The sequence below is a fragment of the Pseudophryne corroboree genome (assembly GCF_028390025.1).
Source record: "Pseudophryne corroboree isolate aPseCor3 chromosome 7 unlocalized genomic scaffold, aPseCor3.hap2 SUPER_7_unloc_3, whole genome shotgun sequence".
Classification (NCBI taxonomy): Eukaryota; Metazoa; Chordata; class Amphibia; order Anura; family Myobatrachidae; genus Pseudophryne; species Pseudophryne corroboree.
Window position 1 is genome coordinate 794,192 of NW_026967612.1, and position 72,089 is coordinate 866,280.

General features: G+C 39.9%; 4 non-coding genes across 4 annotated transcripts; all 4 read right to left on the bottom strand.

The window, feature by feature from the left end:
- Positions 1-27,072: 27,072 nt before the first annotated feature.
- On the bottom strand, positions 27,073-27,146 carry TRNAS-ACU (transfer RNA serine (anticodon ACU)). The gene has a single exon. It is a non-coding gene; the product is annotated as a tRNA-Ser (tRNA).
- A 17,452-nt stretch (positions 27,147-44,598) lies between these two features.
- On the bottom strand, positions 44,599-44,672 carry TRNAS-ACU (transfer RNA serine (anticodon ACU)). Its single transcript has one exon. It is a non-coding gene; the product is annotated as a tRNA-Ser (tRNA).
- A 1,603-nt stretch (positions 44,673-46,275) lies between these two features.
- On the bottom strand, positions 46,276-46,438 carry LOC134986439 (U1 spliceosomal RNA). The gene has a single exon (XR_010192319.1). It is a non-coding gene; the product is annotated as a U1 spliceosomal RNA (small nuclear RNA).
- Positions 46,439-46,590: 152 nt separating this feature from the next.
- Positions 46,591-46,754, bottom strand: LOC134986516 (U1 spliceosomal RNA). Its single transcript, XR_010192385.1, has one exon. It is a non-coding gene; the product is annotated as a U1 spliceosomal RNA (small nuclear RNA).
- Between the last annotated feature and the right edge of the window lie 25,335 nt (positions 46,755-72,089).

Sequence of the window (72,089 nt, forward strand, 5' to 3'; positions counted from 1 at the left end):
TTGTGGACACTTTTCAGAGAACAAATTTGTTAGCATAAAAATAAAGCCAGAAAATGAAGAGCTGTTTAATCACTCAATTGGATTTTTTTTGCCAGCATATTTCTTTTTCTCTGCAACCCACTGCTAAATTGTGCTTCCTAGCTGTTTTTATAAAATCAATGAATCAAATCTAACTCTGATTACATCAGAGAAGGCCAGGTACCCTACACCATAACAGGGGGTTTGAAATTTTGACTTGTCTACTTAAAGATCACCAAAATCTGAAAACAAGGTCAATTACGTCCCTGGGTGGGATTGAACCACCAACCTTTTGGTTAGTAGTCGGACACACTAACCGATTGCGCCACAGAGACACTTTGCAAAAAGTACATACTGACAAAGGCTAATAAGCATACATCTAGAACGTTTCCTAGAAAAACTTTAAAAAGTCAATAATCTGGAGAGTTTTTGTAAGATGTTTCTTCCATCAACCAATGAAGAAACACATTGGTACTTTCCCATGATGAGTGAGTGCTTCAGGATCTCTTGCACTTACATGTGCAGCAGAGTACTGCAATGGAAGCATGCTGGGCCCATTACCCAGAGGTAGGCAGATTGAAACTATCCTCTGCTATATGCATTTTTTTTGTTAATTAAAGTAATCAAAACTGGGATTGATATTTTTGCTCTTTTATTTTTACTTAAAGTACAATAACTTTTACCATTTTAATTTGTTTTAATAGTATATTGACAGTATAGTTTTCTTTAAAAAATCCACTTAATTTTCTTTACCCTATTATTAAAAGGGTAATTGACAAAAACAAACTACACTGTCACCAGAAGAGCAATACAAAATGTACAAGTGATATATTAAAATCATCTTTCCAGCTTGAATTTCAATGATGCATTGGGGCAACGATTTTGTGAGAAACATTTTCACCCTTAAATATAGATTTTCTTAATTCCTTACCTGTGTGCTAATTAGATATCACCTTGTTTTCACATTAAACAGACTTCCACATGAGAAAGCAGCAAGGATGCAGTGGCGTTAATGTTTCCTGGTGTCAACCTGTATTATTTCAGTAGACATTGAAATGAGGATGCATCTTGCTGCCTTTCCAATGAAGCAAGTTTAATTTAGTAATAGGTGAAAAACCATCCTTACAAAGTTGTTAATCAGAGACTTGGCTTTGTGGACACTTTTCAGAGAACAAATTTGTTAGCATAAATATAAAGCCAGAAAATGAAGAGCTGTTTAATCACTCAATTGGATTTTTTTGCCAGCATATTTCTTTTTCTCTGCAACCCACTGCTAAATTGTGCTTCCTAGCTGTTTTTATAAAATCACTGAATCAAATCTAACTCTGATTACATCAGAGAAGGCCAGGTACCCTACACCATAAGAGGGGATTTGAAATTTTGACTTGTCAACTTAAAGATCACCAAAATCTGATAACAAGTTCAATTACGTCCCTGGGTGGGATTGAACCACCAACCTTTTGGTTTATAGCCGTACACACTAACTGATTGCGCCACAGAGACACTTTGCAAAAGTACATACTGACAAAGGCTAATAAGCATTCATCTAAAACGTTTCCTAGAAAAACTTTAAAAAGTCAATAATCTGGAGAGTTTTTGTAAGATGTTTCTTCCATCAACCAATGAAGAAACACATTGGTACTTTCCCATGATGAGTGAGTGCTTCAGGATCTCTTGCACTTACATGTGCAGCAGAGTACTGCAATGGAAGCATGCTGGGCCCATTACCCAGAGGTAGGCAGATTGAAACTATCCTCTGCTATATGCATTTTTTTTGTTAATTAAAGTAATCAAAACTGGGATTGATATTTTTGCTCTTTTATTTTTACTTAAAGTACAATAACTTTTACCATTTTAATTTGTTTTAATAGTATATTGACAGTATAGTTTTCTTTAAAAAATCCACTTAATTTTCTTTACCCTATTATTAAAAGGGTAATTGACATTAACAAACTGCATTGTCACCAGAAGAGCAATACAAAATGTACAAGTGATATATTAAAATCATCTTTCCAGCTTGAATTTCAATGATGCATTGGGGCAACGATTTTGTGAGAAACATCTTCACCCTTAAATAAAGATTTTCTTAATTCCTTACCTGTGTGCTAATTAGATATCACCTTGTTTTCACATTAAACAGACTTCTACATGAGAAAGCAGCAAGGATGCAGTGGCGTTAATGTTTCCTGGTGTCAACCTGTATTATTTCAGTAGACATTGAAATGAGGATGCATCTTGCTGCCTTTCCAATGAAGCAAGTTTAATTTAGTAATAGGTGAAAAACCATCCCTACAAAGGTGTTAATCAGAGACTTGGCTTTGTGGACACTTTTCAGAGAACAAATTTGTTAGCATAAAAATAAAGCCAGAAAATGAAGAGCTGTTTAATCACTCAATTGGATTTTTTTTGCCAGCATATTTCTTTTTCTCTGCAACCCACTGCTAAATTGTGCTTCCTAGCTGTTTTTATAAAATCAATGAATCAAATCTAACTCTGATTACATCAGAGAAGGCCAGGTACCCTACACCATAACAGGGGGTTTGAAATTTTGACTTGTCTACTTAAAGATCACCAAAATCTGAAAACAAGGTCAATTACGTCCCTGGGTGGGATTGAACCACCAACCTTTTGGTTAGTAGTCGGACACACTAACCGATTGCGCCACAGAGACACTTTGCAAAAAGTACATACTGACAAAGGCTAATAAGCATACATCTAGAACGTTTCCTAGAAAAACTTTAAAAAGTCAATAATCTGGAGAGTTTTTGTAAGATGTTTCTTCCATCAACCAACGAAGAAACACATTGGTACTTTCCCATGATGAGTGAGTGCTTCAGGATCTCTTGCACTTACATGTGCAGCAGAGTACTGCAATGGAAGCATGCTGGGCCCATAACCCAGAGGTAGGCAGATTGAAACTATCCTTTGCTATATGCATTTTTTTTTTGTTAATTTAAGTAATCAAAACTGGGATTGATATTTTTGCTCTTTTATTTTTACTTAAAGTACAATAACTTTTACCATTTTAATTTGTTTTAATAGTATATTGACAGTATAGTTTTCTTTAAAAAATCCACTTAATTTTCTTTACCCTATTATTAAAAGGGTAATTGACAAAAACAAACTACATTGTCACCAGAAGAGCAATACAAAATGTACAAGTGATATATTAAAATCATCTTTCCAGCTTAAATTTCAATGATGCATTGGGGCAACGATTTTGTGAGAAACATCTTCACCCTTAAATAAAGATTTTCTTAATTCCTTACCTGTGTGCTAATTAGATGTCACCTTGTTTTCACATTAAACAGACTTCTACATGAGAAAGCAGCAAGGATGCAGTGGCGTTAATGTTTCCTGGTGTCAACCTGTATTATTTCAGTAGACATTGAAATGAGGATGCATCTTGCTGCCTTTCCAATGGAGCAAGTTTAATTTAGTTATAGGTGAAAAACCATCCCTACAAAGGTGTTAATCAGAGACTTGGCTTTGTGGACACTTTTTAGAGAACAAATTTGTTAGCATAAAAATAAAGGCAGAAAATGAAGAGCTGTTTAATCACTCAATTGGATTTTTCTACCAGCATATTTTTTTCTCTGCAACCCATTGCTAAATTGTGCTTCCTAGCTGTTTTTTATAAAATCACTGAATCAAATCTAACTCTGATTACATCAGAGAAGGCCAGGTACCCTACACCATAAGATGGGGTTTGAAATTTTGACTTGTCTACTTAAATATCACCAAAACCTGATCACAAGGTCAATTATGTCCCTGGGTGGGATTGAACCACAAACCTTTTGGTTAGTAGCCAGACACACTAACCGATTGAGCCACAGAGACACTTTGCAAAAAGTACATACTGACAAAGGCTAATAAGCATTCATCTAGAACGTTTCCTAGAAAAACTTTAAAAAGTCAATAATCTGGAGAGTTTTTGTAAGAATTTTCTTAAATCAACCAACGAAGAAACACATTGGTACTTTCCCATGATGAGTGAGTGCTTCAGGATCTCTTGCACTTACATGTGCAGCAGAGTACTGCAATGGAAGCATGCTGGGCCCATTACCCAGAGGTAGGCAGATTGAAACTATCCTCTGCTATATGCATTTTTTTTGTTAAAGTAATCCAAAACTGGGATTGATATGTTAGCTATTTTATGTTTACTTAAAGTACAATGACTTTTACCATTTTAATTTGTTTTAATAGTATATTGACAGTATTGTTTTCTTTCAAAAATCCACTTAATTTTCTTTACCCTATTATTAAAATGGTAATTGACAAAAACAAACTACATTGTCACCAGAAGAGCAATACAAAATGTACAAGTGATATATTAAAATCATCTTTCCAGCTTGAATTTCAATGATGCATTGGGGCAACGATTTTGTGAGAAACATCTTCACCCTTAAATAAAGATTTTCTTAATTCCTTACCTGTGTGCTAATTAGATATCACCTTGTTTTCACATTAAACAGACTTCCACATGAGAAAGCAGCAAGGATGCATTGGCGTTAATGTTTCCTGGTGTCAACCTGTATTATTTCAGTAGACATTGAAATGAGGATGCATCTTGCTGCCTTTCCAATGAAGCAAGTTTAATTTAGTAATAGGTGAAAAACCATCCTTACAAAGGTGTTCATCAGAGACTTGGCTTTGTGGACACTTTTCAGAGAACAAATTTGTTAGCATAAAAATAAAGCCAGAAAATGAAGAGCTGTTTAATCACTCAATTGGATTTTTTTGCCAGCATATTTCTTTTTCTCTGCAACCCACTGCTAAATTGTGCTTCCTAGCTGTTTTTATAAAATCACTGAATCAAATCTAATTACATCAGAGAAGGCCAGGTACCCTACACCATAAGAGGGGGTTTGAAATTTTGACTTGTCTTCTTAAAGATCACCAAAATCTGATAACAAGGTCAATTACGTCCCTGGGTGGGATTGAACCACCAACCTTTTGGTTAATAGCCATACACACTAACTGATTGCGCCACAGAGACACTTTGCAAAAGTACATACTGACAAAGGCTAATAAGCATTCATCTAAAACGTTTCCTAGAAAAACTTTAAAAAGTCAATAATCTGGAGAGTTTTTGTAAGATGTTTCTTCCATCAACCAACGAAGAAACACATTGGTACTTTCCCATGATGAGTGAGTGCTTCAGGATCTATTGCACTTACATGTGCAGCAGAGTACTGCAATGGAAGCATGCTGGGCCCATTACCCAGAGGTAGGCAGATTGAAACTATCCTCTGCTATATGCATTTTTTTTGTTAAAGTAATCAAAACTGGGATTGATATTTTTGCTCTTTTATTTTTACTTAAAGTACAATAACTTTTACCATTTTAATTTGTTTTAATAGTATATTGACAGTATAGTTTTCTTTAAAAAATCCACTTAATTTTCTTTACCCTATTATTAAAAGGGTAATTGACAAAAACAAACTGCATTGTCACCAGAAGAGCAATACAAAATGTACAAGTGATATATTAAAATCATCTTTCCAGCTTGAATTTCAATGATGCATTTGGGCAACGATTTTGTGAGAAACATCTTCACCCTTAAATATAGATTTTCTTAATTCCTTACCTGTGTGCTAATTAGATATCACCTTGTTTTCACATTAAACAGACTTCTACATGAGAAAGCAGCAAGGATGCAGTGGCGTTAATGTTTCCTGGTGTCAACCTGTATTATTTCAGTAGACATTGAAATGAGGATGCATCTTGCTGCCTTTCCAATGAAGCAAGTTTAATTTAGTAATAGGTGAAAAACCATCCCTACAAATGTGTTAATCAGAGACTTGGCTTTGTGGACACTTTTCAGAGAACAAATTTGTTAGCATAAAAATAAAGCCAGAAAATTAAGAGCTGTTGAATCACTCAATTAGATTTTTTTTGCCAGCATATTTCTTTTTCTCTGCAACCCACTGCTAAATTGTGCTTCCTAGCTGTTTATATAAAATCACTGAATCAAATCTAACTCTGATTACATCAGAGAAGGCCAGGTACCCTACACCAGAACAGGGGGTTTGAAATTTTGACTTGTCTACTTAAAGATCACCAAAATCTGATAACAAGGTCAATTACATCCCTGGTTGGGATTGAACCACCAACCTTTTGGTTAGTAGCCGGACACACTAACCGATTGCGCCACAGAAACACTTTGCAAAAAGTACATACTGACAAATGATAATAAGCATACATCTAGAACGTTTCCTTGAAAAACTTTAAAAAGTCAATAATCTGGAGAGTTTTTGTAAGATGTTTCTTCCATCAACCAATGAAGAAACACATTGGTACTTTCCCATGATGAGTGAGTGCTTCAGGATCTCTTGCACTTACATGTGCAGCAGAGTACTGCAATGGAAGCATGCTGGGCCCATTACCCAGAGGTAGGCAGATTGAAACTATCCTCTGCTATATGCATTTTTTTTGTTAATTTAAGTAATCAAAACTGGGATTGATATTTTTGCTCTTTTATTTTTACTTAAAGTACAATAACTTTTACCATTTTAATTTGTTTTAATAGTATATTGACAGTATAGTTTTCTTTAAAAAATCCACTTAATTTTCTTTACCCTATTATTAAAAGGGTAATTGACAAAAACAAACTGCATTGTCACCAGAAGAGCAATACAAAATGTACAAGTGATATATTAAAATCATCTTTCCAGCTTGAATTTCAATGATGCATTGGGGCAACGATTTTGTGAGAAACATCTTCACCCTTAAATAAAGATTTTCTTAATTCCTTACCTGTGTGCTAATTAGATATCACCTTGTTTTCACATTAAACAGACTTCTACATGAGAAAGCAGCAAGGATGCAGTGGCGTTAATGTTTCCTGGTGTCAACCTGTATTATTTCAGTAGACATTGAAATGAGGATGCATCTTGCTGCCTTTCCAATGGAGCAAGTTTAATTTAGTTATAGGTGAAAAAACCATCCCTACAAAGGTGTTAATCAGAGACTTGGCTTTGTGGACACTTTTTAGAGAACAAATTTGTTAGCATAAAAATAAAGGCAGAAAACGAAGAGCTGTTTAATCACTCAATTGGATTTTTCTACCAGCATATTTTTTTCTCTGCAACCCATTGCTAAATTGTGCTTCCTAGCTGTTTTTTATAAAATCACTGAATCAAATCTAACTCTGATTACATCAGAGAAGGCCAGGTACCCTACACCATAAGAGGGGGTTTGAAATTTTGACTTGTCTACTTAAATATCACCAAAACCTGATCACAAGGTCAATTATGTCCCTGGGTGGGATTGAACCACAAACCTTTTGGTTAGTAGCCAGACACACTAACCGATTGAGCCACAGAGACACTTTGCGAAAAGTACATACTGACAAAGGCTAATAAGCATTCATCTAGAACGTTTCCTAGAAAAACTTTAAAAAGTCAATAATCTGGAGAGTTTTTGTAAGAATTTTCTTAAATCAACCAACGAAGAAACACATTGGTACTTTCCCATGATGAGTGAGTGCTTCAGGATCTCTTGCACTTACATGTGCAGCAGAGTACTGCAATGGAAGCATGCTGGGCCCATTACCCAGAGGTAGGCCGATTGAAACTATCCTGTGCTATATGCATTTTTTTTGTTAAAGTAATCCAAAACTGGGATTGATATGTTAGCTATTTTATGTTTACTTAAAGTACAATGACTTTTACCATTTTAATTTGTTTTAATAGTATATTGACAGTATTTTTTTCTTTCAAAAATCCACTTAATTTTCTTTACCCTATTATTAAAATGGTAATTGACAAAAACAAACTACATTGTCACCAGAAGAGCAATACAAAATGTACAAGTGATATATTAAAATCATCTTTCCAGCTTGAATTTCAATGATGCATTGGGGCAACGATTTTGTGAGAAACATCTTCACCCTTAAATAAAGATTTTCTTAATTCCTTACCTGTGTGCTAATTAGATATCACCTTGTTTTCACATTAAACAGACTTCCACATGAGAAAGCAGCAAGGATGCATTGGCGTTAATGTTTCCTGGTGTCAACCTGTATTATTTCAGTAGACATTGAAATGAGGATGCATCTTGCTGCCTTTCCAATGAAGCAAGTTTAATTTAGTAATAGGTGAAAAACCATCCTTACAAAGGTGTTCATCAGAGACTTGGCTTTGTGGACACTTTTCAGAGAACAAATTTGTTAGCATAAAAATAAAGCCAGAAAATGAAGAGCTGTTTAATCACTCAATTGGATTTTTTTGCCAGCATATTTCTTTTTCTCTGCAACCCACTGCTAAATTGTGCTTCCTAGCTGTTTTTATAAAATCACTGAATCAAATCTAACTCTGATTACATCAGAGAAGGCCAGGTACCCTACACCATAAGAGGGGGTTTGAAATTTTGACTTGTCTACTTAAAGATCACCAAAATCTGATAACAAGGTCAATTACGTCCCTGGGTGGGATTGAACCACCAACCTTTTGGTTAATAGCCATACACACTAACTGATTGCGCCACAGAGACACTTTGCAAAAGTACATACTGACAAAGGCTAATAAGCATTCATCTAAAACGTTTCCTAGAAAAACTTTAAAAAGTCAATAATCTGGAGAGTTTTTGTAAGATGTTTCTTCCATCAACCAACGAAGAAACACATTGGTACTTTCCCATGATGAGTGAGTGCTTCAGGATCTATTGCACTTACATGTGCAGCAGAGTACTGCAATGGAAGCATGCTGGGCCCATTACCCAGAGGTAGGCAGATTGAAACTATCCTCTGCTATATGCATTTTTTTTGTTAAAGTAATCAAAACTGGGATTGATATTTTTGCTCTTTTATTTTTACTTAAAGTACAATAACTTTTACCATTTTAATTTGTTTTAATAGTATATTGACAGTATAGTTTTCTTTAAAAAATCCACTTAATTTTCTTTACCCTATTATTAAAAGGGTAATTGACAAAAACAAACTACATTGTCACCAGAAGAGCAATACAAAATGTACAAGTGATATATTAAAATCATCTTTCCAGCTTGAATTTCAATGATGCATTGGGGCAACGATTTTGTGAGAAACATCTTCACCCTTAAATATAGATTTTCTTAATTCCTTACCTGTGTGCTAATTAGATATCACCTTGTTTTCACATTAAACAGACTTCTACATGAGAAAGCAGCAAGGATGCAGTGGCGTTAATGTTTCCTGGTGTCAACCTGTATTATTTCAGTAGACATTGAAATGAGGATGCATCTTGCTGCCTTTCCAATGAAGCAAGTTTAATTTAGTAATAGGTGAAAAACCATCCTTACAAAGGTGTTCATCAGAGACTTGGCTTTGTGGACACTTTTCAGAGAACAAATTTGTTAGCATAAAAATAAAGCCAGAAAATGAAGAGCTGTTTAATCACTCAATTGGATTTTTTTGCCAGCATATTTCTTTTTCTCTGCAACCCACTGCTAAATTGTGCTTCCTAGCTGTTTTTATAAAATCACTGAATCAAATCTAACTCTGATTACATCAGAGAAGGCCAGGTACCCTACACCATAAGAGGGGGTTTGAAATTTTGACTTGTCTACTTAAAGATCACCAAAATCTGATAACAAGGTCAATTACGTCCCTGGGTGGGATTGAACCACCAACCTTTTGGTTAATAGCCATACACACTAACTGATTGCGCCACAGAGACACTTTGCAAAAGTACATACTGACAAAGGCTAATAAGCATTCATCTAAAACGTTTCCTAGAAAAACTTTAAAAAGTCAATAATCTGGAGAGTTTTTGTAAGATGTTTCTTCCATCAACCAACGAAGAAACACATTGGTACTTTCCCATGATGAGTGAGTGCTTCAGGATCTATTGCACTTACATGTGCAGCAGAGTACTGCAATGGAAGCATGCTGGGCCCATTACCCAGAGGTAGGCAGATTGAAACTATCCTCTGCTATATGCATTTTTTTTGTTAAAGTAATCAAAACTGGGATTGATATTTTTGCTCTTTTATTTTTACTTAAAGTACAATAACTTTTACCATTTTAATTTGTTTTAATAGTATATTGACAGTATAGTTTTCTTTAAAAAATCCACTTAATTTTCTTTACCCTATTATTAAAAGGGTAATTGACAAAAACAAACTACATTGTCACCAGAAGAGCAATACAAAATGTACAAGTGATATATTAAAATCATCTTTCCAGCTTGAATTTCAATGATGCATTGGGGCAACGATTTTGTGAGAAACATCTTCACCCTTAAATATAGATTTTCTTAATTCCTTACCTGTGTGCTAATTAGATATCACCTTGTTTTCACATTAAACAGACTTCTACATGAGAAAGCAGCAAGGATGCAGTGGCGTTAATGTTTCCTGGTGTCAACCTGTATTATTTCAGTAGACATTGAAATGAGGATGCATCTTGCTGCCTTTCCAATGAAGCAAGTTTAATTTAGTAATAGGTGAAAAACCATCCCTACAAATGTGTTAATCAGAGACTTGGCTTTGTGGACACTTTTCAGAGAACAAATTTGTTAGCATAAAAATAAAGGCAGAAAATGAAGAGCTGTTTAATCACTCAATTGGATTTTTCTACCAGCATATTTTTTTCTCTGCAACCCATTGCTAAATTGTGCTTCCTAGCTGTTTTTTATAAAATCACTGAATCAAATCTAACTCTGATTACATCAGAGAAGGCCAGGTACCCTACACCATAAGAGGGGGTTTGAAATTTTGACTTGTCTACTTAAATATCACCAAAACCTGATCACAAGGTCAATTATGTCCCTGGGTGGGATTGAACCACAAACCTTTTGGTTAGTAGCCAGACACACTAACCGATTGAGCCACAGAGACACTTTGCGAAAAGTACATACTGACAAAGGCTAATAAGCATTCATCTAGAACGTTTCCTAGAAAAACTTTAAAAAGTCAATAATCTGGAGAGTTTTTGTAAGAATTTTCTTAAATCAACCAACGAAGAAACACATTGGTACTTTCCCATGATGAGTGAGTGCTTCAGGATCTCTTGCACTTACATGTGCAGCAGAGTACTGCAATGGAAGCATGCTGGGCCCATTACCCAGAGGTAGGCCGATTGAAACTATCCTCTGCTATATGCATTTTTTTTGTTAAAGTAATCCAAAACTGGGATTGATATGTTAGCTATTTTATGTTTACTTAAAGTACAATGACTTTTACCATTTTAATTTGTTTTAATAGTATATTGACAGTATTTTTTTCTTTCAAAAATCCACTTAATTTTCTTTACCCTATTATTAAAATGGTAATTGACAAAAACAAACTACATTGTCACCAGAAGAGCAATACAAAATGTACAAGTGATATATTAAAATCATCTTTCCAGCTTGAATTTCAATGATGCATTGGGGCAACGATTTTGTGAGAAACATCTTCACCCTTAAATAAAGATTTTCTTAATTCCTTACCTGTGTGCTAATTAGATATCACCTTGTTTTCACATTAAACAGACTTCCACATGAGAAAGCAGCAAGGATGCATTGGCGTTAATGTTTCCTGGTGTCAACCTGTATTATTTCAGTAGACATTGAAATGAGGATGCATCTTGCTGCCTTTCCAATGAAGCAAGTTTAATTTAGTAATAGGTGAAAAACCATCCTTACAAAGGTGTTCATCAGAGACTTGGCTTTGTGGACACTTTTCAGAGAACAAATTTGTTAGCATAAAAATAAAGCCAGAAAATGAAGAGCTGTTTAATCACTCAATTGGATTTTTTTGCCAGCATATTTCTTTTTCTCTGCAACCCACTGCTAAATTGTGCTTCCTAGCTGTTTTTATAAAATCACTGAATCAAATCTAACTCTGATTACATCAGAGAAGGCCAGGTACCCTACACCATAAGAGGGGGTTTGAAATTTTGACTTGTCTACTTAAAGATCACCAAAATCTGATAACAAGGTCAATTACGTCCCTGGGTGGGATTGAACCACCAACCTTTTGGTTAATAGCCATACACACTAACTGATTGCGCCACAGAGACACTTTGCAAAAGTACATACTGACAAAGGCTAATAAGCATTCATCTAAAACGTTTCCTAGAAAAACTTTAAAAAGTCAATAATCTGGAGAGTTTTTGTAAGATGTTTCTTCCATCAACCAACGAAGAAACACATTGGTACTTTCCCATGATGAGTGAGTGCTTCAGGATCTATTGCACTTACATGTGCAGCAGAGTACTGCAATGGAAGCATGCTGGGCCCATTACCCAGAGGTAGGCAGATTGAAACTATCCTCTGCTATATGCATTTTTTTTGTTAAAGTAATCAAAACTGGGATTGATATTTTTGCTCTTTTATTTTTACTTAAAGTACAATAACTTTTACCATTTTAATTTGTTTTAATAGTATATTGACAGTATAGTTTTCTTTAAAAAATCCACTTAATTTTCTTTACCCTATTATTAAAAGGGTAATTGACAAAAACAAACTACATTGTCACCAGAAGAGCAATACAAAATGTACAAGTGATATATTAAAATCATCTTTCCAGCTTGAATTTCAATGATGCATTGGGGCAACGATTTTGTGAGAAACATCTTCACCCTTAAATATAGATTTTCTTAATTCCTTACCTGTGTGCTAATTAGATATCACCTTGTTTTCACATTAAACAGACTTCTACATGAGAAAGCAGCAAGGATGCAGTGGCGTTAATGTTTCCTGGTGTCAACCTGTATTATTTCAGTAGACATTGAAATGAGGATGCATCTTGCTGCCTTTCCAATGAAGCAAGTTTAATTTAGTAATAGGTGAAAAACCATCCCTACAAATGTGTTAATCAGAGACTTGGCTTTGTGGACACTTTTCAGAGAACAAATTTGTTAGCATAAAAATAAAGGCAGAAAATGAAGAGCTGTTTAATCACTCAATTGGATTTTTTTTGCCAGCATATTTCTTTTTCTCTGCAACCCACTGCTAAATTGTGCTTCCTAGCTGTTTTTATAAAATCAATTAATCAAATCTAACTCTGATTACATCAGAGAAGGCCAGGTACCCTACACCATAACAAGGGGTTTGAAATTTTGACTTGTCTACTTAAAGATCACCAAAATCTGATAACAAGGTCAATTACGTCCCTGGGTGGGATTGAACCACCAACCTTTTGGTTAGTAGTCGGACACACTAACCGATTGCGCCACAGAGACACTTTGCAAAAAGTTCATACTGACAAAGGCTAATAAGCATTCATCTAAAACGTTTCCTAGAAAAACTTTAAAAAGTTAATAATCTGGAGAGTTTTTGTAAGATGTTTCTTCCATCCACCAACGAAGAAACACATTGGTACTTTCCCATGATGAGTGAGTGCTTCAGGATCTCTTGCACTTACATGTGCAGCAGAGTACTGCAATGGAAGCATGCTGGGCCCATAACCCAGAGGTAGGCAGATTAAAACTATCCTCTGCTATATGCATTTTTTTTGTTAATTAAAGTAATCCAAAACTGGGATTGATATTTTTGCTCTTTTATTTTTCATTAAAGTACAATAACTTTTACCATTTTAATTTGTTTTAATAGCATATTGAAAGTATTGTTTTCTTTTAAAAATCCATTAATTTTCTTTACCCTATTATTAAAATGGTAATTGACAAAAACAAACTACATTGTCACCAGAAGAGCAATACAAAATGTACAAGTGATATATTAAAATCATCTTTCCAGCTTGAATTTCAATGATGCATTGGGGCAACGATTTTGTGAGAAACATTTTCACCCTTAAATAAAGATTTTCTTAATTCCTTACCTGTGTGCTAATTAGATATCACCTTGTTTTCACATTAAACAGACTTCTACATGAGAAAGCAGCAAGGATGCAGTGGCGTTAATGTTTCCTGGTGTCAACCTGTATTATTTCAGTAGACATTAAAATGAGGATGCATCTTGCTGCCTTTCCAATGAAGCAAGTTTAATTTAGTAATAGGTGAAAAACCGTCCTTACAAAGGTGTTAATCAGAGACTTGGCTTTGTGGACACTTTTCAGAGAACAAATTTGTTAGCATAAAAATAAAGCCAGAAAATGAAGAGCTGTTTAATCACTCAATTGGATTTTTTTGGCCAGCATATTTCTTTTTCTCTGCAACCCACTGCTAAATTGTGCTTCCTAGCTGTTTTTATAAAATCAATGAATCAAATCTAACTCTGATTACATCAGAGAAGGCCAGGTACCCTACACCATAACAGGGGGTTTGAAATTTTGACTTGTCTACTTAAAGATCACCAAAATCTGAAAACAAGGTCAATTACGTCCCTGGGTGGGATTGAACCACCAACCTTTTGGTTAGTAGTCGGACACACTAACCGATTGCGCCACAGAGACACTTTGCAAAAAGTACATACTGACAAAGGCTAATAAGCATACATCTAGAACGTTTCCTAGAAAAACTTTAAAAAGTCAATAATCTGGAGAGTTTTTGTAAGATGTTTCTTCCATCAACCAATGAAGAAACACATTGGTACTTTCCCATGATGAGTGAGTGCTTCAGGATCTCTTGCACTTACATGTGCAGCAGAGTACTGCAATGGAAGCATGCTGGGCCCATTACCCAGAGGTAGGCAGATTGAAACTATCCTCTGCTATATGCATTTTTTTTGTTAATTAAAGTAATCAAAACTGGGATTGATATTTTTGCTCTTTTATTTTTACTTAAAGTACAATAACTTTTACCATTTTAATTTGTTTTAATAGTATATTGACAGTATAGTTTTCTTTAAAAAATCCACTTAATTTTCTTTACCCTATTATTAAAAGGGTAATTGACAAAAACAAACTACATTGTCACCAGAAGAGCAATACAAAATGTACAAGTGATATATTAAAATCATCTTTCCAGCTTGAATTTCAATGATGCATTGGGGCAACGATTTTGTGAGAAACATCTTCACCCTTAAAGATTTTCTTAATTCCTTACCTGTGTGCTAATTAGATATCACCTTGTTTTCACATTAAACAGACTTCCACATGAGAAAGCAGCAAGGATGCAGTGGCGTTAATGTTTCCTGGTGTCAACCTGTATTATTTCAGTAGACATTGAAATGAGGATGCATCTTGCTGCCTTTCCAATGAAGCAAGTTTAATTTAGTAATAGGTGAAAAACCATCCCTACAAAGGTGTTAATCAGAGACTTGGCTTTGTGGACACTTTTCAGAGAACAAATTTGTTAGCATAAAAATAAAGCCAGAAAATGAAGAGCTGTTTAATCACTCAATTGGATTTTTTTTGCCAGCATATTTCTTTTTCTCTGCAACCCACTGCTAAATTGTGCTTCCTAGCTGTTTTTATAAAATCAATTAATCAAATCTAACTCTGATTACATCAGAGAAGGCCAGGTACCCTACACCATAACAGGGGGTTTGAAATTTTGACTTGTCTACTTAAAGATCACCAAAATCTGATAACAAGGTCAATTACATCCCTGGGTGGGATTGAACCACCAACCTTTTGGTAAGTAGTCGGACACACTAACCGATTGCGCCACAGAGACACTTTGCAAAAAGTACATACTGACAAAGGCTAATAAGCATACATCTAGAACGTTTCCTAGAAAAACTTTAAAAAGTCAATAATCTGGAGAGTTTTTGTAAGATGTTTCTTCCATCAACCAACGAAGAAACACATTGGTACTTTCCCATGATGAGTGAGTGCTTCAGGATCTCTTGCACTTACATGTGCAGCAGAGTACTGCAATGGAAGCATGCTGGGCCCATAACCCAGAGGTAGGCAGATTGAAACTATCCTTTGCTATATGCATTTTTTTTTGTTAATTTAAGTAATCAAAACTGGGATTGATATTTTTGCTCTTTTATTTTTCATTAAAGTACAATAACTTTTACCATTTTAATTTGTTTTAATAGTATATTGAAAGTATTGTTTTCTTTTAAAAATCCATTAATTTTCTTTACCCTATTATTAAAATGGTAATTGACAAAAACAAACTACATTGTCACCAGAAGAGCAATACAAAATGTACAAGTGATATATTAAAATCATCTTTCCAGCTTGAATTTCAATGATGCATTGGGGCAACGATTTTGTGAGAAACATTTTCACCCTTAAATAAAGATTTTCTTAATTCCTTACCTGTGTGCTAATTAGATATCACCTTGTTTTCACATTAAACAGACTTCCACATGAGAAAGCAGCAAGGATGCAGTGGCGTTAATGTTTCCTGGTGTCAACCTGTATTATTTCAGTAGACATTGAAATGAGGATGCATCTTGCTGCCTTTCCAATGAAGCAAGTTTAATTTAGTAATAGGTGAAAAACCATCCTTACAAAGGTGTTAATCAGAGACTTGGCTTTGTGGACACTTTTCAGAGAACAAATTTGTTAGCATAAAAATAAAGCCAGAAAATGAAGAGCTGTTTAATCACTCAATTGGATTTTTTTGCCAGCATATTTCTTTTTCTCTGCAACCCACTGCTAAATTGTGCTTCCTAGCTGTTTTTATAAAATCACTGAATCAAATCTAACTCTGATTACATCAGAGAAGGCCAGGTACCCTACACCATAAGAGGGGATTTGAAATTTTGACTTGTCAACTTAAAGATCACCAAAATCTGATAACAAGTTCAATTACGTCCCTGGGTGGGATTGAACCTCCAACCTTTTGGTTTATAGCCGTACACACTAACTGATTGCGCCACAGAGACACTTTGCAAAAGTACATACTGACAAAGGCTAATAAGCATTCATCTAAAACGTTTCCTAGAAAAACTTTAAAAAGTCAATAATCTGGAGAGTTTTTGTAAGATGTTTCTTCCATCCACCAACGAAGAAACACATTGGTACTTTCCCATGATGAGTGAGTGCTTCAGGATCTCTTGCACTTACATGTGCAGCAGAGTACTGCAATGGAAGCATGCTGGGCCCATAACCCAGAGGTAGGCAGATTAAAACTATCCTCTGCTATATGCATTTTTTTTGTTAAAGTATTCCAAAACTGGGATTGATATTTTTGCTCTTTTATTTTTCATTAAAGTACAATAACTTTTACCATTTTAATTTGTTTTAATAGTATATTGAGAGTATTGTTTTCTTTTAAAAATCCATTAATTTTCTTTACCCTATTATTAAAATGTAATTGACAAAAACAAACTACATTGTCACCAGAAGAGCAATACAAAATGTACAAGTGATATATTAAAATCATCTTTCCATCTTAAATTTTAATGATGCATTGGGGCAACGATTTTGTGAGAAACATTTTCACCCTTAAATAAAGATTTTCTTAATTCCTTACCTGTGTGCTAATTAGATATCACCTTGTTTTCACATTAAACAGACTTCCACATGAGAAAGCAGCAAGGATGCAGTGGCGTTAATGTTTCCTGGTGTCAACCTGTATTATTTCAGTAGACATTGAAATGAGGATGCATCTTGCTGCCTTTCCAATGAAGCAAGTTTAATTTAGTAATAGGTGAAAAACCATCCTTACAAAGGTGTTAATCAGAGACTTGGCTTTGTGGACACTTTTCAGAGAACAAATTTGTTAGCATAAAAATAAAGCCAGAAAATGAAGAGCTGTTCAATCACTCAATTGGATTTTTTTGCCAGCATATTTCTTTTTCTCTGCAACCCACTGCTAAATTGTGCTTCCTAGATGTTTTTATAAAATCACTGAATCAAATCTAACTCTGATTACATCAGAGAAGGCCAGGTACCCTACACCATAAGAGGGGGTTTGAAATTTTGACTTGTCTACTTAAAGATCACCAAAATCTGATAACAAGGTCAATTACGTCCCTCGGTGGGATTGAACCACCAACCTTTTGGTTAATAGCCATACACACTAACTGATTGCGCCACAGAGACACTTGTCAAAAGTACATACTGACAAAGGCTAATAAGCATTCATCTAAAACGTTTCCTAGAAAAACTTTAAAAAGTCAATAATCTGGAGAGTTTTTGTAAGATGTTTCTTCCATCAACCAACGAAGAAACACATTGGTACTTTCCCATGATGAGTGAGTGCTTCAGGATCTCTTGCACTTACATGTGCAGCAGAGTACTGCAATGGAAGCATGCTGGGCCCATAACCCAGAGGTAGGCAGATTGAAACTATCCTTTGCTATATGCATTTTTTTTTGTTAATTTAAGTAATCAAAACTGGGATTGATATTTTTGCTCTTTTATTTTTACTTAAAGTAAAATAACTTTTACCATTTTAATTTGTTTTAATAGTATATTGACAGTATAGTTTTATTTTAAAAAATCCACTTAATTTTCTTTACCCTATTATTAAAAGGGTAATTGACAAAAACAAACTACATTGTCACCAGAAGAGCAATACAAAATGTACAAGTGATATATTAAAATCATCTTTCCAGCTTGAATTTCAATGATGCATTGGGGCAACGATTTTGTGAGAAACATCTTCACCCTTAAATAAAGATTTTCTTAATTCCTTACCTGTGTGCTAATTAGATATCACCTTGTTTTCACATTAAACAGACTTCCACATGAGAAAGCAGCAAGGATGCATTGGCGTTAATGTTTCCTGGTGTCAACCTGTATTATTTCAGTAGACATTGAAATGAGGATGCATCTTGCTGCCTTTCCAATGAAGCAAGTTTAATTTAGTAATAGGTGAAAAACCATCCTTACAAAGGTGTTCATCAGAGACTTGGCTTTGTGGACACTTTTCAGAGAACAAATTTGTTAGCATAAAAATAAAGCCAGAAAATGAAGAGCTGTTTAATCACTCAATTGGATTTTTTTGCCAGCATATTTCTTTTTCTCTGCAACCCACTGCTAAATTGTGCTTCCTAGCTGTTTTTATAAAATCACTGAATCAAATCTAATTACATCAGAGAAGGCCAGGTACCCTACACCATAAGAGGGGGTTTGAAATTTTGACTTGTCTTCTTAAAGATCACCAAAATCTGATAACAAGGTCAATTACGTCCCCGGGTGGGATTGAGCCACCAACCTTTTGGTTAATAGCCATACACACTAACTGATTGCGCCACAGAGACACTTTGCAAAAGTACATACTGACAAAGGCTAATAAGCATTCATCTAAAACGTTTCCTAGAAAAACTTTAAAAAGTCAATAATCTGGAGAGTTTTTGTAAGATGTTTCTTCCATCAACCAACGAAGAAACACATTGGTACTTTCCCATGATGAGTGAGTGCTTCAGGATCTCTTGCACTTACATGTGCAGCAGAGTACTGCAATGGAAGCATGCTGAGCCCATTACCCAGAGGTAGGCAGATTGAAACTATCCTCTGCTATATGCATTTTTTTTGTTAAAGTAATCAAAACTGGGATTGATATTTTTGCTCTTTTATTTTTACTTAAAGTACAATAACTTTTACCATTTTAATTTGTTTTAATAGTATATTGACAGTATAGTTTTCTTTAAAAAATCCACTTAATTTTCTTTACCCTATTATTAAAAGGGTAATTGACAAAAACAAACTGCATTGTCACCAGAAGAGCAATACAAAATGTACAAGTGATATATTAAAATCATCTTTCCAGCTTGAATTTCAATGATGCATTGGGGCAACGATTTTGTGAGAAACATCTTCACCCTTAAATATAGATTTTCTTAATTCCTTACCTGTGTGCTAATTAGATATCACCTTGTTTTCACATTAAACAGACTTCCACATGAGAAAGCAGCAAGGATGCAGTGGCGTTAATGTTTCCTGGTGTCAACCTGTATTATTTCAGTAGACATTGAAATGAGGATGCATCTTGCTGCCTTTCCAATGAAGCAAGTTTAATTTAGTAATAGGTGAAAAACCATCCTTACAAAGGTGTTAATCAGAGACTTGGCTTTGTGGACACTTTTCAGAGAACAAATTTGTTAGCATAAAAATAAAGCCAGAAAATGAAGAGCTGTTCAATCACTCAATTGGATTTTTTTGCCAGCATATTTCTTTTTCTCTGCAACCCACTGCTAAATTGTGCTTCCTAGCTGTTTTTATAAAATCACTGAATCAAATCTAACTCTGATTACATCAGAGAAGGCCAGGTACCCTACACCATAAGAGGGGATTTGAAATTTTGACTTGTCAACTTAAAGATCACCAAAATCTGATAATAAGTTCAATTACGTCCCTGGGTGGGATTGAACCTCCAACCTTTTGGTTTATAGCCGTACACACTAACTGATTGCGCCACAGAGACACTTTGCAAAAGTACATACTGACAAAGGCTAATAAGCATTCATCTAAAACGTTTCCTAGAAAAACTTTAAAAAGTCAATAATCTGGAGAGTTTTTGTAAGATGTTTCTTCCATCCACCAACGAAGAAACACATTGGTACTTTCCCATGATGAGTGAGTGCTTCAGGATCTCTTGCACTTACATGTGCAGCAGAGTACTGCAATGGAAGCATGCTGGGCCCATAACCCAGAGGTAGGCAGATTAAAACTATTCTCTGCTATATGCATTTTTTTTGTTAATTAAAGTATTCCAAAACTGGGATTGATATTTTTGCTCTTTTATTTTTCATTAAAGTACAATAACTTTTACCATTTTAATTTGTTTTAATAGTATATTGAGAGTATTGTTTTCTTTTAAAAATCCATTAATTTTCTTTACCCTATTATTAAAATGTAATTGACAAAAACAAACTACATTGTCACCAGAAGAGCAATACAAAATGTACAAGTGATATATTAAAATCATCTTTCCATCTTAAATTTTAATGATGCATTGGGGCAACGATTTTGTGAGAAACATTTTCACCCTTAAATAAAGATTTTCTTAATTCCTTACCTGTGTGCTAATTAGATATCACCTTGTTTTCACATTAAACAGACTTCCACATGAGAAAGCAGCAAGGATGCAGTGGCGTTAATGTTTCCTGGTGTCAACCTGTATTATTTCAGTAGACATTGAAATGAGGATGCATCTTGCTGCCTTTCCAATGAAGCAAGTTTAATTTAGTAATAGGTGAAAAACCATCCTTACAAAGGTGTTAATCAGAGACTTGGCTTTGTGGACACTTTTCAGAGAACAAATTTGTTAGCATAAAAATAAAGCCAGAAAATGAAGAGCTGTTCAATCACTCAATTGGATTTTTTTGCCAGCATATTTCTTTTTCTCTGCAACCCACTGCTAAATTGTGCTTCCTAGATGTTTTTATAAAATCACTGAATCAAATCTAACTCTGATTACATCAGAGAAGGCCAGGTACCCTACACCATAAGAGGGGGTTTGAAATTTTGACTTGTCTACTTAAAGATCACCAAAATCTGATAACAAGGTCAATTACGTCCCTCGGTGGGATTGAACCACCAACCTTTTGGTTAATAGCCATACACACTAACTGATTGCGCCACAGAGACACTTTTCAAAAGTACATACTGACAAAGGCTAATAAGCATTCATCTAAAACGTTTCCTAGAAAAACTTTAAAAAGTCAATAATCTGGAGAGTTTTTGTAAGATGTTTCTTCCATCAACCAACGAAGAAACACATTGGTACTTTCCCATGATGAGTGAGTGCTTCAGGATCTCTTGCACTTACATGTGCAGCAGAGTACTGCAATGGAAGCATGCTGGGCCCATAACCCAGAGGTAGGCAGATTGAAACTATCCTTTGCTATATGCATTTTTTTTTGTTAATTTAAGTAATCAAAACTGGGATTGATATTTTTGCTCTTTTATTTTTACTTAAAGTAAAATAACTTTTACCATTTTAATTTGTTTTAATAGTATATTGACAGTATAGTTTTATTTTAAAAAATCCACTTAATTTTCTTTACCCTATTATTAAAAGGGTAATTGACAAAAACAAACTACATTGTCACCAGAAGAGCAATACAAAATGTACAAGTGATATATTAAAATCATCTTTCCAGCTTGAATTTCAATGATGCATTGGGGCAACGATTTTGTGAGAAACATCTTCACCCTTAAATAAAGATTTTCTTAATTCCTTACCTGTGTGCTAATTAGATATCACCTTGTTTTCACATTAAACAGACTTCCACATGAGAAAGCAGCAAGGATGCATTGGCGTTAATGTTTCCTGGTGTCAACCTGTATTATTTCAGTAGACATTGAAATGAGGATGCATCTTGCTGCCTTTCCAATGAAGCAAGTTTAATTTAGTAATAGGTGAAAAACCATCCTTACAAAGGTGTTCATCAGAGACTTGGCTTTGTGGACACTTTTCAGAGAACAAATTTGTTAGCATAAAAATAAAGCCAGAAAATGAAGAGCTGTTTAATCACTCAATTGGATTTTTTTGCCAGCATATTTCTTTTTCTCTGCAACCCACTGCTAAATTGTGCTTCCTAGCTGTTTTTATAAAATCACTGAATCAAATCTAATTACATCAGAGAAGGCCAGGTACCCTACACCATAAGAGGGGGTTTGAAATTTTGACTTGTCTTCTTAAAGATCACCAAAATCTGATAACAAGGTCAATTACGTCCCCGGGTGGGATTGAGCCACCAACCTTTTGGTTAATAGCCATACACACTAACTGATTGCGCCACAGAGACACTTTGCAAAAGTACATACTGACAAAGGCTAATAAGCATTCATCTAAAACGTTTCCTAGAAAAACTTTAAAAAGTCAATAATCTGGAGAGTTTTTGTAAGATGTTTCTTCCATCAACCAACGAAGAAACACATTGGTACTTTCCCATGATGAGTGAGTGCTTCAGGATCTCTTGCACTTACATGTGCAGCAGAGTACTGCAATGGAAGCATGCTGAGCCCATTACCCAGAGGTAGGCAGATTGAAACTATCCTCTGCTATATGCATTTTTTTTGTTAAAGTAATCAAAACTGGGATTGATATTTTTGCTCTTTTATTTTTACTTAAAGTACAATAACTTTTACCATTTTAATTTGTTTTAATAGTATATTGACAGTATAGTTTTCTTTAAAAAATCCACTTAATTTTCTTTACCCTATTATTAAAAGGGTAATTGACAAAAACAAACTGCATTGTCACCAGAAGAGCAATACAAAATGTACAAGTGATATATTAAAATCATCTTTCCAGCTTGAATTTCAATGATGCATTGGGGCAACGATTTTGTGAGAAACATCTTCACCCTTAAATATAGATTTTCTTAATTCCTTACCTGTGTGCTAATTAGATATCACCTTGTTTTCACATTAAACAGACTTCCACATGAGAAAGCAGCAAGGATGCAGTGGCGTTAATGTTTCCTGGTGTCAACCTGTATTATTTCAGTAGACATTGAAATGAGGATGCATCTTGCTGCCTTTCCAATGAAGCAAGTTTAATTTAGTAATAGGTGAAAAACCATCCTTACAAAGGTGTTAATCAGAGACTTGGCTTTGTGGACACTTTTCAGAGAACAAATTTGTTAGCATAAAAATAAAGCCAGAAAATGAAGAGCTGTTCAATCACTCAATTGGATTTTTTTGCCAGCATATTTCTTTTTCTCTGCAACCCACTGCTAAATTGTGCTTCCTAGATGTTTTTATAAAATCACTGAATCAAATCTAACTCTGATTACATCAGAGAAGGCCAGGTACCCTACACCATAAGAGGGGGTTTGAAATTTTGACTTGTCTACTTAAAGATCACCAAAATCTGATAACAAGCTCAATTACGTCCCTCGGTGGGATTGAACCACCAACCTTTTGGTTAATAGCCATACACACTAACTGATTGCGCCACAGAGACACTTTTCAAAAGTACATACTGACAAAGGCTAATAAGCATTCATCTAAAACGTTTCCTAGAAAAACTTTAAAAAGTCAATAATCTGGAGAGTTTTTGTAAGATGTTTCTTCCATCAACCAACGAAGAAACACATTGGTACTTTCCCATGATGAGTGAGTGCTTCAGGATCTCTTGCACTTACATGTGCAGCAGAGTACTGCAATGGAAGCATGCTGGGCCCATAACCCAGAGGTAGGCAGATTGAAACTATCCTTTGCTATATGCATTTTTTTTTGTTAATTTAAGTAATCAAAACTGGGATTGATATTTTTGCTCTTTTATTTTTACTTAAAGTAAAATAACTTTTACCATTTTAATTTGTTTTAATAGTATATTGACAGTATAGTTTTATTTTAAAAAATCCACTTAATTTTCTTTACCCTATTATTAAAAGGGTAATTGACAAAAACAAACTACATTGTCACCAGAAGAGCAATACAAAATGTACAAGTGATATATTAAAATCATCTTTCCAGCTTGAATTTCAATGATGCATTGGGGCAACGATTTTGTGAGAAACATCTTCACCCTTAAATAAAGATTTTCTTAATTCCTTACCTGTGTGCTAATTAGATATCACCTTGTTTTCACATTAAACAGACTTCCACATGAGAAAGCAGCAAGGATGCATTGGCGTTAATGTTTCCTGGTGTCAACCTGTATTATTTCAGTAGACATTGAAATGAGGATGCATCTTGCTGCCTTTCCAATGAAGCAAGTTTAATTTAGTAATAGGTGAAAAACCATCCTTACAAAGGTGTTCATCAGAGACTTGGCTTTGTGGACACTTTTCAGAGAACAAATTTGTTAGCATAAAAATAAAGCCAGAAAATGAAGAGCTGTTTAATCACTCAATTGGATTTTTTTGCCAGCATATTTCTTTTTCTCTGCAACCCACTGCTAAATTGTGCTTCCTAGCTGTTTTTATAAAATCACTGAATCAAATCTAATTACATCAGAGAAGGCCAGGTACCCTACACCATAAGAGGGGGTTTGAAATTTTGACTTGTCTTCTTAAAGATCACCAAAATCTGATAACAAGGTCAATTACGTCCCCGGGTGGGATTGAGCCACCAACCTTTTGGTTAATAGCCATACACACTAACTGATTGCGCCACAGAGACACTTTGCAAAAGTACATACTGACAAAGGCTAATAAGCATTCATCTAAAACGTTTCCTAGAAAAACTTTAAAAAGTCAATAATCTGGAGAGTTTTTGTAAGATGTTTCTTCCATCAACCAACGAAGAAACACATTGGTACTTTCCCATGATGAGTGAGTGCTTCAGGATCTATTGCACTTACATGTGCAGCAGAGTACTGCAATGGAAGCATGCTGAGCCCATTACCCAGAGGTAGGCAGATTGAAACTATCCTCTGCTATATGCATTTTTTTTGTTAAAGTAATCAAAACTAGGATTGATATTTTTGCTCTTTTATTTTTACTTAAAGTACAATAACTTTTACCATTTTAATTTGTTTTAATAGTATATTGACAGTATAGTTTTCTTTAAAAAATCCACTTAATTTTCTTTACCCTATTATTAAAAGGGTAATTGACAAAAACAAACTGCATTGTCACCAGAAGAGCAATACAAAATGTACAAGTGATATATTAAAATCATCTTTCCAGCTTGAATTTCAATGATGCATTGGGGCAACGATTTTGTGAGAAACATCTTCACCCTTAAATATAGATTTTCTTAATTCCTTACCTGTGTGCTAATTAGATATCACCTTGTTTTCACATTAAACAGACTTCTACATGAGAAAGCAGCAAGGATGCAGTGGCGTTAATGTTTCCTGGTGTCAACCTGTATTATTTCAGTAGACATTGAAATGAGGATGCATCTTGCTGCCTTTCCAATGAAGCAAGTTTAATTTAGTAATAGGTGAAAAACCATCCCTACAAATGTGTTAATCAGAGACTTGGCTTTGTGGACACTTTTCAGAGAACAAATTTGTTAGCATAAAAATAAAGGCAGAAAATGAAGAGCTGTTTAATCACTCAATTGGATTTTTTTTGCCAGCATATTTCTTTTTCTCTGCAACCCACTGCTAAATTGTGCTTCCTAGCTGTTTTTATAAAATCAATGAATCAAATCTAACTCTGATTACATCAGAGAAGGCCAGGTACCCTACACCATAACAAGGGGTTTGAAATTTTGACTTGTCTACTTAAAGATCACCAAAATCTGATAACAAGGTCAATTATGTCCCTGGGTGGGATTGAACCACCAACCTTTTGGTTAGTAGTCGGACACACTAACCGATTGCGCCACAGAGACACTTTGCAAAAAGTTCATACTGACAAAGGCTAATAAGCATACATCTAGAACGTTTCCTAGAAAAACTTTAAAAAGTCAATAATCTGGAGAGTTTTTGTAAGATGTTTCTTCCATCAACCAACGAAGAAACACATTGGTACTTTCCCATGATGAGTGAGTGCTTCAGGATCTCTTGCACTTACATGTGCAGCAGAGTACTGCAATGGAAGCATGCTGGGCCCATAACCCAGAGGTAGGCAGATTGAAACTATCCTTTGCTATATGCATTTTTTTTTTGTTAATTTAAGTAATCAAAACTGGGATTGGTATTTTTGCTCTTTTATTTTTACTTAAAGTACAATAACTTTTACCATTTTAATTTGTTTTAATAGTATATTGACAGTATAGTTTTCTTTAAAAAATCCACTTAATTTTCTTTACCCTATTATTAAAAGGGTAATTGACAAAAACAAACTACATTGTCACCAGAAGAGCAATACAAAATGTACAAGTGATATATTAAAATCATCTTTCCAGCTTGAATTTCAATGATGCATTGGGGCCAACGATTTTGTGAGAAACATCTTCACCCTTAAATAAAGATTTTCTTAATTCCTTACCTGTGTGCTAATTAGATGTCACCTTGTTTTCACATTAAACAGACTTCTACATGAGAAAGCAGCAAGGATGCAGTGGCGTTAATGTTTCCTGGTGTCAACCTGTATTATTTCAGTAGACATTGAAATGAGGATGCATCTTGCTGCCTTTCCAATGAAGCAAGTTTAATTTAGTTATAGGTGAAAAACCATCCCTACAAAGGTGTTAATCAGAGACTTGGCTTTGTGGACACTTTTTAGAGAACAAATTTGTTAGCATAAAAATAAAGGCAGAAAATGAAGAGCTGTTTAATCACTCAATTGGATTTTTCTACCAGCATATTTTTTTCTCTGCAACCCATTGCTAAATTGTGCTTCCTAGCTGTTTTTTATAAAATCACTGAATCAAATCTAACTCTGATTACATCAGAGAAGGCCAGGTACCCTACACCATAAGAGGAGTTTGAAATTTTGACTTGTCTACTTAAATATCACCAAAACATGATCACAAGGTCAATTATGTCCCTGGGTGGGATTGAACCACCAACCTTTTGGGTAGTAGCCAGACACACTAACCGATTGCGCCACAGAGACACTTTGCAAAAAGTACATACTGACAAAGGCTAATAAGCATTCATCTAGAACGTTTCCTAGAAAAACTTTAAAAAGTCAATAATCTGGAGAGTTTTTGTAAGAATTTTCTTAAATCAACCAACGAAGAAACACATTGGTACTTTCCCATGATGAGTGAGTGCTTCAGGATCTCTTGCACTTACATGTGCAGCAGAGTACTGCAATGGAAGCATGCTGGGCCCATTACCCAGAGGTAGGCAGATTGAAACTATCCTCTGCTATATGCATTTTTATTGTTAAAGTAATCCAAAACTGGGATTGATATGTTAGCTATTTTATGTTTACTTAAAGTACAATGACTTTTACCATTTTAATTTGTTTTAATAGTATATTGACAGTATAGTTTTCTTTCAAAAATCCACTTAATTTTCTTTACCCTATTATTAAAATGGTAATTGACAAAAACAAACTACATTGTCACCAGAAGAGCAATACAAAATGTACAAGTGATATATTAAAATCATCTTTCCAGCTTGAATTTCAATGATGCATTGGGGCAACGATTTTGTGAGAAACATCTTCACCCTTAAATAAAGATTTTCTTAATTCCTTACCTGTGTGCTAATTAGATATCACCTTGTTTTCACATTAAACAGACTTCCACATGAGAAAGCAGCAAGGATGCATTGGCGTTAATGTTTCCTGGTGTCAACCTGTATTATTTCAGTAGACATTGAAATGAGGATGCATCTTGCTGCCTTTCCAATGAAGCAAGTTTAATTTAGTAATAGGTTAAAAACCATCCTTACAAAGGTGTTAATCAGAGACTTGGCTTTGTGGACACTTTTCAGAGAACAAATTTGTTAGCATAAAAATAAAGCCAGAAAATTAAGAGCTGTTGAATCACTCAATTGGATTTTTTTTGCCAGCATATTTCTTTTTCTCTGCAACCCACTGCTAAATTGTGCTTCCTAGCTGTTTTTATAAAATCACCGAATCAAATCTAACTCTGATTACATCAGAGAAGGCCAGGTACCCTACACCAGAACAGGGGGTTTGAAATTTTGACTTGTCTACTTAAAGATCACCAAAATCTGATAACAAGGTCAATTACGTCCCTGGTTGGGATTGAACCACCAACCTTTTGGTTAGTAGCCGGACACACTAACCGATTACGCCACAGAAACACTTTGCAAAAAGTACATACTGACAAAGGATAATAAGCATACATCTAGAACGTTTCCTAGAAAAACTTTAAAAAGTCAATAATCTGGAGAGTTTTTGTAAGATGTTTCTTCCATCAACCAATGAAGAAACACATTGGTACTTTCCCATGATGAGTGAGTGCTTCAGGATCTCTTGCACTTACATGTGCAGCAGAGTACTGCAATGGAAGCATGCTGGGCCCATTACCCAGAGGTAGGCAGATTGAAACTATCCTCTGCTATATGCATTTTTTTTGTTAAAGTAATCAAAACTGGGATTGATATTTTTGCTCTTTTATTTTTACTTAAAGTACAATAACTTTTACCATTTTAATTTGTTTTAATAGTATATTGACAGTATAGTTTTCTTTAAAAAATCCACTTAATTTTCTTTACCCTATTATTAAAAGGGTAATTGACAAAAACAAACTACATTGTCACCAGAAGAGCAATACAAAATGTACAAGTGATATATTAAAATCATCTTTCCAGCTTGAATTTCAATGATGCATTGGGGCAACGATTTTGTGAGAAACATCTTCACCCTTAAATATAGATTTTCTTAATTCCTTACCTGTGTGCTAATTAGATATCACCTTGTTTTCACATTAAACAGACTTCTACATGAGAAAGCAGCAAGGATGCAGTGGCGTTAATGTTTCCTGGTGTCAACCTGTATTATTTCAGTAGACATTGAAATGAGGATGCATCTTGCTGCCTTTCCAATGAAGCAAGTTTAATTTAGTAATAGGTGAAAAACCATCCCTACAAATGTGTTAATCAGAGACTTGGCTTTGTGGACACTTTTCAGAGAACAAATTTGTTAGCATAAAAATAAAGGCAGAAAATGAAGAGCTGTTTAATCACTCAATTGGATTTTTTTTGCCAGCATATTTCTTTTTCTCTGCAACCCACTGCTAAATTGTGCTTCCTAGCTGTTTTTATAAAATCAATTAATCAAATCTAACTCTGATTACATCAGAGAAGGCCAGGTACCCTACACCATAACAAGGGGTTTGAAATTTTGACTTGTCTACTTAAAGATCACCAAAATCTGATAACAAGGTCAATTACGTCCCTGGGTGGGCTTGAACCACCAACCTTTTGGTTAGTAGTCGGACACACTAACCGATTGCGCCACAGAGACACTTTGCAAAAAGTTCATACTGACAAAGGCTAATAAGCATTCATCTAAAACGTTTCCTAGAAAAACTTTAAAAAGTTAATAATCTGGAGAGTTTTTGTAAGATGTTTCTTCCATCCACCAACGAAGAAACACATTGGTACTTTCCCATGATGAGTGAGTGCTTCAGGATCTCTTGCACTTACATGTGCAGCAGAGTACTGCAATGGAAGCATGCTGGGCCCATAACCCAGAGGTAGGCAGATTAAAACTATCCTCTGCTATATGCATTTTTTTTGTTAATTAAAGTAATCCAAAACTGGGATTGATATTTTTGCTCTTTTATTTTTCATTAAAGTACAATAACTTTTACCATTTTAATTTGTTTTAATAGCATATTGAAAGTATTGTTTTCTTTTAAAAATCCATTAATTTTCTTTACCCTATTATTAAAATGGTAATTGACAAAAACAAACTACATTGTCACCAGAAGAGCAATACAAAATGTACAAGTGATATATTAAAATCATCTTTCCAGCTTGAATTTCAATGATGCATTGGGGCAACGATTTTGTGAGAAACATTTTCACCCTTAAATAAAGATTTTCTTAATTCCTTACCTGTGTGCTAATTAGATATCACCTTGTTTTCACATTAAACAGACTTCTACATTAGAAAGCAGCAAGGATGCAGTGGCGTTAATGTTTCCTGGTGTCAACCTGTATTATTTCAGTAGACATTAAAATGAGGATGCATCTTGCTGCCTTTCCAATGAAGCAAGTTTAATTTAGTAATAGGTGAAAAACCATCCTTACAAAGGTGTTAATCAGAGACTTGGCTTTGTGGACACTTTTCAGAGAACAAATTTGTTAGCATAAAAATAAAGCCAGAAAATGAAGAGCTGTTTAATCACTCAATTGGATTTTTTTGCCAGCATATTTCTTTTTCTCTGCAACCCACTGCTAAATTGTGCTTCCTAGCTGTTTTTATAAAATCACTGAATCAAATCTAACTCTGATTACATCAGAGAAGGCCTGGTACCCTACACCATAAGAGGGGGATTTGAAATTTTGACTTGTCTACTTAAAGATCACCAAAATCTGATAACAAGGTCAATTACATCCCTGGGTGGGATTGAACCACCAACCTTTTGGTTAACAGCCGTGCACACTAACTGATTGCGCCACAAAGACATTTTGCAAAAGTATATACTGACAAAGGCTAATAAGCATTCATCTAAAATGTTTCCTAGAAAAACTTTAAAAAGTCAATAATCTGTAGAGTTTTTGTAAGATGTTTCTTCCATCAACCAACGAAGAAACACATTGGTACTTTCCCATGATGAGTGAGTGCTTCAGTATCTCTTGCACTTACATGTGCAGCAGAGTACAGCAATGGAAGCATGCTGGGCCCATAACCCAGCGGTAGGCAGATTGAAACTATCCTCTGCTATATGCATTTTTTTTTGTTAATTAAAGTAATCCAAAACTGGGATTGATATTTTGGCTCTTTTATTTTTACTTAAAGTACAATAACTTTTACCATTTTAATTTGTTTTAATAGTATATTGACAGTATAGTTTTCTTTCAAAAATCCACTTAATTTTCTTTACCCTATTATTAAAATGGTAATTGACAAAAACAAACTACATTGTCACCAGAAGAGCAATACAAAATGTACAAGTGATATATTAAAATCATCTTTCCAGCTTGAATTTCAATGATGCATTGGGGCAACGATTTTGTGAGAAACATCTTCACCCTTAAATAAAGATTTTCTTAATTCCTTACCTGTGTGCTAATTAGATATCACCTTGTTTTCACATTAAACAGACTTCCACATGAGAAAGCAGCAAGGATACAGTGGCGTTAATGTTTCCTGGTGTCAACCTGTATTATTTCAGTAGACATTGAAATGAGGATGCATCTTGCTGCCTTTCCAATGAAGCAAGTTTAATTTAGTAATAGGTGAAAAACCATCCCTACAAAGGTGTTAATCAGAGACTTGGCTTTGTGGACACTTTTCAAAGAACAAATTTGTTAGCATAAAAATAAAGCCAGAAAATGAAGAGCTGTTTAATCACTCAATTGGATTTTTTTTGCCAGCATATTTCTTTTTCTCTGCAACCCACTGCTAAATTGTGCTTCCTAGCTGTTTTTATAAAATCACTGAATCAAATCTAACTCTGATTACATCAGAGAAGGCCAGGTACCCTACACCATAACAGGGGGTTTGAAATTTTGACTTGTCTACTTAAAGATCACCAAAATCTGATAACAAGGTCAGTTACGTCCCTGGTTGGGATTGAACCACCAACCATTTGGTTAGTAGCCGGACACACTAACCGATTGCGCCACAGAGACTTTTTGCAAAAAGTACATACTTACAAAGTCTAATAAGCATACATCTAGAACGTTTCCTAGAAAAACTTTAAAAAGTCAATAATCTGGAGAGTTTTTGTAAGATGTTTCTTCCATCAACCAATGAAGAAACACATTGGTACTTTCCCTTGATGAGTGAGTGCTTCAGGATCTCTTGCACTTACATGTGCAGCAGAGTACTGCAATGGAAGCATGCTGGGCCCCTAACCCAGAGGTAGGCAGATTGAAACTATCCTTTGCTATATGCATTTTTTTTTGTTAATTTAAGTAATCAAAACTGGGATTGATATTTTTGCTCTTTTATTTTTACTTAAAGTACAATAACTTTTACCATTTTAATTTGTTTTAATAGTTGACAGTATAGTTTTCTTTAAAAAATCCACTTAATTTTCTTTACCCTATTATTAAAAGGGTAATTGACAAAAACAAACTACATTGTCACCAGAAGAGCAATACAAAATGTACAAGTGATATATTAAAATCATCTTTCCAGCTTGAATTTCAATGATGCATTGGGGCAACGATTTTGTGAGAAACATCTTCACCCTTAAATAAAGATTTTCTTAATTCCTTACCTGTGTGCTAATTAGATATCACCTTGTTTTCACATTAAACAGACTTCTACATGAGAAAGCAGCAAGGATGCAGTGGCGTTAATGTTTCCTGGTGTCAACCTGTATTATTTCAGTAGACATTGAAATGAGGATGCATCTTGCTGCCTTTCCAATGAAGCAAGTTTAATTTAGTAATAGGTGAAAAACCATCCTTACAAAGGTGTTCATCAGAGACTTGGCTTTGTGGACACTTTTCAGAGAACAAATTTGTTAGCATAAAAATAAAGCCAGAAAATGAAGAGCTGTTTAATCACTCAATTGGATTTTTTTGCCAGCATATTTCTTTTTCTCTGCAACCCACTGCTAAATTGTGCTTCCTAGCTGTTTTTATAAAATCACTGAATCAAATCTAACTCTGATTACATCAGAGAAGGCCAGGTACCCTACACCATAAGAGGGGATTTGAAATTTTGACTTGTCTACTTAAAGATCACCAAAATCTGATAACAAGGTCAATTACGTCCCTGGGTGGGATTGAACCACCAACCTTTTGGTTTATAGCCGTACACACTAACTGATTGCGCCACAGAGACACTTTGCAAAAGTACATACTGACAAAGGCTAATAAGCATTCATCTAAAACGTTTCCTAGAAAAACTTTAAAAAGTCAATAATCTGGAGAGTTTTTGTAAGATGTTTCTTCCATCCACCAACGAAGAAACACATTGGTACTTTCCCATGATGAGTGAGTGCTTCAGGATCTCTTGCACTTACATGTGCAGCAGAGTACTGCAATGGAAGCATGCTGGGCCCATAACCCAGAGGTAGGCAGATTAAAACTATCCTCTGCTATATGCATTTTTTTTTGTTAATTAAAGTAATCCAAAACTGGGATTGATATTTTTGCTCTTTTATTTTTCATTAAAGTACAATAACTTTTACCATTTTAATTTGTTTTAATAGCATATTGAAAGTATTGTTTTCTTTTAAAAATCCATTAATTTTCTTTACCCTATTATTAAAATGGTAATTGACAAAAACAAACTACATTGTCACCAGAAGAGCAATACAAAATGTACAAGTGATATATTAAAATCATCTTTCCAGCTTGAATTTCAATGATGCATTGGGGCAACGATTTTGTGAGAAACATTTTCACCCTTAAATAAAGATTTTCTTAATTCCTTACCTGTGTGCTAATTAGATATCACCTTGTTTTCACATTAAATAGACTTCCACATGAGAAAGCAGCAAGGATGCAGTGGCGTTAATGTTTCCTGGTGTCAACCTGTATTATTTCAGTAGACATTGAAATGAGGATGCATCTTGCTGCCTTTCCAATGAAGCAAGTTTAATTTAGTAATAGGTGAAAAACCATCCTTACAAAGGTGTTAATCAGAGACTTGGCTTTGTGGACACTTTTCAGAGAACAAATTTGTTAGCATAAAAATAAAGCCAGAAAATGAAGAGCTGTTTAATCACTCAATTGGATTTTTTTGCCAGCATATTTCTTTTTCTCTGCAACCCACTGCTAAATTGTGCTTCCTAGCTGTTTTTATAAAATCACTGAATCAAATTTAACTCTGATTACATCAGAGAAGGCCAGGTACCCTACACCATAAGAGGGCGATTTGAAATTTTGACTTGTCTACTTAAAGATCACCAAAATCTGATAACAAGGTCAATTACGTCCCTGGGTGGGATTGAACCACCAACCTTTTGGTTAACAGCCGTGCACACTAACTGATTGCGCCACAAAGACATTTTGCAAAAGTATATACTGACAAAGGCTAATAAGCATTCATCTAAAATGTTTCCTAGAAAAACTTTAAAAAGTCAATAATCTGGAGAGTTTTTGTAAGATGTTTCTTCCATCAACCAACGAAGAAACACATTGGTACTTTCCCATGATGAGTGAGTGCTTCAGGATCTCTTGCACTTACATGTGCAGCAGAGTACAGCAATGGAAGCATGCTGGGCCCATAACCCAGCGGTAGGCAGATTGAAACTATCCTCTGCTATATGCATTTTTTTTTGTTAATTAAAGTAATCCAAAACTGGGATTGATATTTTGGCTCTTTTATTTTTACTTAAAGTACAATAACTTTTACCATTTTAATTTGTTTTAATAGTATATTGACAGTATAGTTTTCTTTCAAAAATCCACTTAATTTTCTTTACCCTATTATTAAAATGGTAATTGACAAAAACAAACTACATTGTCACCAGAAGAGCAATACAAAATGTACAAGTGATATATTAAAATCATCTTTCCAGCTTGAATTTCAATGATGCATTGGGGCAACGATTTTGTGAGAAACATCTTCACCCTTAAATAAAGATTTTCTTAATTCCTTACCTGTGTGCTAATTAGATATCACCTTGTTTTCACATTAAACAGACTTCCACATGAGAAAGCAGCAAGGATACAGTGGCGTTAATGTTTCCTGGTGTCAACCTGTATTATTTCAGTAGACATTGAAATGAGGATGCATCTTGCTGCCTTTCCAATGAAGCAAGTTTAATTTAGTAATAGGTGAAAAACCATCCCTACAAAGGTGTTAATCAGAGACTTGGCTTTGTGGACACTTTTCAAAGAACAAATTTGTTAGCATAAAAATAAAGCCAGAAAATGAAGAGCTGTTTAATCACTCAATTGGATTTTTTTTGCCAGCATATTTCTTTTTCTCTGCAACCCACTGCTAAATTGTGCTTCCTAGCTGTTTTTATAAAATCACTGAATCAAATCTAACTCTGATTACATCAGAGAAGGCCAGGTACCCTACACCATAACAGGGGGTTTGAAATTTTGACTTGTCTACTTAAAGATCACCAAAATCTGATAACAAGGTCAGTTACGTCCCTGGTTGGGATTGAACCACCAACCATTTGGTTAGTAGCCGGACACACTAACCGATTGCGCCACAGAGACTTTTTGCAAAAAGTACATACTTACAAAGTCTAATAAGCATACATCTAGAACGTTTCCTAGAAAAACTTTAAAAAGTCAATAATCTGGAGAGTTTTTGTAAGATGTTTCTTCCATCAACCAATGAAGAAACACATTGGTACTTTCCCATGATGAGTGAGTGCTTCAGGATCTCTTGCACTTACATGTGCAGCAGAGTACTGCAATGGAAGCATGCTGGGCCCCTAACCCAGAGGTAGGCAGATTGAAACTATCCTTTGCTATATGCATTTTTTTTTTGTTAATTTAAGTAATCAAAACTGGGATTGATATTTTTGCTCTTTTATTTTTACTTAAAGTACAATAACTTTTACCATTTTAATTTGTTTTAATAGTATATTGACAGTATAGTTTTCTTTAAAAAATCCACTTAATTTTCTTTACCCTATTATTAAAAGGGTAATTGACAAAAACAAACTACATTGTCACCAGAAGAGCAATACAAAATGTACAAGTGATATATTAAAATCATCTTTCCAGCTTGAATTTCAATGATGCATTGGGGCAACGATTTTGTGAGAAACATCTTCACCCTTAAATAAAGATTTTCTTAATTCCTTACCTGTGTGCTAATTAGATATCACCTTGTTTTCACATTAAACAGACTTCTACATGAGAAAGCAGCAAGGATGCAGTGGCGTTAATGTTTCCTGGTGTTAACCTGTATTATTTCAGTAGACATTGAAATGAGGATGCATCTTGCTGCCTTTCCAATGAAGCAAGTTTAATTTAGTAATAGGTGAAAAACCATCCCTACAAAGGTGTTAATCAGAGACTTGGCTTTGTGGACACTTTTCAGAGAACAAATTTGTTAGCATAAAAATAAAGCCAGAAAATGAAGAACTGTTTAATCACTCAATTGGATTTTTTTTGCCAGCATATTTCTTTTTCTCTGCAACCCACTGCTAAATTGTGCTTCCTAGCTGTTTTTATTAAATCACTGAATCAAATCTAACTCTGATTACATCAGAAAAGGCCAGGTACCCTACACCATAACAGGGGGTTTGAAATTTTGACTTGTCTACTTAAAGATCACCAAAATCTGATAACAAGGTCAATTACGTCCCTGGGTGGGATTGAACCACCAACCTTTTGGTTAGTAGCCGGACACACTAACCGATTGCACCACAGAGACACTTCACAGAAAGTACATACTGACAAAGGCTAATAAGCATGCATCTAGAACGTTTCCTAGAAAAACTTTAAAAAGTCAATAATCTGGAGAGTTTTTGTAAAATGTTTCTTCCATCAACCAACGAAGAAACACATTGGTACTTTCCCATGATGACTGAGTGCTTCAGGATCTCTTGCACTTACATGTGCAGCAGAGTACTGCAATGGAAGCATGCTGGGCCAGTAACCCAGAGGTAGGCAGATTGAAACTATCCTTTGCTCTATGCATTTTTTTTTTAATTTAAGTAATCAAAACTGGGATTGATATTTTTGCTCTTTTATTTTTGCTTAAAGTACAATAACTTTTACCATTTTAATTTGTTTTAATAGTATATTGACAGTATAGTTTTCTTTAAAAAATCCACTTAATTTTCTTTACCCTATTATTAAAAGGGTAATTGACAAAAACAAACTACATTGTCACCAGAAGAGCAATACAAAATGTACAAGTGATATATTAAAATCATCTTTCCAGCTTGAATTTCAATGATGCATTGGGGCAACGATTTTGTGAGAAACATCTTCACCCTTAAATAAAGATTTTCTTAATTCCTTACCTGTGTGCTAATTAGATATCACCTTGTTTTCACATTAAACAGACTTCCACATGAGAACGCAGCAAGGATGCAGTGGCGTTAATGTTTCCTGGTGTCAACCCGTATTATTTCAGTAGACATTGAAATGAGGATGCATCTTGCTGCCTTTCCAATGAAGCAAATTTAGTTTAGTAATAGGTGAAAAACCATCCCTACAAAGGTGTTAATCAGAGACTTGGCTTTGTGGACACTTTTCAGAGAACAAATTTGTTAGCATAAAAATAAAGCCAGAAAATTAAGAGCTGTTTAATCACTCAATTGGATTTTTTTGCCAGCATATTTCTTTTTCTCTGCAACCCACTGCTAAATTGTGCTTCCTAGCTGTTTTTATAAAATCACTGAATCAAATCTAACTCTGATTACATCAGAGAAGGCCAGGTTCCCTACACCATAAGAGGGGGTTTGAAATTTTGACTTGTCTACTTAAAGATCACCAAAATCTGATAACAAGGTCAATTACGTCCCTGGGTGGGATTGAACCACCAACCTTTTGGTTTATAGCCGTACACACTAACTGATTGCGCCACAGAGACACTTTGCAAAAGTACATACTGACAAAGGCTAATAAGCATTCATCTAAAACGTTTCCTAGAAAAACTTTAAAAAGTCAATAATCTGGAGAGTTTTTGTAAGATGTTTCTTCCATCCACCAACGAAGAAACACATTGGTACTTTCTCATGATGAGTGAGTGCTTCAGGATCTCTTGCACTTAAATGTGCAGCAAAGTACTGCAATGGAAGCATGCTGGGCCCATAACCCAGAGGTAGGCAGATTAAAACTATCCTCTGCTATATGCATTTTTTTTGTTAATTAAAGTAATCCAAAACTGGGATTGATATTTTTGCTCTTTTATTTTTCATTAAAGTACAATAACTTTTACCATTTTAATTTGTTTTAATAGTATATTGAAAGTATTGTTTTCTTTTAAAAATCCACTTAATTTTCTTTACCCGATTATTAAAATGGTAATTGACAAAAACAAACTACATTGTCACCAGAAGAGCAATACAAAATGTACAAGTGATATATTAAAATCATCTTTCCAGCTTGAATTTCAATGATGAATTGGGGTAACGATTTTGTGAGAAACATTTTCACCCTTAAATAAAGATTTTCTTAATTCCTTACCTGTGTGCTAATTAGATATCACCTTGTTTTCACATTAAACAGACTTCCACATGAGAAAGCAGCAAGGATGCAGTGGCGTTAATGTTTCCTGGTGTCAACCTGTATTATTTCAGTAGACATTGAAATGAGGATGCATCTTGCTGCCTTTCCAATGAAGCAAGTTTAATTTAGTAATAGGTGAAAAACCATCCTTACAAAGGTGTTAATCAGAGACTTGGCTTTGTGGACACTTTTCAGAGAACAAATTTGTTAGCATAAAAATAAAGCCAGAAAATGAAGAGCTGTTTAATCACTCAATTGGATTTTTTTTGCCAGCATATTTCTTTTTCTCTGCAACCCACTGCTAAATTGTGCTTCCTAGCTGTTTTTATAAAATCACTGAATCAAATATAACTCTGATTACATCAGAGAAGGCCAGGTACCCTACACCATAAGAGGGGGTTTGAAATTTTGACTTGTCTACTTAAAGATCACCAAAATCTGATAACAAGGTCAATTACGTCCCTGGGTGGGATTGAACCACCAACCTTTTGGTTAATAGCCATACACACTAACTGATTGCGCCACAGAGACACTTTGTAAAAGTACATACTGACAAAGGCTAATAAGCATTCATCTAAAACGTTTCCTAGAAAAACTTTAAAAAGTCAATAATCTGGAGAGTTTTTGTAAGATGTTTCTTCCATCAACCAACGAAGAAACACATTGGTACTTTCCCATGATGAGTGAGTGCTTTAGGATCTATTGCACTTACATGTGCAGCAGAGTACAGCAATGGAAGCATGCTGGGCACATAACCCAGAGGTAGGCAGATTGAAACTATCCTCTGCTATATGCATTTTTTTTTGTTAATTAAAGTAATCCAAAACTGGGATTGATATGTTGGCTCTTTTATTTTTACTTACAGTACAATAACTTCTACCATTTTAATTTGTTTTAATAGTATATTGATAGTATTGTTTTCTTTCAAAAATCCACTTAATTTTCTTTACCCTATTATTAAAATGGTTATTGACAAAAACAAACTACATTGTCACCAGAAGAGCAATACAAAATGTACAAGTGATATATTAAAATCATCTTTCCAGCTTGAATTTCAATGATGCATTGGGGCAACGATTTTGTGAGAAACATTTTCACCCTTAAATAAAGATTTTCTTAATTCCTTACCTGTGTGCTAATTAGATATCACCTTGTTTTCACATTAAACAGACTTCCACATGAGAAAGCAGCAAGGATGCAGGGGCGTTAATGTTTCCTGGTGTCAACCTGTATTATTTCAGTAGACATTGAAATGAGGATGCATCTTGCTGCCTTTCCAATGAAGCAAGTTTAATTTAGTAATAGGTGAAAAACCATCCTTACAAAGGTGTTAATCAGAGACTTGGCTTTGTGGACACTTTTCAGAGAACAAATTTGTTAGCATAAAAATAAAGCCAGAAAATGAAGAGCTGTTTAATCACTCAATTGGATTTTTTTGCCAGCATATTTCTTTTTCTCTGCAACCCACTGCTAAATTGTGCTTCCTAGCTGTTTTTATAAAATCACTGAATCAAATCTAACTCTGATTACATCAGAGAAGGCCAGGTACCCTACACCATAACAGGGGGTTTGAAATTTTGACTTGTCTACTTAAAGATCACCAAAATCTGATAACAAGGTCAGTTACGTCCCTGGTTGGGATTGAACCACCAACCATTTGGTTAGTAGCCGGACACACTAACCGATTGCGCCACAGAGACTTTTTGCAAAAAGTACATACTTACAAAGTCTAATAAGCATACATCTAGAACGTTTCCTAGAAAAACTTTAAAAAGTCAATAATCTGGAGAGTTTTTGTAAGATGTTTCTTCCATCAACCAATGAAGAAACACATTGGTACTTTCCCATGATGAGTGAGTGCTTCAGGATCTCTTGCACTTACATGTGCAGCAGAGTACTGCAATGGAAGCATGCTGGGCCCCTAACCCAGAGGTAGGCAGATTGAAACTATCCTTTGCTATATGCATTTTTTTTTTGTTAATTTAAGTAATCAAAACTGGGATTGATATTTTTGCTCTTTTATTTTTACTTAAAGTACAATAACTTTTACCATTTTAATTTGTTTTAATAGTATATTGACAGTATAGTTTTCTTTAAAAAATCCACTTAATTTTCTTTACCCTATTATTAAAAGGGTAATTGACAAAAACAAACTACATTGTCACCAGAAGAGCAATACAAAATGTACAAGTGATATATTAAAATCATCTTTCCAGCTTGAATTTCAATGATGCATTGGGGCAACGATTTTGTGAGAAACATCTTCACCCTTAAATAAAGATTTTCTTAATTCCTTACCTGTGTGCTAATTAGATATCACCTTGTTTTCACATTAAACAGACTTCTACATGAGAAAGCAGCAAGGATGCAGTGGCGTTAATGTTTCCTGGTGTTAACCTGTATTATTTCAGTAGACATTGAAATGAGGATGCATCTTGCTGCCTTTCCAATGAAGCAAGTTTAATTTAGTAATAGGTGAAAAACCATCCCTACAAAGGTGTTAATCAGAGACTTGGCTTTGTGGACACTTTTCAGAGAACAAATTTGTTAGCATAAAAATAAAGCCAGAAAATGAAGAACTGTTTAATCACTCAATTGGATTTTTTTTGCCAGCATATTTCTTTTTCTCTGCAACCCACTGCTAAATTGTGCTTCCTAGCTGTTTTTATTAAATCACTGAATCAAATCTAACTCTGATTACATCAGAAAAGGCCAGGTACCCTACACCATAACAGGGGGTTTGAAATTTTGACTTGTCTACTTAAAGATCACCAAAATCTGATAACAAGGTCAATTACGTCCCTGGGTGGGATTGAACCACCAACCTTTTGGTTAGTAGCCGGACACACTAACCGATTGCACCACAGAGACACTTCACAGAAAGTACATACTGACAAAGGCTAATAAGCATGCATCTAGAACGTTTCCTAGAAAAACTTTAAAAAGTCAATAATCTGGAGAGTTTTTGTAAAATGTTTCTTCCATCAACCAACGAAGAAACACATTGGTACTTTCCCATGATGACTGAGTGCTTCAGGATCTCTTGCACTTACATGTGCAGCAGAGTACTGCAATGGAAGCATGCTGGGCCAGTAACCCAGAGGTAGGCAGATTGAAACTATCCTTTGCTCTATGCATTTTTTTTTTAATTTAAGTAATCAAAACTGGGATTGATATTTTTGCTCTTTTATTTTTGCTTAAAGTACAATAACTTTTACCATTTTAATTTGTTTTAATAGTATATTGACAGTATAGTTTTCTTTAAAAAATCCACTTAATTTTCTTTACCCTATTATTAAAAGGGTAATTGACAAAAACAAACTACATTGTCACCAGAAGAGCAATACAAAATGTACAAGTGATATATTAAAATCATCTTTCCAGCTTGAATTTCAATGATGCATTGGGGCAACGATTTTGTGAGAAACATCTTCACCCTTAAATAAAGATTTTCTTAATTCCTTACCTGTGTGCTAATTAGATATCACCTTGTTTTCACATTAAACAGACTTCCACATGAGAACGCAGCAAGGATGCAGTGGCGTTAATGTTTCCTGGTGTCAACCCGTATTATTTCAGTAGACATTGAAATGAGGATGCATCTTGCTGCCTTTCCAATGAAGCAAATTTAGTTTAGTAATAGGTGAAAAACCATCCCTACAAAGGTGTTAATCAGAGACTTGGCTTTGTGGACACTTTTCAGAGAACAAATTTGTTAGCATAAAAATAAAGCCAGAAAATTAAGAGCTGTTTAATCACTCAATTGGATTTTTTTGCCAGCATATTTCTTTTTCTCTGCAACCCACTGCTAAATTGTGCTTCCTAGCTGTTTTTATAAAATCACTGAATCAAATCTAACTCTGATTACATCAGAGAAGGCCAGGTTCCCTACACCATAAGAGGGGGTTTGAAATTTTGACTTGTCTACTTAAAGATCACCAAAATCTGATAACAAGGTCAATTACGTCCCTGGGTGGGATTGAACCACCAACCTTTTGGTTTATAGCCGTACACACTAACTGATTGCGCCACAGAGACACTTTGCAAAAGTACATACTGACAAAGGCTAATAAGCATTCATCTAAAACGTTTCCTAGAAAAACTTTAAAAAGTCAATAATCTGGAGAGTTTTTGTAAGATGTTTCTTCCATCCACCAACGAAGAAACACATTGGTACTTTCCCATGATGAGTGAGTGCTTCAGGATCTCTTGCACTTAAATGTGCAGCAAAGTACTGCAATGGAAGCATGCTGGGCCCATAACCCAGAGGTAGGCAGATTAAAACTATCCTCTGCTATATGCATTTTTTTTGTTAATTAAAGTAATCCAAAACTGGGATTGATATTTTTGCTCTTTTATTTTTCATTAAAGTACAATAACTTTTACCATTTTAATTTGTTTTAATAGTATATTGAAAGTATTGTTTTCTTTTAAAAATCCACTTAATTTTCTTTACCCGATTATTAAAATGGTAATTGACAAAAACAAACTACATTGTCACCAGAAGAGCAATACAAAATGTACAAGTGATATATTAAAATCATCTTTCCAGCTTGAATTTCAATGATGAATTGGGGTAACGATTTTGTGAGAAACATTTTCACCCTTAAATAAAGATTTTCTTAATTCCTTACCTGTGTGCTAATTAGATATCACCTTGTTTTCACATTAAACAGACTTCCACATGAGAAAGCAGCAAGGATGCAGTGGCGTTAATGTTTCCTGGTGTCAACCTGTATTATTTCAGTAGACATTGAAATGAGGATGCATCTTGCTGCCTTTCCAATGAAGCAAGTTTAATTTAGTAATAGGTGAAAAACCATCCTTACAAAGGTGTTAATCAGAGACTTGGCTTTGTGGACACTTTTCAGAGAACAAATTTGTTAGCATAAAAATAAAGCCAGAAAATGAAGAGCTGTTTAATCACTCAATTGGATTTTTTTTGCCAGCATATTTCTTTTTCTCTGCAACCCACTGCTAAATTGTGCTTCCTAGCTGTTTTTATAAAATCACTGAATCAAATATAACTCTGATTACATCAGAGAAGGCCAGGTACCCTACACCATAAGAGGGGGTTTGAAATTTTGACTTGTCTACTTAAAGATCACCAAAATCTGATAACAAGGTCAATTACGTCCCTGGGTGGGATTGAACCACCAACCTTTTGGTTAATAGCCATACACACTAACTGATTGCGCCACAGAGACACTTTGTAAAAGTACATACTGACAAAGGCTAATAAGCATTCATCTAAAACGTTTCCTAGAAAAACTTTAAAAAGTCAATAATCTGGAGAGTTTTTGTAAGATGTTTCTTCCATCAACCAACGAAGAAACACATTGGTACTTTCCCATGATGAGTGAGTGCTTTAGGATCTATTGCACTTACATGTGCAGCAGAGTACAGCAATGGAAGCATGCTGGGCACATAACCCAGAGGTAGGCAGATTGAAACTATCCTCTGCTATATGCATTTTTTTTTGTTAATTAAAGTAATCCAAAACTGGGATTGATATGTTGGCTCTTTTATTTTTACTTACAGTACAATAACTTCTACCATTTTAATTTGTTTTAATAGTATATTGATAGTATTGTTTTCTTTCAAAAATCCACTTAATTTTCTATACCCTATTATTAAAATGGTTATTGACAAAAACAAACTACATTGTCACCAGAAGAGCAATACAAAATGTACAAGTGATATATTAAAATCATCTTTCCAGCTTGAATTTCAATGATGCATTGGGGCAACGATTTTGTGAGAAACATTTTCACCCTTAAATAAAGATTTTCTTAATTCCTTACCTGTGTGCTAATTAGATATCACCTTGTTTTCACATTAAACAGACTTCCACATGAGAAAGCAGCAAGGATGCAGGGGCGTTAATGTTTCCTGGTGTCAACCTGTATTATTTCAGTAGACATTGAAATGAGGATGCATCTTGCTGCCTTTCCAATGAAGCAAGTTTAATTTAGTAATAGGTGAAAAACCATCCTTACAAAGGTGTTAATCAGAGACTTGGCTTTGTGGACACTTTTCAGAGAACAAATTTGTTAGCATAAAAATAAAGCCAGAAAATGAAGAGCTGTTTAATCACTCAATTGGATTTTTTTGCCAGCATATTTCTTTTTCTCTGCAACCCACTGCTAAATTGTGCTTCCTAGCTGTTTTTATAAAATCACTGAATCAAATCTAACTCTGATTACATCAGAGAAGGCCAGGTACCCTACACCATAAGAGGGGGTTTGAAATTTTGACTTGTCTACTTAAAGATCACCAAAATCTGATAACAAGGTCAATTACGTCCCTGGGTGGGATTGAACCACCAACCTTTTGGTTAGTAGCCAGACACACTAACCGATTGCGCCACAGAGACACTTTGTAAAAAGTACATACTGACAAAGGCTAATAAGCATACATCTAGAACGTTTCCTAGAAAAACTTTAAAAAGTCAATAATCTTGAGAGTTTTTGTAAGATGTTTCTTCCATCAACCAACGAAGAAACACATTGGTACTTTCCCATGATGACTGAGTGCTTCAGGATCTCTTGCACTTACATGTGCAGCAGAGTACTGCAATGGAAGCATGCTGGGCCCCTAACCCAGAGGTAGGCAGATTGAAACTATCCTTTGCTCTATGCATTTTTTTTTTTAATTTAAGTAATCAAAACTGGGATTGATATTTTTGCTCTTTTATTTTTACTTAAAGTACAATAACTTTTACCATTTTAATTTGTTTTAATAGTATATTGACAGTATAGTTTTCTTTAAAAAATCCACTTAATTTTCTTTACCCTATTATTAAAAGGGTAATTGACAAAAACAAACTACATTGTCACCAGAAGAGCAATACAAAATGTACAAGTGATATATTAAAATCATCTTTCCAGCTTGAATTTCAATGATGCATTGGGGCAACGATTTTGTGAGAAACATCTTCACCCTTAAATAAAGATTTTCTTAATTCCTTACCTGTGTGCTAATTAGATATCACCTTGTTTTCACATTAAACAGACTTCCACATGAGAACGCAGCAAGGATGCAGTGGCGTTAATGTTTCCTGGTGTCAACCCGTATTATTTCAGTAGACATTGAAATGAGGATGCATCTTGCTGCTTTTCCAATGAAGCAAATTTAGTTTAGTAATAGGTGAAAAACCATCCCTACAAAGGTGTTAATCAGAGACTTGGCTTTGTGGACACTTTTCAGAGAACAAATTTGTTAGCATAAAAATAAAGCCAGAAAATTAAGAGCTGTTTAATCACTCAATTGGATTTTTTTGCCAGCATATTTCTTTTTCTCTGCAACCCACTGCTAAATTGTGCTTCCTAGCTGTTTTTATAAAATCACTGAATCAAATCTAACTCTGATTACATCAGAGAAGGCCAGGTACCCTACACCAGAACAGGGGGTTTGAAATTTTGACTTGTCTACTTAAAGATCACCAAAATCTGATAACAAGGTCAATTACGTCCCTGGGTGGGATTGAACCACCAACCTTTTGGTTAATAGCCGTGCACACTAACTGATTGCGCCACAGAGACACTTTACAGTGATGTCATCCAAGCAGTGGGCCAAAGTTGGCTGGAACCCTCATCTGCATATGAAAAGAGAAAAGGGGTATGCAGGGAATGGCGGCCTTTTGCGGCGCTTGGATGACCCTTAGTTCGCATTAAACACCCCCACCCTCCTTCGGTGTGGGGCTCATGTTGGCAATGCCCCAGCCCCTGAAGCATTCAAGCTGATTTCTTGCAGCAGCTTGGCACTGTAACAGCTCCAGAGCTGCTCTGTAATGCAAGTAAAAGTTTGTGGGCCCTGCAGCACTACCTGTAGTTTGCATTGTGCATTGGAAGGCACAAAGTAAGCAGACAGGAGGAGAAGTCAGGATAGTGCACAAGGGTATAGAAGGGAGGGGCTCAAAAAAAGAAGAAGTGGAAACAGACTGCAAACTAGGCTGGAGAGAGACCTGAGACAAAGAGATCTGAATTATATAAAAGCCGACCAGTGGAAACACAAATTATGCAGTCAAGTTTCCCATATTTGGGGAAATCACAGGGGCAGCACACCCAGAGTGCAATGGGTGAGCCTTGCCCTGGGAGAAGCACCTTCATGATCATAGTATCTCACCTGGCAGGTAAGTAGGAGTTGGGCTAGAGCTGGGGAGGGTCGCTGCTTGGGCACCCCCCTGTCAAGTAAAGGAGATCCAACTGAGGCAGCACAAGGGAACTCTCGAAAGAAGAACAAGGCTAGAGGAAGATCTGAGATAAAGAAATCTGACTTTTACCAGAGCTGACCAGAGGAAAGCACAAACACAGTCCCCCACTACCACAAATAATGCAGTCAAGTTTCCCACATTTGGGGAAATCACAGGGGTCAGCATACCCAGAATGCAATGAATGAACCTCACCCTGGGAGAACGATCTTCATGACCATGGTATCTCCTATGCAAAATAAGTATGATTTGGGATAGGCCTGGGGAGGGCCGCTGCTCAGGCACATCTCTGTCAAGTAAAGAAGATTCAACTGAGGCAGCACAAGGGAACTCTCATCTGGGGACAACAACTGCAGGGAGAACACATATTTTCAGATGAACATGGGAGGGCAGAAGGCTGCCTAATACTGAAGCACCCCCAAACAACAAACCAAATGCAACAACTAGTGCAAGCATTCCTGGGGGAAGGCCTGCAGCAGATGGATTTGCATATGGTGATGTCATCCAAGCAGTGGGTCAAATTTGGCTTCAACCCTCGTCTGCATATGAAAAGAGAAAAGGGGCGTGCAGGGCATGGCGGCCTTTTGCGGCGCTTGGATGACCCCTAGTTCGCATTAAACACCTCCACCCTCCTTCGGTGTGGGGCTCATGTTGGCTATGCCCCAGCCCCTGAAGCATTCAAGCTGATTTCTTGCAGAAGCTGGGCACTGTAACAGCTCCAGAGCTGCTCTGTATGGCAAGTAAAAGGGTGTGGGCCCTGCAGCACTACCTGTAGTTCGCATTGTGCGTTGGAAGGCACAAAGTAAGCAGATGGGAGAAGTCAGGATAGTGCGCAAGGGCATAGAAGGGAGCGGCTCAAGAAAAGAGAAGTGGAAACAGACAGCAAACTAGGCTGGAGAGCTCTTCTGTCTATATTTTGCAAACCTGCTCTTGTCCTCTCCAGCTGCTCCATGTAGATTTGACGTCTGGAAAGGTGCATAACCCACTGACAAGCAGGCACACTCCTGCATGAGTTTTCTCTCTCACTAGCTGGATGATACACAATCATTTGCATGTGCTCCACCTCCGACACACCACCCACCCAACCACCCAGTGACCAGAGCCACCCACAAGCCAACTGGCTCCTTGATTTAATTTGCACAGTGTAGTCATCCAGGCAGCATGTCCTTCTCAATGGAAGGATCTCTGGTTCCATGGAATCTTCCACATTGGAATGCTGCGGAATAAAAAGGATTTAAATATTCAGCTTGCTAGCATTCAATGTACCTGCGGCTTGGCTTTAGCACATGGGTCTTCATCCTGTGGCCCTCCAGCTGCTGTGAAACTACACATCCCAGCATGCCCTGCCACAGTTTTGCTATTAAGGTATGCTAAAACTGAGGCAGGGCATGCTGGGATGTGTAGTTCCACAGCAGCTGGAGGGTCGCAGGTTGAAGACCCATGTTCTAGCATGCCTGTTCTATGATGCATGTACCGTGGTGTCACAATCAGCTTGGAATGGGGTGTCTAGCAGGCATTTGCTGACAGCCACTTGAGGGAGACACACATCAGGAGATGCAGCATATCGGAGGTCTTCGATGCCTTTCCAGCAAATGCACACCACCTGCTGCTGGTCTGGACACAAAACAATGCCCACAATCGAAGTCCCAAAATGCCCAACTACAGGATTCATGTAAGTAGTGAATTTAGGAATGAATTTAGAAGTAGGAAATGAAGTTAGTTCACAAGTACATTCAAATTCAGATCTAAAGTCTAGGTAGGCCTCACGTCCTGGCAGCCCCCAGCACTTATAAATGCCTTGATTAGAGGTAGAGAATTAAATGTAGATAAAAAGTAGACACAAAATAAGACTCCACAGAGCAGTTATCAGGTGTCTTTATCAATTGTTGCATTTAAAAAATCAAGCAATTAGGGAACACAATGTTGCAACAATGTAACCCTATTTGCAAAATAGTACTAAATAAGTTTGTCGATGTAAGACATTTGCAAAGGCGCATCCAAAACACGCTGGAAAATGCAACTGAATCTGTTTTTGGAGGCTAGAATAGGAAATGTGCATCGGTCCTACAAGTACTGAAAGCTCTTCTACCATCTCCCTTTTCTGAAAAGCCATTTAATATATGGTTCCCAGATAGGGGACATATCAGATATTGCCTTTCAAAAGCAGCAAATATCATACCACTTCTATTGCCATCAAAGATAAACATTGATTGTTTTCAGATATTGGATTGAAAAAGCAGTCTTTATTGACATAAAGAAGCAAAAAAACATACATAAACATTACACACATAAGTACTGTGTTGCAGCACAGATAAAACACAATACAAATGCTGTCGGTATAGTACAGTTCAAGAACTACAGCACAGGCCAGCCTACACTATAAATCATGAACTGCACTATACATTTAAACAATACAATAATACAACAGTTAATAAGGCTATGGGTGTGGAGTGTAAGAGGGTGAGGGAATCACAAGCCCGAAGCTTTATTGAAAGACAGACACATATAAAGGGAGGATTAATAAATACAAAGATATCCTTTACTATAGAATGTAGTCCAATCCGGTCTTTCAACTCTTCCACAACTTAAAAACGGATAGTGTTCCCAAGCCTTCCATCCTGGAATATCTTCAGTCTCTCGCCAATGAAGAAAACAATCCCTCCAGCAGACTCTTCAACCACGATACAAGATCACAGCCAAAAGGGCGAGAAGCAACTACACTTGCGTTTAACCAAAACAGCTAAAACTTAGTGGAGGAAAGTGCAGTGCACCAAAACATAAGCTGACACAATCATGGAGAATGCGCCAGCATATATGCTCTTCTATCTATATTTTGCAAACCTGCTCTTGTCCCCTCCAGCTGCTCCATGTAGATTTGACGTCTGGCAAGGTGCATAACCCACTGACAAGCAGGCACACTCCTGCATGAGTTTTCACTCTCACTAGCTGGATGATACACATTCATTTGCATGTGCTCCACCTCCGACACACCGCCCACCCAACCACCCAGTCACCAGAGCCACCCACAAGCCAACTGGCTCCTTGATTTAATTTGCACAGTGTAGTCATCCAGGCAGCATGTCCTTCTCAATGGAAGGATCTCTGGTTCCATGGAATCTTCCACATTGGAATGCTGCGGAACAAAAATGATTTAAACATTCAGTTTGCTAGCATTCAATGTACCTGCGGCTTGGCTTTAGCACATGGGTCTTCATCCTGTGGCCCTCCAGCTGCTGTGAAACTACACATCCCAGCATGCCCTGCCACAGTTTTGCTATTAAGGTATGCTAAAACTGAGGCAGGGCATGCTGGGATGTGTAGTTCCACAGCAGCTGGAGGGTCGCAGGTTGAAGACCCATGTTCTAGCATGCCTGTTCTATGATGCATGTTCCGTGAAGTCACAATCAGCTTGGAATGGGGTATCTAGCAGGCATTTGCTGACAGCCACTTGAGGTAGACACACATCAGGAGATGCAGCATATCGGAGGTCTTCGATGCCTTTCCAGCAAATGCACACCACCTGCTGCTGGTCTGGACACAAAACAATGCCCACAATCGAAGTCCCAAAATGCCCAACTACAGGATTCATGTAAGTAGTGAATTTAGGAATGAATTTAGAAGTAGGAAATTAAGTTAGTTCACAAGTACATTCAAATTCAGATCTAAAGTCTAGGTAGGCCTCACGTCCTGGCAGCCCCCAGCATTTAAAAATGCCTTGATTAGAGGTAGGGAATTAAATGTAGATAAGAAGTAGACGCAAAATAAGACTCCACAGAGCAGTTATCAGGTGTCTTTATCAATTGTTGCATTTAAAAAATCAAGCAATTAGGGAACACAATGTTGCAACAATGTAACCCTATTTGCAAAATAGTACTAAATAAGTTTGTCGATGTAAGACATTTGCAAAGGCGCATTTAAAACACACTGGAAAATGCAACTGAATCTGTTTTTGGAGGCTAGAATAGGAAATGTGCATCGGTCCAACGAGTACTGAAAGCTCTTCTACCATCTTCCTTTTCTGAAAAGCCATTTAATATATGGTTCCCAGATAGGGGACATATCAGATATTGCCTTTCAAAAGCAGCAAATATCATACCACTTCTATTGCCATCAAAGATAAACATTGATTGTTTTCAGATATTGGATTGAAAAAGCAGTCTTTATTGACATAAAGAAGCAAAAAAACATACATAAACATTACACACATAAGTACTGTGTTGCAGCACAGCCAAAACACAATACAAATGCTGTCGGTATAGTACAGTTCAAGAACTACAGCACAGGCCAGCCTACACCAGTGTTGCCAACTCTGAAATGGAAAACAAGCAACCGATGACTGAAAAATAAGCCCAAAACAAGCCCAAACCAATCCTAAAAAGCCCCAAAAAAAGCCCAACTCAAGGTTGTTGTTTTTTTATATATATATATATATATATATATATATATATATATAAACAGACATTATTGTTTGTCTTATTAAAATACATATAATTATTTATATAATCTGCCTTTAAGGTCTTTACAATGATATTTATCAGCACAAAACTGGCTTTTAAAGAATACTGGAATTTTTATAAATATTATAGTTAGAGTTGTGAATTTAAGATACTATGCTTTCATGTTTCCTCTAAAGAAAAATCTCAAGTGAAAATTGCCAACTGTATATACTGTATCTGTGGTCATTTGTATTCACTGTGAAATATTTATTCTATGGAAAGATAAAACAAATAATCTTACAACATCCAACTTTGTACTTCTATTAAATAAATTAAGAGGCCAAATCAAGGTAACAAAACAAAAGATTATTAAGACAATTCAAAATAATAAATGCATATATAAATATTAAATAGTAACTCAATTCAATAAATAACAAAGGAATTACTGAGAGGTAAAGTGCATTGCAGATGGCACACTGTGAGGTAAAGTGCATGGTACACTGTGTGAAGTAAAGTGCATTGCAGATGGCATACTATGTGAGGTAAAGTGCATGGCACACTGTGTGAAGTATAGTGTATTGCAGATAGCACACTGGGGGTCATTCCGAGTTGTTCGCTCGTTGCCGATTTTTGCAACGTAACGATTAAGGCAAAAATGCGCATGCGTATGGTACGCAGTGCGCATGCGCTAAGTAATTTAGAACAAAACTTAGTAGATTTACTCACGTCCGAACGAAGAATTTTCATCATTGAAGTGATCGGAGTGTGATTGACAGGAAGTGGGTGTTTCTGGGCGGAAATTTACCGTTTTCTGGGAGTGTGCAGGATAAAACGCAGGAGTGTCTGGAGAAACGGGGGAGTGGCTGTCCGAACGCAGGGCGTGTTTGTGACTTCAAACCAGGAACGAAACGGGCTGAGCTGATCGCAGTGTAGGAGTAAGTCTCGAGCTACTCAGAAACTGAAAATAATTATTTATTCGCAATTCTGCTAATCTTTCGTTCGCAATTCTGCTAAGCGAAGATACACTCCCAGAGGGCGGCGGTCTAGCGTGTGCAATGCTGCTAAAAGCAGCTAGCGAGCGAACTCGGAATGACCCCCACTGTGTGAGGTAAAGTGCATGGCACACTGTGTGAAGTAAAGTGCATTGCAGATGGCATACTGCGAGGTAAAGTACATAGCACACTGAATTACAAAGGTTTTATGTAAAATGGATATAAGCAAATTCATCTGAGCTGTCTCCATCGTCTATAGAAGCTTCCATGTTATATATTCCTGAGTTGAAGCGCTGAAGCATATTGGTAGTTGGTTTAAAAATCCTTGCAACAAATACCCAAGCGTCTTAAACCATATCTGACATAAAGAATACCACATAAAGTGGTCCTAAATTGCTTCACTGTTGTGTGTCTGGTCAGTGTCTTTGTTGTTGTCATTGTTAAAAACAAATTAGCCCTACTGAATACACACAACCGGCAGTCGGCAACAATAGACATAATGAATGACTCATCATTTCTTTAAGACTCTATTCATCCACAACATCTCACCTACAGTATGTCTGTGTGAGGATCTGTGTTATATGGATGAATGACTAATTATCTCTGGAAGTCGGTATCAGTGATACCTAAAAACAAAAGAAGCCCAAAAACAAGCAGCAAAAAAAATTATAAGCCCAAAAACAAGCAACAAGCAACCACCCCAAAAAATAAGCAACCAGAAGAAAAAACAAGCCCAATTCCGCTTGTTATAAACTGAATTGGCAACTATGGCCTACACTATAAATCATGAACTGCACTATACATTTAAACTATACAATAATACAACAGTTAATAAGGCTATGTGTGTGGAGTGTAAGAGGGTGAGGGAATCACAAGACCGAAGCTTTATTGTAACACAGACACATATAAGGGGAGGGGCAATAAATAGAAAGGTATCCTTTACTATAGAATGTAGTCCAATCCGACCTCTGTGCTCTTCCACAACTGAAAAACGGATAGTGTTCCCAAGCCTTCCATCCTGGAATATCTTTGGTCTTTCGCCAATGAAGAAAACAATCCCTCCCTCCAGCAGACCCTTCAACCACGATACAAGATCACAGCCAAAAGGCAGAGAAGCAACTACACTTGAGCTTAACAAAAATGGCTAAAACTTAGTGGAGGAAAGTGCAGTGCACCAAAACATAAGCTGTCACAATCATGGAGAATGTGCCAGCATATATGCTCTTCTATCTATATTTTGCAAACCTGCTCTTGTCCCCTCCAGCTGCTCTATGTAGATTTGACGTCTGGCAAGGTGCATAACCCACTGACAAGCAGGCACACTCCTGCATGAGTTTTCTCTCTCACTAGCTGGATGATACACAATCATTTGCATGTGCTCCACCTCCGACACACCACCCACCCAACCACCCAGTCACCAGAGCCACCCACAAACCAACTGGCTCCGTGATTTAATTTGCACAGTGTAGTCATCCAGGCAGCATGTCCTTCTCAATGGAAGGATCTCTGGTTCCATGGAATCTTCCACATTGGAATGCTGCGGAACAAAAAGGATTTAAATATTCAGCTTGCTAGCATTCAATGTACCTGCGGCTTGGCTCTAGCACATGGGTCTTCATCCTGTGGCCCTCCAGCTGCTGTGAAACTACACATCCCAGCATGCCCTGCCACAGTTTTGCTATTAAGGTATGCTAAAACTGAGGCAGGGCATGCTGGGATGTGTAGTTCCACAGCAGCTGGAGGGTCGCAGGTTGAAGACCCATGTTCTAGCATGCCTGTTCTATGATGCATGTACCGTGATGTCACAATCAGCTTGGAATGGGGTGTCTAGCAGGCATTTGCTGACAGACACTTGAGGGAGACACACATCAGGAGATGCAGCATATCGGAGGTCTTCGATGCCTTTCCAGCAAATGCACACCACCTGCTGCTGGTCTGGACACAAAACAATGCCCACAATCGAAGTCCCAAAATGCCCAACTACAGGATTCATGTAAGTAGTGAATTTAGGAATGAATTTAGAAGTAGGAAATGAAGTTAGTTCACAAGTACATTCAAATTCAGATCTAAAGTCTAGGTAGGCCTCACGTCCTGGCAGCCCCCAGCATTTAAAAATGCCTTGATTAGAGGTAGAGAATTAAATGTAGATAAGAAGTAGACACAAAATAAGACTCCACAGAGCAGTTATCAGGTGTCTTTATCAATTGTTGCATTTAAAAAATCAAGCAATTAGGGAACACAATGTTGCAACAATGTAACCCTATTTGCAAAATAGTACTAAATAAGTTTGTCGATGTAAGACATTTGCAAAGGCGCATCCAAAACACGCTGGAAAATGCAACTGAATCTGTTTTTGGAGGCTAGAATAGGAAATGAGCATCGGTCCTACAAGTACTGAAAGCTCTTCTCCCATCTCCCTTTTCTGAAAAGCCATTTAATATATGGTTCCCAGATAGGGGACATATCAGATATTGCCTTTCAAAAGCAGCAAATATCATACCACTTCTATTGCCATCAAAGATAAACATTAATTGTTTTCAGATATTGGATTGAAAAAGCAGTCTTTATTGACATAAAGAAGCAAAAAAACATACATAAACATTACACACATAAGTACCGTGTTGCAGCACAGCCAAAACACAATACAAATGCTGTCGGTATAGTACAGTTCAAGAACTACAGCACAGGCCAGCCTACACTATAAATCATGAACTGCACTATACATTTAAACAATACAATAATACAACAGTTAATAAGGCTATGGGTGTGGAGTGTAAGAGGGTGAGGGAATCACAAGCCCAAAGCTTTATTGAAAGACAGACACATATAAAGGGAGGATTAATAAATACAAAGATATCCTTTACTATAGAATGTAGTCCAATCCGGTCTTTCAACTCTTCCACAACTGAAAAACGGATAGTGTTCCCAAGCCTTCCATCCTGGAATATCTTCAGTCTCTCGCCAATGAAGAAAACAATCCCTCCAGCAGACTCTTCAACCACGATACAAGATCACAGCCAAAAGGGCGAGAAGCCACTACACTTGCGTTTAACCAAAATGGCTAAAACTTAGTGAAGGAAAGTGCAGTGCACCAAAACATAAGCTGACACAATCATGGAGAATGCGCCAGCATATATGCTCTTCTATCTATATTTTGCAAACCTGCTCTTGTCCCCTCCAGCTGCTCCATGTAGATTTGACGCCTGGCAAGGTGCATAACCCACTGACAAGCAGGCACACTCCTGCATGAGTTTTCACTCTCACTAGCTGGATGATACACATACATTTGCATGTGCTTCACCTCCGACACACCGCCCACCCAACCACCCAGTCACCAGAGCCACCCACAAGCCAACTGGCTCCGTGATTTAATTTGCACAGTGCAGTCATCCAGGCAGCATGTCCTTCTCAATGGAATAATCTCTGGTTCCATGGAATCTTCCGCATTGGAATGCTGCGGAACAAAAATGATTTAAACATTCAGCTTGCTAGCATTCAATGTAGCTGCGGCTTGGCTCTAGCACATGGGTCTTCATCCTGTGGCCCTCCAGCTGCTGTGAAACTACACATCCCAGCATGCCCTGCCACAGTTTTGCTATTAAGGTATGCTAAAACTGAGGCAGGGCGTGCTGGTATATGTAGTTCCACAGCAGCTGGAGGGTCGCAGGTTGAAGACCCATATTCTAGCATGCCTGTTCTATGATGCATGTTCCGTGATGTCACAATCAGCTTGGAATGGGGTGTCTAGCATGCATTTGCTGACAGCCACTTGAGGGAGACACACATCAGGAGATGCAGCATATCGGAGGTCTTCGATGCCTTTCCAGCAAATGCACACCACCAGCTGCTGGTCTGGACACAAAACAATGCCCACAATTGAAGGCTCAAAATGCTCAACTACAGGATTAATGTAAGTAGTGAATTTAGGAATGAATTTAGAAGTAGGAAATTAAGTTAGTTCACAAGTACATTCAAATTCAGATCTAAAGTCTAGGTAGGCCTCACGTCCTGGCAGCCCCCAGCATTTAAAAATGCCTTGATTAGAGGTAGGGAATTAAATGTAGATAAGAAGTAGACACAAAATAAGACTCCACAGAGCAATTATCAGGTGTCTTTATCAATTGTTGCATTTAAAAAAATCAAGCAATTAGGGAACACAATGTTGCGACAATGTAACCCTATTTGCAAAATAGTACTAAATAAGTTTGTCGATGTAAGACATTTGCAAAGGCGCAAACAAAACACGCTGGAAAATGCAACTGAATCTGTTTTTGGAGGTTAGAATAGATGCAGGATCAAGTAGCTCAATGGGTAGGGTATTTGATTAGAATTCAACAGGTTATAGGTTTGAATCCTGGGTATGATAGTTTGAGGTGTTATTTAATAAAGTATGTTTATATATTAGTCACACATGGCTTACTTGTACAAATGGCATGTCACCAGTTAGTGCTGACTGCTGATATGCCATTTGCACAAACACGCCATGTGTGACTGTATATGCATTTAAGGAGGGCACCCCGGCAATACCACAAACCATTGAGTGTCAAGTATACTAGATATATCTTCATATCTCATGTGCTTTCTCTGAGACCAATCTTGTTATGCCCCTTCCCCACAAGGCATGCGCCTTTTGTCCATATTGCAAAAATGGGGAGGGGGGGGGGGGCATATAATTATCTGTCACAGGGCACCAAAAAGTCTAGTTATGGCTCTGGTATGCATTATGTAATCTGGCAGACCATATCTCCAACACTGGCTGGTTGGAATAGAAATCCGGTTATCTATGTGAGCAAATGACCATCAACGATTTACTCTCAAACACTAGAAAATGGACAAAAATGGTCCCCTAAACAAATTGGTTAAATTTTGGGTTTAACCAATTTGTGTAATGACCATTTTTGACCACTTTTCTAGTGTTTGGGAGCAAATGGTTAATTGACATTTGCTCCTATACATTACCAGATTTTCATTCCATCCATCCAGACTGGATAGATAGCCTGACAGATAATTGTGTAGTGTACGCCCAGGATAACTGTCAGTTGTGCTTTCTTTTATGATGGCACATAAATGGGTGGGCAGATCCAGAGCAAGCACTGCCCACTCATGCATAGTTGTCAACTGATGTGAAGTTCCAGGGGGCAATCTCAGTTATAAAGAAAAGTATCTGGAAATTGTCCCTAGTTTAAAAAAAAATAAAAAAAAAATTGATCAACTCCATTTATTTAGTATGATATCCCAGGTGATAGGATGCCAGCAGTCAGAACAACATACTTTATTAAATAACACATCTCAAACTACCATACCCAGGATTCAAACCTATAACCTGTTGAATTCTAATCAAACCCCCTACCTATTGAGCTATTTGATCCTGCGTAAAAATTGTGAACATTATATAAAGCTATTGGTACTTTGAAAAAAAAAGTATCAGCATTACAACGCAGCAGATCCATGCAGTTTGCAGCCACACACTACATGTATCTGCTCAGCCACAATGCTGATTATTTCTTCACAAAGTACAAGGTGAGCTCCAAACAGAATTCTCTAGCTTAGAATTATGCCAAACCTAGAAGTCGGGCCCCCCACCCTGGGATCCCCCAGAGGGAGGCCTGCACCGTCATGCGGCAGGCTTGTCTGTTTTGGAAGCAGGCTGATGGGCAGCCCAGGCTTGCTTCAGTCTGGGCTTGGCAGGTCTGGAAGCATGAGCTTGCTTTGGGTATGCCTGACCTTGGGTACGCTTTACCTTGAGGATGAAAGGGCCAAGGGAAAGTACTTTTAGCCTTCTGCGTGGTAGGAGTCATACTAGGTAGGCAAGCTGTTTTAGCAGTAGCCAGATCAGCTACAATCTTATTGAGGTCTTCTCCAAAGAGAGTGTCTCCCTTGAAAGGAAGCACCTCCAGGGTTTTCTTGGAATCCATATCCACCGACCAGGATCTCAACCAGCTGTATAAAGTATTACCTTGGAACTGGCTCTCCACTCCCCATTATCTGGTTATCATGGCTTCCTCCGCCAGTGTCCAGACTCGCTTGCTGAAGCTCGGCCACTTCTTCCTAGCAGCAGGCTCCTGGATCACTGGGCAGCAGAGGTGCTTGGGAGCCGGAAGGGGGCGGAGCAATCAGCCAGGCAGTTGCAGTGCTGCCCAGCTATCTGTGGTGTGAGAAGAAGCAGGGGCACCCCACCGCTGGCAGTGCTGCAGCTAGCGGTGGTGGCAGCGGCGAGGCTGCTGGGCTGGGTCTTGAAAAAGGTGGAAAGAAGGGTGTTACGGCATGGAATGTACAAACTGCGAGACCCTGCTGGTAGCGCCTTTGTCTATTTAGTAGGAAGGGCACGTAACAGCCGGAGGGCAATGGAGGAAGCCCCTTTAGGGCTGGAGCCCGGCGGCAACTGACTCCGTTGTCTCTGGCAGTTCCGCCCCTGGACTAGAGGAATGGTCAAGAACATGGCAACATTTAATGCCAAAAAATGCAAAATCATACACGTCTCAAAAATACAAAGGCTAACTATAATATTAAGGGCATTATAATGGCAAGAGGAAAGCTATCTAAGTATTACTATTTCAGGTGAGCAATGTAACAAAGCAATAGGAAAGGCAAGTCAGATGCTTGTTTGCATAGGTAAAGAACCAGTAGCAGAAAAAAGTAATACAGGTTGAGTATCCCATATCCAAATATTCCGAAATACGGAATATTCCGAAATACGGACTTTTTTGAGTGAGACTGAGATAGTGAAACCTTTGTTTTTTGATGGCTCAGTGTACACAAACTTTGTTTAATACTCAAAAAGTTAATAAAAATATTGTATTAAATGAACTTCAGACTGTGTGTATAAGGTGTATATGACACATAAATGAATTCTGTGAATGTACACACACTTTGTTTAATGCACAAAGTTATAAAAAATATTGGCTAAAATGACCTTCAGGCTGTGTGTATATGGTATATATGAAACATAAATGCATTCTGTGCTTAGATTTAGGTCCCATCACCATAATATCTCGTTATGGTATGCAATTATTCCAAAATACAGAAAAATCCGATATCCAAAATTCCTCTGGTCCCAAGCATTTTGGATAAGGGATACTCAACCTGTAATGCCACTGTATAGGTCCTTGGTACAGCCACATTTAGAATCCTGTGTTCAGTTCCAGAAGCCATATCTCAAGCGCCTTGAGTCCTGTTGGAGAAAGAGCACTATATAAATAAATAGTATCAAAATTTGTTTCACGGCACCCCTAGGCCAAAGTTTTTTTTATTGAGAAATTCAGAAAAAAATAAAAAATTAAGTAAATTGTGTTTATAGCATGTCATCCTCAGGTTCAGTTATGTTGTGAGGGAATGGTTTTGCCAATTTAATAAAGTATAAATAATTTTAATTGGTCCTGGACCACCAAACTATGCTACCAGTGCAAGAACCCCAGTTTGGAAACTACTGCCATAAAATAAACCTTTTTTGTTTTTTTTTAAACTACATGTAATACACCTTAGATCTCAGTTCCTAAAAGGTTTTAAACCCTTGCATACAGTAAACTACACATATTTAAAAATCCTACACCGGGCACAAGTGCTCACGGGCCAATTTCATGGCAGTCTCGGATAGGAGGGCATTGTGGATTCACCAAGGGAATGCTGATGCTGACTCCAAGAAGCCTCTTCAAGATCGCAGGAGCAGAGTCCTCTGCTTCTGCCAAATCCACTGCATGACGCTGGGGCTCTCTTGCAGGAGCCCACACCAGTGGGGGGCACCAGGGGCGGAACTACTGGCAGGGCAGGCAGTGCATTGCACTGGGGCCCCGCCGCACTCAAGGGCCCACAGCCGCCGGCATTACAATGAGTCACAATGACTCATTGTATCATGCCGCAGCCGCACACCAGCGCTCCCGTCGGGTCTGCGTCCTGCGACTCCCGCCGCCCGCCCGCCCGTCGTAACGAACAGATCAGGCCAGGGCACTACGGGCAGCAGCCGCAGCACCAGACACGCTGCCGCCTCTGTAACACACGAAGAGGGAGGAGGGTCGCTTGGAGATGAGAGGAGCAGCGGCACGGGCGGGAGGAGGAGGAGGAGGGAGGTGAAGGAAGGAGCCGCAGCAGCGCTTTGTTACTGGTGGAGGCGCTGCTGCTGCCCCTCTGCTTCACTATAGGCTGTCTTCCGAGAACAGCCTATAGTGAAGCAGAGGGGCAGCAGCAGCAGCGCCTCCACCAATAACACAGCGCTGCTGCGGCTCCCTCCTCCACCTCCCTCCTCCTCCTTCTCTACTGCCCGGGAATCGTCAAGCTGCACGAGGAGCCTGAGCCAGCGGAGAGGGTAAGTATAATTCTTCTTTCTTTCTTTCTTTCTTTCTTTCTTTCTTTCTTTCTTTCTTTCTTTCTTTCTTTCTTTCTTTCGTCTCTTTCTTTCTTTGTTGGGACTGCCTGCCGCTATGTGTAAAAAGGGGGAATCTGCCTGCCGCTATGTGTAAAAAGGGGGAATCTGCCTGCCGCTATGTGTAAAAAGGGGGAATCTGCCTGCCGCTATGTGTAAAAAGGGGGAATCTGCCTGCAGCTATGTGTAAAAGGGGGGAATCTGCCTGCAGCTATGTGTTAAAAGGGGGAATCTGCCTGCAGCTATGTGTAAAAAGGGGGACTGCCTGCCGCAATGTGTAAAAAGGGGGAATCTGCCTGCCGCTATGTGTAAAAAGGGGGAATCTGCCTGCAGCTATGTGTAAAAAGGGGGACTGCCTGCCGCAATGTGTAAAAAGGGGGAATCTGCCTGCCGCAATGTGTAAAAAGGGGGAAGCTGCTTGCCGCAATGTGTAAAAAGGGGGAATCTGCTTGCCGCAATGTGTAACAAGGGGGAATCTGCCTGCCGTAATGTGTAACAAGGGGGATGCTGTCTGCCGTAATGTGTAACAAGGGCACGCTGTCTGCCATAATGTGTAACAAGGGCAAGCTGTCTGCTGTAATGTGTAACAAGGGCAAGCTGTCTGCTGTAATGTGTAAAAAGTGTACGATGTCTGCCATTATGTGTAACAAGGGCAGGCTGACTGCTGTTATGTGAAAAAAGTGTACGCTGTCTGCCGCTATGTTTAACAAGGGCAGGCTGTCTGCCGTTATGTGTAAAAAGTGTACGCTGTCTGCCGCTATGTGTAACAAGGGCACGCTGTCTGCCATAATGTGTAACAAGGGCAAGCTGTCTGCTGTAATGTGTAACAAGGGCAAGCTGTCTGCTGTAATGTGTAAAAAGTGTACGATGTCTGCCGTAATGTGTAACAAGGGCAGGCTATCTGCCGTTATGTGAAAAAAATGTACGCTGTCTGCCGCTATGTGTAACAAGGGCACGTTGTCTGCCGTTGTGTAAAAAAGGGGGATGCTGTCTGCCGTAATGTGTAAAAAGGGGACGCTGTCTGCTGTAATGTGTAAAAAGAGGACGCTGTCTGCTGTAATGTGTAAAAAGAGGAATCTGTCCGCCGTAAGGTGTAAAAGGGTCTCTACCTGGTGTAGTGGTGCTACTGTGCGGCATAATTTGAATAATGGAGACTACTGTGCACCGTTTTATGAATTGGTATTATTTTGTGGCCACACCCCTTAACCACGAAGCCACGCCACTATGTTTTTTTGCGCGCGCCTACGGCGCGCACTGCCCCTGTTTTGCATGCAGGGGTGGGGCTCCAATGCCGTTTCTTGCACACACTGCTAAAATGTCTAGTTACGGCACTGTTGCTAGGTATCCACTTCCCTGAGCAGGCCCCCCTCACCAGATCCTCTCCAGGGGTGAGGGGGTGGACTTGGATGGGATGGGATGGGGGGGGGGCCCCAAGCCATTTTGTCGCACATGGGCCCATTGCTCGCTAGTTCCGCCACTGGGGGGCACGTCTAAAACTCTTCAGTCAGTTCTGGATTCATTCGGACCTGGACTTGTGGGTTTTACAAATAGTGTCCCAAGGGTACAAACTGGGGTTTCAAGAAGTTCCCCCTCACCGATTGTTCAAATCAGCCTTAGTCAGCAGGGAGAAGGTTTTTATTCAAGCCTCTTCGTGGTCCCGAAGCCGGACGGCTCAGTCAGACCAATCTTAAATCTGAAATCCCTTAATTTCTACCTAAAGAAATTCAATTTCAAGATGGAATCTCTCAGGGTAGTGATCTCCAGTCCGGGGGATAAAGGAGATTTCATGGTTTTGGTAGACATAAAGGATGCCTACTTACATGTTCCCATTTAGCCACTGCATCAAGCTACCTGAGGTTTGCAATTCAGGATTGTCATTACCAATTTCAGACGTTGCCGTTTGGTCTGTCCACGGCTCCGAGGATTTTCACCAGGGTGATGGCGGAAATGATGGTTCTCCTTCGCAAGCAAGGAGTCACAATTATCCCGTACTTGGATGATCTCCTGATAAAGGCGAGATCCAGGTACCAGTTGGTGCAAAACATCTACTCTCCCTGACAGTTCTTTAACAACATGGTTGGCTCCTAAACTTGCCAAAATCGCAGTTGGTCCTAATGACGCGGTTGTTGTTTTTGGGAGTGATACTGGACACAGAAGAGGTTTTCTTCTAGTGGAATGGCTCTGGAGATCCAGAGTCTGGTCAAACAAATTCTGAAACCAGCAAGAGTGTTAATCCATCAATGCATTCGGTTGCTGGGGAAGATGGTTGCGGCCTACGAGGCCATTCAGTTTGGCAGGCTCCATGCCAGAGTGTTCCAGTGGGACCTGTTGGACAAGTGGTCCGGATCCCACCTACACATGCACCGGAGGATAATCCTGTCTTCCAAGACCAGAATCTCACTCCATTGGTGGCTGCACAGTTCTCACCACCTAGAGGGGCGATGGTTTGGGAACCAGGACGGGATCCTAGGGACCACGGATGCAACCCTCCGAGGCTGGGGAGCAGTCACACAGGGGGAAAACATCCAAGGAAGATGGTCAAGTCAGGAAAGTTGTCTCCACATAAATGTTCTGGAGTTAAGGGCCATTTCATAACTGCAGACACAGTACGCACTGGGATGGGTGCCCAGCATCCTCTACGGACTAAGAGAAAAGGATTTACCAGTAGGTATTAAAATCCTATTTTCTCTAAAGTCCTAGAGGATGCTGGGGACTCCGTAAGGACCATGGGGATAGACGGGCTCCGCAGGAGACATGGGCACTTTAAGAAAGACTTTAGTTCTGGGTGTGCACTGGCTCCTCCCTCTATGCCCCTCCTCCAGACCTCAGTTTGATACTGTGCCCAGTGGAGACTGGGTGCTTTTCAGGAGCTCTCCTGAGCTTTCTGACAGAAAGTATTTTGTTAGGTTTTTAATTTTCAGGGAGCACTGCTGGCAACAGACTCCCTCATCGAGGGACTGAGGGGAGAGAAGCAGCCCTACTCTCTGAGTTGCAAGGTCCTGCTTCTTAGGCTACTGGACACCATTAGCTCCAGAGGGATTGGTACGCAGGATCTCACCCTCGCCGTCCGTCCCTGAGCCGCGCCTTCGTCCCCCTCGCAGAGCCGGAAGATAGAAGCCGGGTGAGTATGAGAAGAAAAGAAGACTTAAGAGGCGGCAGAAGACTTCATGATCTTCACTGAGGTAACGCACAGCACTGCAGCTGTGTGCCTTTGCTCCCATACACCTCACATACTCCGGTCACTGTAAGGGTGCAGGGCGCAGGGGGGGCGCCCTGGGCAGCAATATAAACCTTTTTCGCAAAAATATAACATATATACAGCTGGGCACTGTATATATGTATGAGCCCCCACCAATTTTACAGTTTAAGCGGGACAGAAGCCCGCCTCCGAGGGGGCGGGGCTTCTCCCTCAGCACTCACCAGCGCCATTTTTTCTCCACAGCACCGCTGAGAGGAAGCTCCCCGGACTCTACCCTGCTTATACCACGTTAGACAAGAGGGTTGAAAAGAGGGGGGGGGGGGCACATAATTCGCAAATTACATACAGCAGCACTACTGGGCAAACATTAAGTTACTGTTTTATTCCTGGGTTATATAGCGCTGGGGTGTGTGCTGGCATACTCCCTCTCTGTCTCTCCAAAGGGCCTTGTGGGGAAACTGTCTTCAGAAAAAGCATTCCCTGTGTGTGTGGTGTGTCGGTACACGTGTGTCGACATGTCTGAGGAAGAAGGCTATATTAGAGAGGAGCGGGAGCAAATGAATGTGGTGTCTCCGCCGACAGCTGATTGGATGGATATGTGGAATGTTTTAAATGCTAGTGTAAACTCATTGCACAAAAGATTAGACAAGGCAGAAGCTTTGGGACAGTCAGGGTCTCAACCCATGCCTGATCCTATGTTGCAGGGACTGTCAGGGTCTCATAAGCGCCCACTATCCCAGTTTGTTGACACAGATACCGACACGGATTCTGACTCCAGTGTCGATTACGATGATGCAAAGTTACAGCCAAAATTGGCAAAATCCATTCGATTTATGATTATGGCAATAAAAGATGTTTTGCACATCACAGAGTAACCCCCTGTCGCTGACAAGAGGGTACATATGTACAAGGGAAAGAAGCCTGAGGTAACCTTTCCCCCCTCACGCGAGCTGAACGAGTTATGTGAAAAAGCTTGGAAATCTCCAGATAAAAGACTGCAGATTTCCAAAAGGATTCTTATGGCGTATCCTTTCCCATCAACGGATAGGTTACGATGGGAATCCTCCCCTAGGGTGGACAAAGCATTAACACGCTTATCCAAGAAGGTAGCCCTCCCGTCCCAGGATACGGCTACCCTCAAAGCAAACAGGAGATTACCCTGAAGTCCATTTATACACATTCAGGTACCTTACTCAGACCGGCAATTGCGTCGACCTGGGTGTGTAGTGCTGTAGCGGCATGGACAAATGCCTTATCTGAGGGGATGGATAGCCTAGACAAGGATACTATTTTATTGACCCTGGGGCATATAAGAGATGCTGTCCTATATATGTGTGTATGCAAACTACCGGTGGTGCTGCAGGGCCCACACCCTTTTACTTGTCTTGTAGAGCAGCTCTGAAGCTGTTACAGTGCCCAGCTGCTGCAAGAAATCAGCTTGAATGCTTCAGGGGCTTGGGCATGGCCAACATGAGCCCCACACCGAAGGAGGGTGGGGGTGTTTAATGCAAACTTGGGGTAATCCAAGCGCCGCAAAAGACCGCCATGCCCCGCATGCCACTTTTCTCTTTTCATATACAGATGAGGGTTCCAGCCAACTTTGGCCCACTGCTTGGATGACATCACCGAATGCAAATCCGTCTGCTGCAGACCTTCCCCCAGGAATGCTTGCAATAGTTGTTGCATATGGTTTAATGTCTGAGGGTGCTTCAGTATTAGGCAGCCTTCCGCCCTCCCATGTTCATCTGAAAAGATGTGGTCTCCCAGCAGTTGTTGTCCCCAGACGAGAGTTCCCTTGTGCTTCCTCAGTTAAATCTCCTTAACTTGACGAGGGTGTGCCCGAGCAGCCGCCCTCCCCAGCCCTTTCCCAACACATACTTATCTTGCATATGAGATCTCTTGATCATGAAGATAGTTCTCACAGGTTGAGGTTCATCCTGGCCCCGCTCCCCGCTGGAGAGCGCTGATGAGGACAGCAGCGGGGCTTCAGCAGCAGGGTGAGTATGTGTGGCCAGAGACCTCCCTTCCCATGTGCAGGCCTGCAGAGTGTGCCGCGCAGGATGGGGCATGTGACACTCTCCCTCCCTGGGGCTCTTCCAGATGTAGCTCCTCAGCAGTATTTTTCCCGGGCTGCGCGGCGCTCTCCCTGACTGGCATCCGCCCTGGAACACTGCCTTCCTCAACGCAACATCAGCAGGGGGCCCGGGCCTCATCACCATCCCAGGTCTTTCTCATGTATGTATCATGTATGTGTGTGTGATATATGTATGAATCATATATGTTTGTGATATATTATAAGGGCACGGTCGTGCCCTTATATTAAGGCTGAATCGAACAAACGGAATTCTCCCATAGGGAACTTCTGAGATGGGGGCATGGTGTTTGAGGGGCTACACCTCAAAACTGATTGGACGTACTGAGCTGAAATTTGGCATGGGCGTGTAGAATCGTCACCCGGTGCTGCATGCCAAATTTCAGGGCAAAATAATAAAAAATGAGGAATTGGGAGTAACCTAAATTCCAACTGTCAGTTTTTTTCTGTGACTTCCTTTGTGGCTTTTTGACACCGTTTTCCTATAGAGTGAATTAGATATTTTTTGGGAAGGCATAACTCCGGATAGAGGACGAATTAAGACTTGGGGTTTGTTTTACTAGATAGAGTATGCCCCAGTGTAGTGCCTTTTGGGGTTGTGGTTTTTCAGAAAGTTATAGGGTTTTTTTAATTAAGAGAAATATGCCCCATTATAGAGATAGGGCTTTTCAATTTGTTGCGGCTGCGCAGTGGCCGCCAGGAGAGCGAGAGTGAGTGAGGGAAGGGGTCTCGTGCAGGCTGAGGTTATAAAAGTAGCTGCTGGCGGCGGGAAGAGAGCCAGCGGTTCCTGGGTGTGTGCACCTGCGGTCCCTTACAGACTGCAGCGACCCATTAGGACTGTGGAGGAGAGGGGTAGCGGCATAGCAGCCGCAGGCTTACCGAAAGTGCTCACTACTGAGCAATATGGTCCCCTTACCCGAAGTGGGAGCCGCAGCGGGAGGAATAGCTGGAGCTGCGCCGCAGGAGAAAGTCAGAGGACATCCAGAAGAGACATCCGGTGCAGCGCTGACTCCTGACTGACAGCGCTTGCCTACTGAGCGGTGTGGTACCCCCACACCTGAAGCGAGTGCGGGAGCGGCAGCCGGAGAAGACAGCTGTGCTGCACGGAAGAAGTCAGGCAGCAGCGGCAGCACCAGCGGGCTGAGGTGGGGAAGATCAGTATGGTCCCTTACGTGCGGCTCACATTCAGATCCATCCGGCTCCCTTCCCCTCCTCCCCTGCACCCTTAGCAGCCTGCCCCCACCATGTATTCCATCCTGGGGAGGGGGGGGAGACTGGCAACAGTAGCAGTGGCATCGGAGCATAGATACATACTCTGCGGTAGTTACCGGCAGCGGGACGTGCGGCTCATGTTCAGATCCCTCCGGCTCCCTCCCCCCCTGCAACTTTAGCAGCCTGCCCCCACATCTCATTTACCCACCGCCGCAGACTCCTCCCCCACACGGTTATTATAATAAGGCCACCCCCCTACGCCCTTCCCTCCCTGCTGTGTGTCCAGCCACCCCCCCCCCTCACCTGCTGAGTGTCCGGCCTACCCCCCCCCCTCACCTGCTGGGTGTCCGGCCTACCCCCCCCTCACCTGCTGTGTGTCCAGCCACCCCCCCTCACCTGCTGTGTGTCCGGCCTACCCCCCCTCCCTGCTGTGTGTCCGTCCACCCCCCCCTCACCTGCTGTGTGTCCGGCCAACCCCCCCCCTCACCTGCTGTGTGTCCGGCCTACCCCCCCCTCACCTGCTGTGTGTCCGGCCTACCCCCCCCCCCCTCACCTGCTGTGTGTCCGGCCTACCCCCCCCCCCTCACCTGCTGTGTGTCCAGCCCCCCCCCCCTCACCTGCTGTGTGTCCAGCCCCCCCCTCCTCCTCTGCTGTGTGTCCGGCCTACCCCCACCCCCCTCCCTGCTGTTTGTCCGGCCACCCTCCCCTCCCCTGCTGTGTGTCCGGCCACCCTCCCCTCCCCTGCTGTGTGTCCGGCCACCCTCCCCTCCCCTGCTGTGTGTCCGGCCACCCTCCCCTCCCCTGCTGTGTGTCCGGCCTACCCCCTCCCCTGCTGCGTGTCCAGCCTACCCCCTCCCCTGCTGCGTGTTTAGCCTACCCCCCCCCCTCCCCTGCTGCGTGTCCAGCCTACCCCCCCTCCCCTGCTGCGTGTCCAGCCTACCCCCCCCCTCCCCTGCTGCATGTCCAGCCTACCCCCCCCCTCCCCTGCTGCGTGTCCAGCCTACCCCCCCTGCTGTGTGTCCAGCCCCCCCCTCACCTGCTGTGTGTCCAGCCCCCCCCCTCACCTGCTGTGTGTCCAGCCCCCCCTCACCTGCTGTGTGTCCAGCCCCCCCCCTCACCTGCTGTGTGTCCAGCCCCCCCCCCTCACCTGCTGTGTGTCCAGCCCCCCCCTCACCTGCTGTGTGTCCGGCCTACCCCCCCCCTGCTGTTTGTCCGGCCACCCTCCCCTCCCCTGCTGTGTGTCCAGCCACCCCCCCCCCTCACCTGCTGTTTGTCCGGCCTACCCTCCCCCCCTGCTGTTTGTCTGGCCACCATCCCCTCCCCTCCCCTGCTGTGTGTTCGGCAACTCCCCCCTCTTCCCGCTGTGTTCGGCCACCCCCTACCCCCTCCCCTCCCTGCCGTGTGTCCGGTCACCCTCCCCTCTCTGCTGTGTGTCCAGCCACCCCCCCCCCTCTCTGCTGTGTGTCCGGCCACCCCCCCCCAGACACGCAGCGCCTGACACACACAGACATGCAACGCCTGACACACGCATACGCATATGCAGCGCCTGACACACACGCACACACACACACACACAGCACCTGACACACACGCACACACACAGCACCTGACACACACACACACACACACAGCACCTGACACTCACACGGACCTGACACACGCGCACACACTCACACGCAGCACCTGACACACACGCAGCACCTGACACACGCACACACAGATGCAACACCAGACACTCACACGGACCTGACACACACGCACACACTCACACGCGGCGCCTGACGCACACGCGGCGCCTGACGCACACGCGGCGCCTGACGCACACGCGGCGCCTGACACACACGCACAGGCAGCGCTTGACACACACGCACAGGCAGCGCCTGACACACACGCACACGCAGCGCCTGACACACACAGACACGCAGCGCCTGACACACACAGACACGCAGCGCCTGACACACACAGACACGCAGCGCCTGACACACACAGACACGCAGCGCCTGACACACACAGACACGCAGCGCCTGACGCACAGGCAGCGCCTGACAAACACGCACACGCAGCGCCTGGCACACGCAGCGCCTGACACACGCACACGCAGCGTCTGACACACACACGCACCTGACACACACACGCACCTGACACTCACATGCACCTGACACACGCACTCACACGCAGCACCTGACATACTCACACGCAGCACCTGACACACACGCAGACACGCAGCACCTGACACACACACACGCAGCACCTGACACACACACGCAGCGCCTGACACACACGCAGACACGCAGCGCCTGACACACGCAGACACGCAGCGCCTGACACACGCAGACACGCAGCGCCTGACAGACACGCAGACACGCAGCGCCTCACAGACACGCAGCGCCTGACAGACACGCAGCGCCTGACAGACACGCAGCGCCTGACAGACACGCAGACACGCAGCGCCTGACAGACACGCAACGCCTGACACACGCATATGCATATGCAGCGCCTGACACACACGCACACACACACACAGCACCTGACACACACACACACACACACACAGCACCTGACACTCACACGGACCTGACACACGCGCACACACTCACACGCAGCACCTGACACACACGCAGCACCTGACACACGCACACACAGATGCAGCACCTGACACTCACACGGACCTGACACACACGCACACACTCACACGCGGCGCCTGACGCACACGCGGCGCCTGACGCACACGCGGCGCCTGACACACACGCACAGGCAGCGCTTGACACACGCGCACAGGCAGCGCCTGACACACACGCACACGCAGCGCCTGACACACACAGACACGCAGCGCCTGACACACACAGACACGCAGCGCCTGACACACACAGACACGCAGCGCCTGACACACACAGACACGCAGCGCCTGACACACACAGACACGCAGCGCCTGACGCACAGGCAGCGCCTGACAAACACGCACACGCACACGCAGCGCCTGGCACATGCAGCGCCTGACACACGCACACGCACACGCAGCGCCTGGCACATGCAGCGCCTGACACACGCACACGCAGCGTCTGACACACACACGCACCTGACACACACACGCACCTGACACACACACGCACCTGACACACGCACTCACACGCAGCACCTGACATACTCACACGCAGCACCTGACACACACGCAGACACGCAGCACCTGACACATACACACGCAGCACCTGACACACACACGCAGCGCCTGACACACACGCAGACACGCAGCGCCTGACACACGCAGACACGCAGCGCCTGACACACGCAGACACGCAGCGCCTGACAGACACGCAGACACGCAGCGCCTGACAGACACGCAGCGCCTGACAGACATGCAGCGCCTGACAGACACGCAGCGCCTGACAGACACGCAGACACGCAGCGCCTGACAGACACGCAGACACGCAGCGCCTGACAGACACGCAGCGCCTGACAGACACGCAGCGCCTGACACACACGCAGCGCCTGACAGACACGCAGCGCCTGACACACACGCAGACACGCAGCGCCTGACACACACGCAGGCACGCAGCGCCTGACAGACACGCAGACACGCAGCACCTGACAGACACGCAGCACCTGACAGACACACACACACACAGCACCTGACACAGATATGCAGCGCCTGACACACACACGCAGACATACAGCGCCTGACACACACGCAGACATGCAGCACCTGACACACACATGCAGCACCTGACAGACACACACACCCACACACACACACAGACATGCAGCACCTGACACACACACACACACACACACCCACACACACACACACACACACATGCATCACCTGACACACCCACACACACAGACATGCAGCACCTGACACACACACACACACACACACATACAGACATGCAGCGCCTGACACACACACACACACACACAGACATGCAGCACCTGACACACACACACACATACAAACATGCAGCACCTGACACACACACACACACACACACGCAGCACCTGACACACATATATACATGTGGCATTTAACGCACACACGCACAGCACCTGACACACAATCATATACACTCAGAGCACCTAACACACACATACACTCGCAGCACCTCACACACACTCGTATACACACGCAGCACCTGCCACTCACACATATATACACATGCAGCACCTGCCACTCCCACATACATGAACAGCACCTGACACACACATACACGCGCAGCACCTGACAGTCACACACATACAGATGCGACAGCTGACACAAACACGCTCAACACCTGACACCCACGTGGCAGCTGACGCATACAAATGCAGCACCTGAAATACACACATATACACGTGCAGCACCTGAGACACACACATACACGTACAGCACCTGAGACACACACACACACACACACATGCATGTACACGCACGGCTCCAGGCACACACATACGTACGTACACACGCGGCACTTGACACACACACGTACACGTGCGGCACCTGACACACACACACACAAACACACACGTACGTACGTACGTACGTACGTACGTACACGTGTGGCACCTGACACACACACGTATGCACACGTGTGGCTCCTGACACACACGCGCGTTGCTCCTGACACACACACATGTACGTACACGCTCGGCTCCTGACACACACACGTATGTATACGCGCGGCACCTGACACCTACACGCATGTACGTATACGCCCGGCTCCTGACACCCTCACGCATGTACACGCGTGGCTCCTGGCACACACACACACACACACACGTACACGTGCGGCACCTGACACATACACGCGTGTACGTACACACATGCACAGCACCTGACATACACACATGTAGGTACGCGCCACCTGACACACGCACGACACCTGACACACACGTAAATACGTACGTACGTACGTACGTACGTACGTACGTACGTACGTACGCGCACGGCACCTGACACACACGTACATACTAGTGATGAGTGGGTTCGGTTCGTCGGAATCCGGACCCCCCGAACTTCACCCATTTTACATGGGTCTGAGGCAGGTTCGAACCTTCCCGCCTTGCTCGGCTAACCCGAGCGCGCCCGAACGTCATCATCCCGCTGTCGGATTCCCGCGAGATTAGGATGTCTGCATTCGTGGAAAGGGGTCCCATGTGTAAACATGGGACCCCTTTCAGTCCGTCTGGTCCGGGTGTTCGGTTTGTTGTTTTGCCAAGTACGTGGATTTAATCTGGAACCTGGATCAGGTGAGTATAATTATCTTTTATTTTCAGGTACCCGTGGATTCTACTTGGAGAAGAGGACCGACTGCTTCGTG